At 42.4% G+C, this 72089-nt stretch overlaps 1 protein-coding gene across 4 annotated transcripts; it reads right to left on the bottom strand.

The window, feature by feature from the left end:
* Nucleotides 1-32093: 32093 nt before the first annotated feature.
* On the bottom strand, nucleotides 32094-62534 carry LOC140725760 (P2Y purinoceptor 1-like). 4 transcript variants are annotated; one of them, XM_073041634.1, is made up of 3 exons: nucleotides 57907-58205; nucleotides 38482-38581; nucleotides 32094-35785 (listed from the first exon to the last, which is right to left on the bottom strand). In XM_073041634.1, the coding sequence occupies exons 2-3, from the start codon at nucleotides 38521-38523 to the stop codon at nucleotides 34784-34786; spliced, it is 1044 nt and encodes a 347-aa protein (XP_072897735.1). In that variant the 5' UTR covers nucleotides 38524-38581; nucleotides 57907-58205; the 3' UTR covers nucleotides 32094-34783. The 4 variants fall into 4 exon arrangements, with proteins under 4 accessions (XP_072897735.1, XP_072897736.1, XP_072897738.1 ...); XM_073041635.1 differs by having other exon boundaries at nucleotides 38482-38577; XM_073041637.1 differs by lacking the exons at nucleotides 38482-38581; nucleotides 57907-58205 and adding an exon at nucleotides 62316-62534.
* Between the last annotated feature and the right edge of the window lie 9555 nt (nucleotides 62535-72089).

Raw genomic sequence — 72089 nt, 5'->3', positions numbered from 1 at the left:
AAATGCTGGAGGAACTCAGCAGGTCAGGTACCATCTACGGAAAAGAATCAACAGTTGATGTCTCTGGTCAAAACCTTTCATCAGAGCAGGAAAGGAAGGGAAGTAAGCCAGAATAAGAAGGTTGGGGGGGCAGATGGGGAGGAGTACAATCTGACAGGTGATAGGTGAGACCAGGTGAGGTGGAAGGTTGGTGGGTGGGGGAGGGACAATGAAGTAAGAGCCTGAGAAGTGGTAGGTGGAAAAGGTAAAGGACTGAAGAAGAAGAAATCTGATAGGAGAGGAGAGTGGATCATGGGAGAAATGGAAGGAGGAGGGGCAGAAGAAGGAGATGATAGGTAGGTGAGAAGATGGGCTAGATGGGAGCCAGAATGGGGAATGGAAAAAGAGAGAAGGGGGAGGAGGGGGAAATTACATCGTTAGAGAAATCAATATTGCCTTCAGGTTGGAGGATACCTGAACAGAATATGAGGTGGTGCTCCTCCAACCTGAGTGCTCTCCTCGTGTCTGTAGAGGAGGCCATCGACCAACATGTCGGAATGGGAACGGAAAGTTGGATTGAAATGGGTAGTCACTGGGAAATCTGCCGGTTTCATAGTGGTTAAAATGAGCTTCGCATTTCCTTGTGCGACCACCAGAAGACCCCCTTTAAGGGCAGAGTGCCATGAGCCTGTTTTTCCAGCTGGCTCTCAGCAGTGGCTAGTTCCCAGCACCGATTTGCATTCTGAAACTTGTGGCCGAATGCCCAACTCACTCAATAAAGAAAGCAAACTTGGCAGGAGCACAGAGCAGACACCGTTTCACAAACTCACACCAGATGAAAACGTGACAGCTATAGCAATACACTGTGGGTGTTGGGGGTTAGTTGTGGAGGAGAGTGGGTTTGGATATGTGAAACAAGTCGTTTGGCAAAAAAATAGATTCAGAATTGTTTATTGTCACTGACTGAGATGACCTGAAGTTTGTTGCAGTAGTACATAATGCTTGAATAAATTATTAAAAAATAAGTAAAATAGTACCAAAAATAAATAATGAGGTAGTTTTCATGGGTTCATGGACAGCTCATAAACCTGACGACAGAGGGGATGAAGCTCTCTCTGAATGTGTGGGTCTTCAGGCTCGTGTACCCCCTCATTAACGGTAGTAATGAGAAGAGGGTGTGTCCTGCGTGTTAAGGTCCTTAGTGATGGACGCTGCCTTCTTGAAACATTGCCTCCTGAAGATGCCCTCAATGGTGAGAAGGGTTGTGCCCATGATGGAACAAGCTGTGTCTACAAACCTCCATCCCTTCTTGTGACCCTGTGCATTGGAGGCTCCATACCGGGCGGCAATTAGCATTCACAATGTCCACCATCTTACAACATTAGAAATTTCCAAGAGTCTTTGGTGACATACTAAATCTATCCCAGCTCCTAACAAAGTATGGTCACCTGCGTAACTATTTCATGATTGCATCGATGTGTTAGGCACAGGATAGATCCCCTGAGATATTGACGCCCAGGAACATGAAAATGTTCACCTTTCCACCACTGACTATTTAACGAGGACTCGTGTGGTTGCCTGGCCTGCTGCGTTCCACCAGCATTTTGTGTGTGACTCTTGTTGTTCTTCCTGTTTCCCCTTCCTGAAATCCACAATCAATTCCACAGTGCATTGAGGTAAAACAATAACAGACTACAGAATAAAGTGTAACAGCTACTGAGACAGTGCAGAACAGATAAACAATAAGGTGCAAGGTCATAATGGGGTAGGTGGATTGTGGGCGAGTAAAATATAAAAAAAAATCTGATGTGGAAAAAGTGCAATTGTAATGAGCCTTTCAGACCTGTGTGAGGCGCTGCAGAACACTGTGCCGCGAGGTTTTTAGAGCACATTAATTGGTTAATTGTTGTTCAATGAGACTCTTTATGAAGGGAGGTGGGGGGCAGAAGAAAGGAAATTATAGGCCAGTTAGCCTGACTTCAGTGGGAGGGAACATAGAAACATAGAAAACCTACAGCAAAATACAGGCCCTTTGGTCGACAAAGCTGTGCTGAACATGTCCTTACTACCTAGGCTTACAAATAGCCCTCTATTTTTCTAAGCTCCAGGTATCCATCCAGGAGTCTCTCAAAAGACCCTATCGTTTCCACCTCCACCGCCGCCGCCAGCAGCCCATTTCACGCACTCACCAACCTCTGCATAAGAAACTTACTCCTGACATCTCCTCTGTACTTACTTCCAAGCTGTTAAATCAATGCCCTCTCATGTGAGCCATTTCAGCCCTGGGAAAAAGCCTCTGACTATCCACACGATCAATGCCTCTCATTATCTTGTACACCTCTATCAGGTCACCTCTCATCCTCCGTCACTCCAAGGAAAAAAGGCCAAGTTCATTCAACCTATTCTCATAAGGCATGCTCCCCAATCTAGGCAACATCCTTGTAAATTTCCTCTGCACCCTTTCTACGGTTTCCACATCCTTCCTATAGTGAGGCGACCAGAACAGAGTACAACTGGGGTCTGACCAGGGTTCTATATAGCTGCAATATTACCTCTCGGCTCTTAAACTCAATCCCACGATTGATGAAGGCCACATGTTGGAATTTATTATTAAGGATGAGATTTCAGGGTACTTGGAGGCACATGACAAAATAGGCCAAAGTCAGCATGGTTTCCTGAAAGGGAAATCCTGCCAGACAAATCTGTTGGAATTCTTTGATAAAATAGCAGACATGTTAGACAAGGAGAGTCAGAGAATGTTGATTATTTAGAAAGCTTTGAATTCATGTCACACATGAAATTACTTAACAAGAGGAAAGATATTAGCATAGATAAAGGATTGGCTGACTGGTTGGCGACAAGGATTTGGAATATATTAGGTATTTTCTGGCTGGCTGCCAGTAAGTATTGGTGTGTTACAGCCATTGCAACAGCTTCTATTCACATTATACGTTAATGACTTTGATGAAGGAATTAATAACTTTGTGACATTTGCAGATGATACAAAGATAGGTAGTGGGGGGGTGGTGCAGGTAGTGTGAAGAAGCATGGTATCTGCAGCAAGACTTAGACAGATTGTGAGAATGAGCAAACAATTGGCAGATGGAATATAACCGTATAACAACTACAGCACGGAAACAGGCCATCTCGGCCCTTCTAATCCGTGCCGAACGCTTACTCTCACCTAGTCCCACCAACCTGCACTCAGTCCATAAACCCTCCATTCCTTTCCTGTCCATATACCTATCCAATTTTTTTTAAATGGCATTATCGAAACTGCCTCTATCACTTCTACTGGAAGCTCGTTCCACACAGCTACCACTCTCTGAGTGAAGAAGTTCCCCCTCATGTTACCCCTAAACTTTTGCCCCCTAACTCTCAACTCATGTCCTCTTGTTTGAATCTCCCCTACTCTCAATGGAAAAAACCTATCCACGTCAACTCTATCTATCCCCCTCATAATTTTAAATACCTCGATCGAGTCCCCACTCAACCTTCTATGCTCCAAAGAATAAAGACCTAAATTGTTCAACCTTTCTCTGTAACTTAGGTGCTGAAACCCAGGTAACATTCTAGTAAATCTCCTCTGTACTCTCTCTATTTTGTTGACATCTTTCCTATAATTCGATGACCAGAACTGTACACAATATAGTGTAGGGACATGCATGTTCATGTACTTTGGTAGAAGGAATAAAGTTGTGGACTATTTTCTAACGGTTGAAAATTCAAAAAATCAGTTGCAAAGGACTTGGGACTCCTCCTGAATGATTCCCTATAGGTTAACTTGCAGGTTAATTTGATGGAGAGGAAGGCAAATGCAATGTTAGCCTTCATTTTGAGAGGACTAGAATACAAAAGCAGAGGGGTAACGCTGAACCCATTGATCAGACTGCACATGGAGGATTGTGAGCAGTTTTGAACCACTTATTTTAGAAAGGATGTGCTGCCATTGGAGAGGGTCCAGAGGAGGTTCACGAGAACGAGCCAGGAATGAAAGATGGCTCTGGGCCTGTACTTGCTCGAGTATAGAAGAATAAAGGAGGATCACATTGGAACCTATCAAATGTTGAAAGACTTCAAGGAAAGCAATACCGGGTGAATGTGTTTTCATCAGAACCACCACGATTATTCAAGAAAGTAGCTCACCAACATCTTCTCATGAGCAAGTCCAGTAGTCTGAGAGGAGACCTGAGAGGAGTTTATAAAATTATAAGAGGCCTATGTAGGGAAGATGGTAAGAATCTTGTTCCCAGGGTAAAAAGAAAGGACGTGTAATCATTGAGCACAACTACATGAAATGCTATCAAGGAAAGCAACATCCATCATCAGAGATCGAAGCTTCATCGAAGAGTGGATTCACTCAGAGAAAGCAAAGGAAAGAAACGCTCACGTTTTTTTCATCTTCTTTATATCTGCCCAGCTAGGACAGTAGGGGTAACAGGCAGGATATTGAAATGCTCCTCTGGCAGGATGTGGGAAGGCAGGGAGACCTCCAGTATCCCTGACAACTACAATTGCGAGAAGTGCATCCAGTTACAGCTTCTAACAATCCATGCTGAGGAGTTCCAGCTGGAACTGGATGAACTCCGGATCATTTGGGAGGCTGAGGGGATGACAGATAGGACATAAGAGAGGTAGTTACATCCAAAGTGCAGGACACAAGAAACTGGGTGACAGTTAGGAAGGGGAAAGGAGTTAAGGAGCCAGTACAGAGTACCACTGCAGTCATCCCCCCTTAACAACAGGTATGTTACTTTGGATACTGTCGGGAGGGGTGGGGTGACTTAGGTAAGTCACAATGGTCGGGTTTCTGGCACCGAGTCTGGCGCTGCGACTCAGAAGGGAAGAGGGGAGAAGAGGCACTCTGTGCTGTGTGTGCTAGAAGAAGGGTCAGAGCTCTCTCTATTTCCTGAGGAGACTGAGGTCCTTTAACAACTGCCGGACGGTGCTGAGGATGTTCTACGAGTCTGTGGTGGTCAGTGCTATCATGTTTGCTGTTGTGTGCTGGGGCAGCAGGCTGAAGGTAGCAGACACCAACAGAATCAACAAACTCATTCCTAAGTCCAGTGATGTTGTGGGGGTGGAACTGGACTCTCTGACAGTGGTGTCTGAAAAGAGGATGCTGTCCAAGTTGCATGCCTTCTTGGACAATGTCTCCCATCCACTCCATAATGTACTGGTTAGGCACAGGAGTACATTCAGCCAGAGACTCATTCCACCGAGATGCAACACTGAGCGTCATAGGAAGTCATTCCTGCCTGTGGCCATCAAACTTTACAACCCCTCCCTCGGAGTGTCAGACACCCTGAGCCAATAGGCTTTTCCTGGACTTATTTCCACTTGGCATAATTTACTTATTATTATTTAATTATTTATGGTTTTATATTGCTATATTTCTACACTATTCTTGGTTGGTGCGACTGTAACAAAACCCAATTTCTCTCGGGATCAATAAAGTATGTCTGTCTGTCTGTCATAGCGGATTTGTTAGTTAGGGGAAAGGACAGGAGATTCTGTGGATGAGAACAAGATTTCCAGATGGTATATTGTCTCCCGGGTGCCAGGGTACATGATATCTCAGACTGAGTCAGCAGCATTCTTAAATGGGAGGGTGAAGAGCCAGAGGTTGTCGTGGTCCTCATAGGTACCAATGACATTGGTAGGATGAATGATGAGGTTCTGCAAAGTGAATTCAGGGAGTTAAGTGCTAAGTTAAAGGGCAGGACCTCCAGGGTTGTGACCTCAGGATTGCTACCCGTGCCACGTGCTAGTGAGGCCAGAACTAGGAAGATTATATAGTTTAATATATGCCTAAGGAGTTGGGGTAGGAGGGAGGGCATAAGATTTTTGGATTATTGGGTTCCCTTCCAGGGAAGGTGGGACCTGTACAGAAGGGATGGTTTGTACCTGAACTGGAGGGGGACTAATATCCTAGTGGGAAGGTTTGTTAATGCTGCACCGTGAGGTTTAAAGTAGAGTTGTGGTGGGATGGGAACCAGAGTGCCAGAACAATTAGTAGAGAAGTTGTAGAGTCAACATTACCTCTCAGCTCTTAAATTCAATTCCACGATTGATGAAGGCCAATACACCATATGCCTTCTTAACCACAGAATCAACCTGCGCAGCAGCATTGAGTGTCCAATGGACTCAGAGCCCAAGATCCATCTGATCCTCCACACTGCCAAGAGGCTTGCCATTAATGCGATATTCTGCCATCATATTTGACCTACCAAAATGAACCACCTCACACTTATCTGGGTTGAACTCTATCTGCCACTTCTCAGCCCAGTCTTGCATCCTATCAATGTCCTGCTGTAACCTCTGACAACCCTCCACACTATCTACAACACCTCCAACCTTTGTGTCATCAGTAAACTTACTAACCATCCCTCCACTTCCTCATCCAGGTCATTTAAAAAAATCACGAAGTGCAGGGGTCCCAGAACAGATCCCTGAGTCACACCATTGGTCACTGGCCTCCATGCAGAATATGACCCATCTACAACCACTCTTTGCCTTCTGTGGGCAAGCCAGTTCTGGATCCACAAAGCAATGTCCCCTTGGATCCCATGTTTCCTTACTTTCTCAATAAGCCTTGCATGGGGTACCTTATCAAATGCCTTGCTGAAATCCATATACACTACATCTACTACTCTACCTTCATCAATGTGTTTAGTCACATCCTCAAAAAATTCAATCAGGCTCGTAAAGCACAACTTGCCTTTGAAAAAGCTATGCTGACTATTTCTAATCATATTATGCCTCTCCAAATGTTCATAAATCCTGCCTCTCAGGATCTTCTCCATCAACTTACCAACCACTGAAGTAAGACTCACTGGTCTATAGTTTCCTGGGCTATCTGTACTCCCTTTCTTGAAAAAGGAAAAAACATCCGCAACCCTCCAATTCTTGGGAACCTCTCCCGTCCTCATTGATGATGCAAAGATCATCTCTAGAGGCTCAGCAATCTCCTCCCTCACTTTCCACAGTAGCCTGGGGTACATCCCATCTGGTCCCGGTGACTTATCCAACTTGATGCTTTCCAAAAGCTCCAGCACATCCTCTTCCTTAATATCTACATGCTCAAGCTTTTCAGTCCACTGCAAGTCACCCCTACAATTGCTAAGATATAATAAAATAAAGAACACAATAATAAAAAACACAATAAATATAAATACATAAGATAGCTTATATACATAGAATGATTATATGTCCATAAAGTAATGCTGAGTACAGGAGTGTCTGTACACTAGGTGACTGACAGGAAATGATAAAGTAGTGGTGGTGGGTGTGAATGGAGGTGTGTATCAGCCTTACTGCTTGGGAAAAATAATTCTTTTTGAGTTTGGTGGTCCTGGCATGGAAGTTCTGTAGCATCCTCTCTGACAGGAGTGGGACAGACAGTCCATGAGCAGAGTGGGTGTGCGCCTTCATGATATTTCTGGCTCTTTCCTGGCACCTTTCTGTATATACAGTACCGTGCCAACGTCTTAGGCACAAATATACAGATACAGGGCCTAAGACTTTTGCACAGTACTGTAGTATTTTTTTGTATTGCACCAGACTGTTGCCACAAACAAAAACAAACTTCATGACATGTGTGAGTGGTGATAAACTTGATTCTGATATGGGTCTCTATTCTGGACTGAGAGTGGGAAGGGGAGAAAGAGAGGGGAATCATGGTTGGGAAAAGGGGACTGGAGGGGGAAGGGAGCAGGAAGCACCAGAAAGACATTCTGCAATGATCAACAAACCAATTGTTTGGAATCAAATGCCCCTGCCTGGTGTCTCAAGGCTGGGTGTGTCTGCATCCGCCCCGACACTCCTACTCTGCCACTGGTCCCACATACCTCCCGTGACACTCCACGCTCCCATTCCCAATATCCTTTGCTCCTGCCAGACTTAAAAACTCATATTCCGCTCCACAAATATAAATAAAGTACAAAGTCTTAAACTCATATATATATATATATATATATATATATATATATATATATAGCTGGGGTTCCTAAGACTTTCGTACAGTGCTGTATTTGTCAACATGGAGCGGGGCGTTTGTTTGTAAACATGGGAGGAGCAAAGAATGTTGGGAGTGTTGCAGGAGGGGTGTAGGACAGGTGGCAGAGAAGCAGTGCCAGGAACAGAGTTGGGGGGGGGGGGGGGGGGTTGAATGGTGCGGGTGCAAACACACCCAGCCTGAGTCACCAGGTAAGGGCATCTGATTCCAAACAATTGGTTTATTGATCATTACAAAATGTCTCTCTGGTGCTTTTTGCTCCCTTCCCCTTTTCGCAACCATGAATCCCCTCTTCCTGCCCACTTCCCACTCTCAGTCCACAATAGAGACCCATATCAGAATCAGGTTTATCATCACTCACAATAGTACATCATGAATTTTGTTTTTTTTTCACAGCAACAGTCTGATGCAATACATAAAATTACTACAGTACTGTACAACAGTCTTAGGCACCCTAACTATATTAATATGCCTAAGACTTTTGCACAGTACTGCATGTCCTTGTTGGTAGTAAGCTGATAAGACTTTGAGTTTAAAAAAAGAATAAATATGAAGACTGCAGTGTTTTCACCTGGACACATTTGATCTCTTGGAGTTAGCAGAACTGGTCATTTCTGTCCAGGTCCCTGGGAAAGAGATCAAAATAACTTGGTCAAGAGAGCACTTAAGCCTACGTTGGGAAAACACAGTCCAGATAAATTACCTTTAACTGAACAAAATCTATTGAATGAGATTTGAGGAAACATTACTGAGAAGTTTCCCCGGGCTGGTGAATGCACTTGCATGTTTTCGTGCTATTTGGTAGCTTGAAGATCATCAAGCTTTTTTAGACGTTGACTAAGAGCTCAGTGGCCACTTTATTAGGTACATCTGTACACCTGCTCATTAATGCAAATATCTAATCAGCCAATCATGTGGCAGCAACTCAATTCATAAAAGCATGCAGACATAGTCCAGGGGTTCAGTTGTTGTTCAGGCCAAACATCAGTATGGGGAAGAAATGTGATCTAAATGATTTTAACCATGGAATGATTGTTGGTGCCAGATGAGGAGGTTTGAGTATCTCAGAAACTGCTCATCTCCTGGGATTTTTTACGCACAACAGTTTACAGAGAATGGTGTGAAAAACAAACAACATCCAGTGAGCGGCAGTTCTGTGGTTGAAAAATCCTCGTTAATGAGAGAGGTCAGAGGAGAATGGCCAGATTGGTTTAAGCTGACAGGAAGGTGCCAGTAACTCAAATAACCATGTTTTACAACAGTGGAGTACAGGAGCACATCTGTGAATGCACAAGTATCAAGCCTTGAAATGGATGGGTTAAGAATCATGAATATACACCAAGTGGCCATTTTATTAGGTACATGAGGAAACTAATAAAGTGGCCTCTGGGTGTGTATCCCTTGATTCCCTTACTGTGCAGAAATCTATCAGTTGCTGTTTTGAATGAACGAACACCATGATTGAATCTTTTCACCCTCCCAGGTGGAGAATTCCAATGGTTCAACATTCTCTCAGAAATTTCTCCTAGGCTCAGTCCTGGAGAGAGTGATCTCTGGTCCTAGATTCCTCAGCCATGGGGAAGAACCCTCCGTGCATCCAGTCTCTGCAAGAACATTGTATATTCTTAAGCATTCACAAAGTTCTACTGAACTTTTCTTCATTAGACAGCAGAGTTCTGTGTTGCATTATCTCTGAGGCAAATCCAGATGAGCTCTGTGTTATAGTCATCCGTTTAACAGATGTTAGTCCTTAAAGAACTCACAATCCACTATCAAAATATATAAGGTTCAGAATAAAATTCCGTGAACACACAGTAATAAATTTGCAAGTCTTTGGTGCCTCTGCTAATTTACAAAACTATGTCACGGTTGCATAGTGATTAGCATAACGCTCTATAGCTCCAGCAGTAACATTGGGGTTCAATTCCCACCACTGCCTGTAAGGTGTCTGTTTGATCTCCCCATGACTGTGTGGGATTCACTTGGATGCTCCTGTTTCTCCTACGTTCCAGCGATGTATGGGTTAGGGTTAGTGAGTTGTGGGCATGCTATGTTGGCACGAGAAGTGTGGCAATACTTCTTGGCTGCCCAGCACAATCCTCACTGATTTGATATGTCGCAAACGATGCATTTCACTATATTTTTGGATGTACATGAGACAAATACAGCTAATCTTTTTAACAGAAATGAAGTAGAGCTTCTGGCATGCTTTCTTTATGACAAACAGTAACATGTCTTTAATTACTTTGATTAACAAAACTAAAATCTTACAGTCTCAGATACAAAACTAATAATTTTGCTGTTTGCAAAAGGGGATTTTATTTGCTAAAACTTTTTACAGCTGAAATTAGGTTAACTATAACTTTTTCTATTTCAAAGAAGAGATCATTAGCTCAGTTTTAATCTCCACAGATCACATCTAGTCAGTTTACTGTTACAGAATTTGCCTTTGATAAAATAAATAAATTTTATCTCCTTTTCTAAAAGAGGTTCTGCACCATTACCCACATGTGAATTTACATCCAGAGAGAACTATACTGAAATTGCATCATAAAAAGCCTTTTGGACATCTGTTGTAATTTTTTTCATTGATATCTGATACCAGAAATCTTTCTAAACATGAGAAAGTCTGGAGATGTTGGAAATCCAAAGCAACACGTACAAAAATGCTGGAGGAACTCATCAGGCCAGGCAGCATCTATGGAAAAGCGTAAACAGTTGATGTTTCAGGCTGGGACCCTTCTTCAGGACTGAAAAGGAAGGGTGGAGGTGCCTAAATAAAAAGATGGGGTGGGGGGGAAGGAGAAAAAAGCTAGCTGGAAGGTGGTAGGTGAGGAGAGTGGACCATAGGAGAAAGGGAAGGAAGATGGGACCCAGGGACAAGCAATCTTTCTACTTCATTTCCTCTGTTTGTTGGACAACATCACTAACATAGGTAACTCAGAACACTACAGTACCAAACATTGATTTCTGATAAACTGTATAGTCACTCTTGCAATATAGGAAGCTCAACAACTCATGTGAACATTGAAAGCACCCAAACACGGCAGTGTGAAGTGACTTGATCATCTATCATCTATTAGTAGTTTTTGTTGAAGTAGAAAAATAGCACATCAGGAGATTTTGTTAAAGTTGAATCATGCAGTTTTTAGAACATAGAACACTATAGCACAGGAACACTATAGTTCAGCCCACAATGTTGTGCCGAACAAATTTAATTAGTAATATAAAGGCCAAATAAACTAATCTTTTCTTTCTACACAATGTCCACATCCTTCCATTCATGTGCCTATCTAAACATCTCTTTAAAGTCTCCAATGTATCTGCCTCTACCTCCACCCCAGACATTGCATTCCAGGCACCCACTACTCTCTATGTAAAAAAAACTTGCCCCTCACATCTCCTTTGAACTTCTCCCCTCTCAGCTTAAAACATCACCTAATACACTGGTATTAGACATTTCATCTATTTGAAATTTGGTATTAAAAACTTCCACCGAATTTGTCATGAAAATCAGAGGGTACAGATGAGATCTTGCTTTAATAACTCACGGGAAGATTTACACCGGCACTTTCTTAAAACTCAGATTTAAGATTTATTTATTACATCTTGTGCACATCAAAATATACAGTGAAATGTGTTGTTTGCGTCAACAACCTACATACCCAATGATGTCCTGGGGCAGCCCAGAAGAGTTGCAACACGTTCTAGCACCAACATAGCATACCTACAATGTTCAAAAGAACAATAGGCAGCCAACATACAAAAAGCAACAACAACCAAACAAATCTCTTTCTCATCTCTGCACCCACACACACAGACTGCCTCTAACCACAGGACAAGCCACGCTCAAGCCTCCATCTTCCAGACTGTGGCAGTGGGCTCACAGACATAGGGCTTCCAACCTCGGGCTTTGACCTTTGGACTAACTGAACAAAGGGATTCTACCTCAGGACTTTGACCTCTGAACCCACTGACCTCTGGGCTCCAATCCCAGGACTTGTCAAACAGATGCTTCTGACCTCAGGACCTGCCGATGATTTTAATATCCAAAAGATCTTCAGCGACTCTCCAACAAGCTTCTACGGAGGTACTGTTGCAAGTACCCTGATTTGTTGCATTATGACCTGGCAGAATAGGGGTTCCCAGCCTATTTTATGTCATGGATCCTGACCATTAACCATGGAGTCTGTGAGCCACAGGTTGGGGAGCCCCTGTAGGAGAGTAATTAAGAGTGTGCAAGAATGTCAGAAACTGCAAAGTGTAGTGGATAAAGCCCAATATATTATAGACACATCCCTTCCCACCATTGGTAGTATCTACACACAATGCTGACTCAAGAAGGCAACATCCATTTTCAAAGATCCCCATCAGTCTGGCCACACCATCTGCTCGCAGCTACCACTAGATGTTTAGATAGGCGCGTGACTGTGAGGAAAATGAAAGAATAGGGACATTGTGTAGGAAAAAAGATTAGCTGGCATTTTAATTACTAGTTAAATTGGTTTGGCACAACATTGTGGGCCAAAAGGCCTGTCCCTGTACCGAACCATTCTATGTTCCAGTACAGGTTACCCTTGTTTTGTTGTTGGTAGGATGAGTCACAGAACTCTGTGGAGAAGGAGAAGGAGGGAGAAATCAACAAAGAAAATTAGCTTTCCACATCAATGTACACAGTGCAAATGAATGATTAATGGAAGGGTTCCAAGATTAAGTAAACATTTCATATGAATGGTTGCCAAGGCATTGTTTCCACACTTTGGCCACAATTCATAATAGTGCGTTAGCTTTGAGGCATGTTGAGGTTTCTGGAGCACTTTTAAATTTCTATCAGTTCTTTTCTGGCATAGTGTTATGTAGCACTATTACAGCCCCAGGATCAATTCCCACTGCTGCCTTTGAGCAGTTTGCACGTTCTCTCTGTGATGTGTGGGTTTCCTCTGGGTGCTCCGATTTCATCCCACATTCCAAAGGTTAGTAGGTTAATTGGTCAGGTTGGATGGCACAGGTTCATTGGACTGTTACTGTACTGTATCTCTAAATAAATAAAAATAAAATAAATAAGGACCCAATATTCCATCACTTCAGCAAATTTGAGAGGGATCTGGGTGTTCACGTGCATTAATCACAGAAAGTGAACACGTTGTTAGCAAGGCAAAACACGTGCTGGTCTTCATAGTCAAAGGGTCGGAGTTTAAGAATCAGGAAGTTTTGTTACAGTCAAATAGGGTGGTGAATGAAACTCAACATTCTAGATTGTTTATCATCATTCTTCAGAACACCAGTGCCTGCTACTCCGGAACTGATGTAGCACAAAAAACAATAGGTATAAAGAACACATTAAAGAAATAATTATAAATAGTAAAACAATCCTATGAAACACAATGTACAAGTAACTGTTATATAGAAGGACTGATTGTATATAAGGTGATGCTCGGTGATGTGTGGTGGAGTGGGTTAATGGGTGGAGGTGTTAATCAGCCTTACAGCTTGGAGGAAGGCACTACTTTTGAGTTTAGTGGACCTGGTGTAGATGTTGCTTAGCCTTTTCTCTGATGGAGGTGGGACATACAGTCCATAAACAAGTTGGGTGGACCCTTCAGGATGTCGCTGGCCCTTTTTCTGGCACCTTCCTGTATAAGTTGTATGTCCTTAATGGTGGGCAGGCTGTTGCCGGTGATGACTACCCGTCTGCCACAGTGCAGTTTCCGTACCATGCAGTGATGCAGCTTGTCAGGATGCTCTCCACTGTGCTGCTGTAGAAGGTGTGCATAGACCTGCTCTCCTCTGAAAGTAGAGATGTTGGTGAGCTTTCTGGAGGCTATACATGGAATACTGTCAAGTATGTGCTGGGGGCCACCCACAAGTGTCGCCACGTATTCCGGCGCCAACTGTGAGTTTAGACAGTCTGGGTCTGCATTCCCTGGTGTATAGAAGAATGAGGAATCACCTTATTCAGATATGTAACGGGGCTTGACAGGGTGGCTGTTGAGGTGCTGACATCTGTGGGAGCATCAAGAACAAGGCACATAATCTAACTGAAAAATTATAGACCGTTCATTTAAAAATGAGCTGCAGAGAACTTACCTTCCTCTCAAAGGGTGATGAACCTTGGCAACTCTTTGCTTCCAAGAGTAGTGCAGGCTGGATCAATTTATATATTGAAGGCACAGACAGATAAATATTTGGAAGTTTGAGGAACCGAGGGTCATGAGCAACTGACACGGAAGACAATTTGAAAGCATTATTGACCTGTATTGAACGCTGAGGCACTCATGCTCCTGTTTTGTTGTGCCCCTTAAGTGGATTACGTGGATATCTAGAAATGATCAGAATCAGAATCAGGTTTAATATCACTGGCATATGTCCTGAGACTTGTTGACTTTGCAATGCCTAATATATAGTTAAATTAAATAAGTAATATAAGAAAAAAGTAGGTAGTGTTCATGGGTTCAATGTCCATTCAGAAATCAAAGCAGAGAGGAAGAGGGGAAGAAGCTGTTCCTGAATCCCTGAGTGTGCCTTCAGGTTTCTGTACTTCCTTCTTGATGGTAACAATGAGAACAAGTCATGACCTGGGTGATGGAGGTCCTTAATGATGAACATTGCCCTTTTGAGGCATTGATCCTGAAGATGTCCTTCATACTGGGGAGGCCAGCGACCATGATGGAGCTGACTAAGTTTACAACTCTGTGTAGCTTACTTCAATCCTGTGCGGTAGCCCCCCCCCCTCCCCCGCACCACCAGACAGTGATGCAGCCAGTCAGAATGCTCTCCATGGTACACCTGTAGAAATTTTCAATTGTTTTTGTTGACATATCAAACATAAAATGCACAGAACTGAAAAGAGATCTAACTTTTGTTGCTCCCAAACACAGATGTAGTGTTCAGAATAATACAGGGTTATAGCATCAAGTAGGATGGAAAAAGGCCCTTTTGCCCAACTGGTCCATGACCATCTGAGATCCTGATCAAGACCAGTCCCATTTGTCTGAGTTTGGCCCATAACCCTATAAATAAGGTAATAATGTAGTTCTATCATTATCATCAATAAGTGCTGTGTGGTATGACATGGGCAATCATGGTCTTTCCATGACCATGATTATACTTGACAAATTTTTCCATAGAAGTACTTTGCCATAGCCTTCTGCTGGGCAGTGCCTTTACAAAACAGGTGACCCCAGCCATTATCAATACCCTTCAGAGATTGTCTGCCTGGCGTCAATGGTCACATAAGCAGGACTTGTGATATGCACCAATTGCTCACCTGACCATTCACCACCTGCTTCCATGGCTTTCCATAACTCTGATCAGGGGAGAGGGGTTCAGGGACCTAGGCAGGTGCTACACCTTTCCCAAGGGCAACTTGCAGGCTAGCAAAGAGAAGGAGCACCTTACACCTCCTTCGGTAGAGATGTATCTCCACCCTGCCACCCAGCAGTTCTATAAGATTCTGTTTAGACCAGTCTTGGAGCATTGTGCTCAGTTCTGGTCACCACATTATTGGAAGGATATAAAAGATTTAGAGAGGGTGCAAAGTATACTTACCAGGATGCTGCCTGGATTAGAGAATGTGTCATATGAGGATTGGTTGAGTGAGTTAGGGCTTTTCTTTTTGGTCGAAGGAGAGTGAGAGATGACTTCTTCCACAGAAGTGACAGTACCTTTACAAGATGGGTGACCTCAGCTTCTTCCCCTCTGCCGTCAGATTCCTGAATGGAAAATGCATGTGACTTTCATTTCCAGAGTTATTATTTAAGATATTTTGAGCCTAGAGGTCAAACAAGAAAATAACCTTTAACACACAAAATGCTGGAGGGACTCCGAAACTCAGGCAGCATCCATGGAAAGGAATAAAGAGCCAATGTTACAGGCAATCAGGACTCAAATAATATTTGTTCTTTAATTTTTATATTTCTTAATGGAGACCACCAAAAATTCAATCAAAACCCTTTGATGTGCAATTGCATGCTCTCATCAACTGGCTTACACAGAGCATAAATATTGTGCGTTCATAAACAAGAGGATTTTCTCTGGAATTTGAGGAAGAATCTTCAATTACCAAATACAAGACTTTATACCATGGATATTGTGTTAAAGTCTCTTATTATTCAGGTCCTCTGGAAACCCTTGCAGATTGATTTATGATGATATTCAAGGTTGCTGGGGAATTCTGTTACCTCCTTTCCTTCAGAAGTAAGACACATAGATTTGCATCCGTGATAATTGTTAGTGTATCCCAACTATTGACAGACAAACTTCTGACAAACTTCTTTTTCACAGCACGGTAGTGTAGTAGTTAGCACTGGGCTATTATAGCTCAGGGCATTCTGGAGTTCAGAGATCAATTGGGTATTGTAAATTGATCCATGATCAGGACAATGTTAAATAGGTGGGTAGGTGGGTGGTATGGCTCACCAGGACAGAAGGGCCTGTTCCAGCTGTGCATCTTTAAAAAATAAAAATTCCAAGTGATTCTGGTAATCTCAAATCCAAGACATAGAGAAAAATGATGAAGGTATAGCAATGTGAGTCCTCTTTATTTGAAAAGAGGGTAGAGTATAAAAATATTTGTGCTACAACAGTTCAGGGTGGTAATGATGAATGAGACTTGAAGTTGACAAGTGGAGGCAAGTAAGAGCTGCAGATCATTAATACAGGATATGTATCAAATGAAAAGTTGAGCAGAGAATGGCAGATGGTGTTTAATCCAGGCAAGTGTGAGATGATGCATTTTCTGAGTTAAAATGCAAACGGCAAGTGTACAGTAGATATTAACACAAGAGATTCTGCAGATGCTGGAAATCTTGAAATAAAATGCCGGAGTAACTCAGCAGATCAGGCAGCATCTATGGAGAGGAGAAAGAGCTGATGTTTCAGGTCAAGAACCTTCATCAGGATCCAGATACTCTTTACTTTTTACTTCTAATGGAAGCTCCCAAAAATTCAATCAAAGTGCTCTGATGCGCAATAAAATGATCTCATCAACTGGCTTACACAGAGTATAAATATTGTACATTCATAAACAAGAGGATTTACTCTGGAATTTTAGGAAGAATCTTCAAATACTAAATGCAAACATTAGCACGAGACTTTACTATGTATATCGTACCAAAGTCTCTGATGATTCAGGTCCTCTAGAAACCCTGTAAACAATCAAGTTCATTAGGGAATTCCATTACCTCCTTTCCTTCAGATTTGCATCCATGATCATTGTTAGTTTATTCCAATATTGACAGATATACTCCTGACAAATTACTCCTTATTCATACCACAGTTATGTGTTGGTTTGCACGAAGTTATTACAGCTCAGAGCATTCTGGAGTTCAGAGATCAATTCAGCACACGAACGGGCCATTCAGCCCATAATGTTGTACTGAACCAGCTAAAAAGCAAATCAAAAACACCCAAATACTAACCCCTCCTACTTACACAACATTCATATCCCTCCATCTTCTTTACATCCATGTACCAATCCAAAAGTCCCTTAAAAGCCTCTAATGTACTTGCCTCTGCCACCACACCAGGCAGCGCATTCCAGGCATCCACGACTCTCAGAGTAAAAAAACTTACCCCTCACACCCCTTTGAATCCACCCCCTCTTATCTTCAGTGCATGCCCTCTGGTATTTGACACTTCAACCCTGGGAAACAGATACTCCCTGTCTACTCTATCTATGCCTCTCATAATCTTGTAAATTTCAATCAGGTCTCCCCTCAGCTACTGCCGCTTCAGAGAAAACAACCCAAGTTTATCCAGCCTCTCATGACAGCACTTGCCCTCTAAACTTCTTCTGCACTCTCTCCAAAGCCTCGACATTCTTTCTATAGTGGTGAAAGCAGAGCTGTATGCAATACTCTAAATGTGGCCTAACCAGAGTTTTATAAATTTAAAAGATAACCTCTTGACTTTAGTATAGAGCAGTACAAAATAGGAACAGCACACTTTTTAATGCTGAACTGATTAAACTAACGATGATCAATTAAACCAATCCCATACACATTCATATGCCTTTCTAAGGGCCTCTTAAACCTTGCTCTAGCTTTCCAGCTACCTCTAATATCTGAACATAAAAGTTTGGGTGTTTTGCACAGACCTGTATCAGTTCCTCTATTGATTAATAATGCTCCAACTCATGATTTGAGAACCAGAAGTGATTTGGCTTTTATTCATTGAGCAATACAGCAGGGAAGCAGGCCAGTCTGCCCATCACTTCTATGCTGACCATCAATAGCCCTTTTTTCCCATTCCTACCAACTCCTTTCATAATACTTCACTCAGATTCAGATTCATATGCTTGGTACAAACAGTGAAACATGACATTTGCCTTAAGTACCAACATAACGGCAGTCTGCAAGTGTTGCCACACGTTCTGGCACCAATGTTCAGCAGAACAACACAAGCAACAACAGCAATCAGTATATGCACAGAACAGTCACTTGTACATTGTGATTTATAAGATTACATGTATATTTATATTGATTATGCTTTTCTTTCTTTTTTATTGTATTCTTTCTGCTTTTGCATTTATTTGATGCTGCATCGGATCTGGAGTAACAATCATTTTGTTCTCCTTTGCGCTCGTATACTGAAGAACAATAAACCATCTTGAATCTTGAACACCAAACAGCACGAGACAAAATGACAATGGCAAAAGAAACCCAGACAAAATGACAACGGCAAAAGAAACCCCTTGTTCTCCCTCACACCCATCTACCCATGCACAGAAAGGCCTCCAACCTCAGGGCAGGCCGCCTCTGGTGACCTTAGCCCCAGCTGTCAGACTCACAGATGCTGGGCTTAGACTCGCAGCCAAAGACTGCCGCCTACACACTTGGGCAATTTATAACCACTGCAGACAGTATTCCTTTTCTCTCAGTCAACTTGCATCAATTTGATAATGACTATTTTGTGGGATAAATGAGGTATACTTTATGTAAACTGAAGTTCATTTTCACTTACATTTGTCATGTTCGTAATTTACTGGGCTGCTGCTGTAAAAAGCTTATTCTGGGGCATTTATGCCCTGGTTTTTTATGCCTAGGAAAATGAAATTGATCTATAGTGGCCAATTAAACTGCAAAGTAAAATGTTTTTAGGAGGTGGGAAGAACCCAGAGCACGTGGAGGAATTCCACATGGTGACATGAAAAAAGCACGCACACAGACACACACGCACACAGACACACACACACACACACAGACACATGCACACAGACACACACACACAGACATACACACAGACACACACCCACACAAACACAGAGACATGCACACACAGTCACACAGAGACAAATACACACACACAAACACAGACACACAGAAACACACACACATGCACACACAGAAACACACACACATACATACACACACAAACACGCACAAACAGACACACAGAGACATGCACACAGACACACACACATTCTATGTTCTAGAAAAAAACCATTTAACTCTCAAGTCTGCTCTAACATTCAACAAGAGCATGGTTGACTAAACTGTTGACCTCTATTCTAATTTTCTGCCTTACAACTACCCTCCCCATCCCCATGACTTCTCAGTGGTCCAAAGACTTGTCTATGTCATCCTTGGACATTTTAATTCCATAAGACCATTAGATATAGGAGCAGAGTTAGGCCATTCAACCCATTGAGTCTGTTCCGCTATTCCATTATGGCTGATTCTGGATCCCAATCAACCCCATACACCTGCCTTCTCACCATATCCTTTGATGCCAACCAATCAGGAAATACCCTCTTCACATCCACCCTATCCAGTCCTTTCAACATTCAGTAGGTTTCAATGAGATAGCATCCCCCACCACATTCTTCTAAATTCCAGTGAGCATAGGCCCAAAGCTGCAAAATGCTCCTCATATGTTAATCCCTTCATTCCCGGAATCATCCTCATGAACCTCCTCTGGACTCTCTCCAATGACAACACAAGCATTTTGAGGTACGGGGCCCAAAACAGTAGACAATACTCCAAGTACAGCTTGATGAGCGTCTTATAAAGCCTTAACATTATCTCCTTGCTTTTATACTCTCTTCCCCTTGAAATAAATGCCAACATTGCATTTGCCTTCTGCACCATAGACTTAACCTGTGAATTAACCTCTGAAAGTCCCTCTGCACCTCTGATGTTTGAATTTTCTCCCCATTTAAACCATAAGACCATAAGATGTAGGAATAGAATTAGGCCATCTGGCCCATCGAGTCTGCTCCACCATTAAATCATGGCTGATCCTTTTTTTCCTTCCTCCTCAACCCCAGTTCTCGACCTTCTCCCTGTAACCTTTGATGCCATGTCCAATCAAGAACCTATCAATCTCTGCCTTAAGTACATGCACTGACCTGGCCTCCACAGCTGCATGTGGCAACAAATTCCACAAATTCACCACTCTTTGGCTAAAGAGATTTCTCCACATCTCTGTTTTGAAAGGGTGCCCCTCTATCCCGAGGCTGTGCCCTCTTGTCCTAGACTCTCCCACCATGGGAAGCATCCTTTCCACATCTACTCTGTCTAAGCATTTCAACAGTCAAAAGGTTTCAATGAGATCTCCCTCATCCTTCAGACAGTCTGCACTATTGTTCTTTTTACCAAAATGCATTATCATACATTTCCCAACTCCATATTCCATCTGCCACTTTTTTGCCCATTCTTCTTCAGCACTACCTACCCCTCCACCTATGTTCGTATCATCTGCAAACTTGGCCACAAAGCCATCAATTCCTTTATCTCAATCACTGATAACCAATGTGAAAAGTAGCAATCCCAATACTGACCCCTTAGGAACACCACTAGTGACCAGTAGCCAACCAGAAAAGGCACCATTTATTGCCACTTGCTGCCTCCTGCCTGTCAGCCATTCCGCTATCCCCTCCTTTCTCTGTGCCTGGAGTGTGAGTGTCATTGTAGCAAAATCAGGTTTACTATCGCTGGCATATGTTGTGAAATGTCTTGTTTTTCAACAGCAGTACATAATACAAAACCACTAAAAATTACAACAAAAAGTATATATATATATATATATGTGTGTGTGTGTGTAGTTAAATTAAGTAAGTGCTACAAAAAGAGATGAGAAATAAGTGAACCCGTGCCCTTTATTGCCCTCACTTCCGCTGAATTAGGAAACCAATTTCTTTGAAGTCTGACATACCTCAAGAAGGCATTTGAATGTCATTCGAGCTTGTGCAATGTTTTTGACTCAGTAATACAGCAGAGGAAGAAGTCATTCGGCTGAACATCAGTGCAAGTTGAAAAGTGATGACAAACCTTGCCTCACTCTGCAGCTCCAGACTTGCAACTTTACAAGTCATTGGTCAGATCACACTTGGAGTATTGTGCACAGTTTTGGGCTTATCCCTTATCTAAGAGAGGATGTGCTGGCTTTGAAGGGGATCTAGATAACGTTCATGAGAATGATCCCAGGAACGAGAGGATTAACATTTGAAGAGCATTTGATTGCGCTCAGCTGGTACTTGCTGGAGTTTAGAAGAATAATGGGAGAATCTCATTGAAACCTATCAAATATTGAAAGGCTTGGATAGAGTGGAAGAGGAGAAGATGTTTCCCATAGCGGGAGAGTCTACGACCAGAGGGCACTGCCTCAGAATAGAGGGTCATTCTTTTAGAACAGAGATAAGGAGGAACGTCCTTAGTCAGAGGGTGGTGAATCTGTGGAATTAATTGCTATCAACAGCTGTGGATGCCAAATCATGTAGGTTCATAGGTTGTTGAGTAATCAAGATGACAAAGTTTATGAGGAGAAGGCAGGGGAATGGGGTTGAGAAGGTTAATAGTTCAGCCATAGCGGAACGACAGAGCAGACTAATTTAGCTCCTATGTCTTATGGTCTTATTTCTAACCCAAACAACCACAGCTTCTTGCAGAAATTGAGACCTACGGCCACTGGGAGCAAACTTCTGCTTTTATCCCTCAAGAAAAAGGAACCCGCGTTTCTGCAGTTCCTTTCACAACCCTGGGGCGTCTCAAATCCCCTTGCATGTGTCTAAATGTGATCACTATTGCAGTGCCCGAACGTATTGACACAGAAAGCTCCCACAAACAGGATTATGATTAGGGCCAGATAATCAGTCTCTGTGATATTGACAGACTCCTGAATCAATGTTCAGAATGGCTTCATGGGGCTGTTTGCATCTGCTTAAAAAGCAGGAAGGACGCACAGCACTTTCAAAAGTGCAGCACTACCTCAAGACCGCATGCATTAACTCCCGAGCTTCTGGCGGAGGATTTGAAGCCACAGCTTCCTTGGATGCAGCACCTATCTGTGATAGTGAGAACAGCTACATTATTGCAGCCTGTGGACGCTCTTCGTCTGTCTACCCTCACCCGCCATGTGTTTGGGTAAACCACTCACCTCCCCACACCCCATTCTTCAACTCTTGGGAGCCTCTCAAATTGAACACTTCCCTCATTTACAATAAGGTTTAAAAAGCATGTACAACAATGACTCTGCAACTCTTAAATTTCTGAAGGAATAAACAGGCTGCCATTCCTTTCTCTTGAGATGGAAAAGCGCAAGGAAGTCCCTTAAAAGAGGTCGGGCACACTAGGATAGTTCCCTGTGGAGCACTAAAGGCTGAGAGGAGACCAGATGGAAGATTATGAGATTATGAAAGGCATAGTATCTTTATTCCAGGGTTGAAATGTTTAAAATTAGAGGGCCTCTAAATTAAGGTGAGAGGCAACCAAGTCAAAGGAAATGTGCAGGGCAAGTTTTATTGTATACAGAGGCTGGTGGTGGAGGCATATAAGAGGTTCATGAATGTGCAGAGAATGAAAAGATGTGGACATTGTGTAGGCAGAAGGGATTAGTTTAGTTAAGCATTTGGTTACTGGATTCAAATGGTGTTATCATATCAGAGGACCTGTCCTGGGACCAACATGTAGGTGCCATCACAAAGAAGGCACAGTAGTGCCCCCACTTTCTTAGAAGTGTTTCTTATAATCACGACACTATTGCACTTCGGAGTTCAATCCTGGGGGCCTCTGTAAGGAGTTTGTACTTTTCCCCCGCAGAATGAGCACGCTTTCTCTGGGTGCTCCAGTTTCTCCCACAGTCCAAAGATGTACCGGTTAGTAGGTTAATTGGTCATTGTAATCTGTTCCATGATTAGGTTAGGCTTAAACTAGGGGATGTTGGGGGTTGCTCGAAGGGCCAAGAAGGACTATTCCCCACTGTAATTCTAAATAAAATAATAAATAAAAAGATAGATAAATAAATAAATAAAAGTTCTTGTTAGACATTAATAAGTCCAGTTCATTACCAAGACTGACACAGAGGAACTGCGTAGCCCTGAGATATTGCACAGGCCAATCTCTCATACTTTTTGATCACCCGTTGCAACTACCCAGAGGAGGAGGCACTCGAAGCCGTGTGAAGTTAAAAGGCAGGATGGCTCTCTTGTCCGTATGTCAGTACTGCTCTCCAGTGTTCGCTCACTGAAAAACAAACTGATTATGCTGGTCTTCAACTGAGCCAGTGTGAGATGAGTAACTGCTGTGTGCTTATTCTTATAGAAACATGGCTCCAGGACAACATCCCATGGATCATTGATTTTCACACCATGCCATTCAGGATTTGCTTTAGTGTTACTTAATGACTATATCGTAACTACTGTATCATAACTATATGTACTGTGTTTTGCACCTTGGCCCCATAAGAATGATGTTTCATTTAGCTGTATACATGTGTCTGGTTGATAGACGATGTGTATGTAGATTCAGCATGTCATCTAAAATTTTGACATTCTTCCAAAAATGAACAGTGAAGAAATACCCTAACTGGTTGCATCGCAGCAACTATTGCCCAGGAACAGAAAAGGGTACAGAAAGTGGTGGATACCACTCAACCCAAATAGACAAAGCTCTCCCCACCATTGAGCACACTTATAGTACATGGAGCACTGTCACAGGAAAGCAACATCCATCTTCATGAAACCCCACCATCCAGGCCATGCTCTCTTCTCATTATTCCCATTGGGAGTGAGGTTCAGGAGCCACACCACAAGTTGAGGGAACAGTTATTACCCTGAAACCATCAGGCTCCTGAACCAGTGTGGATAGCTTCACTCACCTCAACTCTGAACTGGTTCCACAACTTGCAGACTCACTTTCATGGACTGTACAACTCAAGTTCTCAGTATTTTTTTTCATTTGCACAATTTGTCCTCTTTTACACTTTGGGTGACTTTTAGTATTTGATTATGTATTGTTTTTTAGTAAATTCTATTGTATTTCTTTATTTTCTAGTAAATGCCTGCAAGAAAAAGAATTTCAAGATAGTTTATCGTAACATAATGTACTTTGATAACAGATTCATTTTAACTTTTAGTTTATTTAGATGGGCACAACATTGTGAGCAGATGGCGCTGTTCCTGAACTATATTGGCTCATGTTCGATATTAAGGAACTACTTTAACAGAGTGAGCACTATGATAGACTTTGGAATCATCTTACTCTGTGCAGTCACTAACATGTCAAATAAAGAACTTAGAAATAATATTGGTTACTAAAGAATACTGACACTTCAGTATTAATGATACATTAATAGGCATTGATAACTAATTTCATGACATATTTAGGTGATGATAAACCTGCTTCTGCCTCTACTGTGAACTGAGAGCAGGAAAGGGGTGGGGAGAGGGGAATTATGATTGGAAAAGGGGGATGGGAAAGGGCAGGGAGCAGGAAGCACCAAAGAGAAGCTCTGTGATGATTAATAAACCAATTGTTTGGAATCAAATGACTTTGCCTGGTGTCTCAGGGCTGGGTGTGTCTGCATCTGTCCCCGGCACCCATCTGGCCCACACACCTCCTGCAGCACTCTATCCTCATATTGCCTATGTCCTTTGCTCCTGGCAAATTTGCAAACTTGCCCTCCGCTCCACATTGACAAATACTCCGTACTGTATATCTTTGGAAAGTAATGTGGCACTCTGGGGTTGTGGTTGATAGCATTCCTAGCAGCTTATTGTTCCTGTCTCAAAGTACGTTTTTGGTGCGTGTGCTCAGCAGGATTACAGTGAGATGTTTAGATTCATTTATTTCAGCTCGGGTTATACAGTTGCTCACTTGTGTGTTTGTGGGTCACCCTGACTGTAACTGCAGTGTATAATAATCACCTTCCTGTCTGTATATGACTGAGTGAGAACTATTGCGTCCTGTCCGTTAATGTGCTTGTCACTATGAAAATCGAAGCTAAAATAAACAAGCTTTTCTCATCTGTCATCATGGACTGAATGTTGGTGTCAGGAGTGGCATCAGAAATTGATGGTGAGATTGACCAGCTACAATGTCAGATGGAGTACCTTAAGACCTGGGGAATAAGTCGAGGGACTGTGCGGTATGCCTCCCCTGCAACTCCAGGCTGGGCTCCCAAAGACAGGGCACGGACCTGGGAACCGAGCATTGTGCCTTCCCAGGCTCCCCAAACCAGGATACACGACAAAGCGCGTCACCTGCTTCCACCACAGCCTGTGCCAGGGAACCCAAGATGCTGCAGCCATGGGAGGACGGGCAACACGACAGGTGCTGCTGGAGAAAGAGGAGGACCAGCTGACCCCAGCAATTTGTGCCACAAAGTACATCCTGAAGCTCCCCAGGTACAATGGCACTGGCTGCCCGGAGCCTTACCTGGCGCAATTCAAACCTGCCGCGTGGCACAACGGTTGGCACCCGACCAAGACGTTGGTGCACCTTGTCCTGGCGCTGGAGGGGGATGCCCTTTGGGCCCTATTCAAGCTAAAGGCAGCTGAGCAGTGTGACTACAGAGCCCTTGTAGTGGTGCCGGAGCAGCGTTTCGAGCAGAGGCCTTTGGAGGAAGCAACGAGGGAAGAACAGGGCAGCAAGCGACACCATGTGGGAGAAGGCCTGGAGGCATTCGCAGCAGATCTCCGCTACTATGCTCGGCATCGCTACTCCCTAGTTCTCTCCCGCGGCCCAGGAAGAGCTTGCCCTCCATGCCTTTGTAAAGGCGTTGACACCGGAGTGGCTTTGGCAGCACGTTGGCCTGACGTCACCATCATCGCTGGCTGAGAGGGCAGAAGCAACTTTAGCCCCCCAAGGTGTTCCAGGGTCACCCGACTTGCCATGAGCCTGGGATTGTGTAACCAGGAGATGAGGAAACTGATGAGGGGAAGCCCTTGAGTCAAATCCAACCAGTGCTGCGTTGGCCCCACTGCATGCCGCATAGTGATCTCTACTACCAGTGTGGCAAGGCAGGCCATGTGGCTCGGGATTTCCACAACACAGCCCAGCACAGCCATCGCGAAATGCTGAGTGAGCAGCACCTCGAGGGAAGCACTGCCTGAGACCTCCAGCAGAATCCGTCCGTTGCTGCCTCCCTGGGAGGGCCATTAGGATGAAGAGCACGGCGGTCCAGCTGGCTCCGGTGACTGGCGACTGTGCAGCAAAGAAAGGGAAGACGTGCCTGCGCATCGCAGTGGGGAGGAGCACAGCAGAGCATGAGATGTTGCTAGCTGACATCCAGAAATCCTGCCTCACTGGCCTGGACTTGCTGTCCCACTGGGGTTCCCATGTGGATATGCCGGAGGAACATTCTACCTCAGCACTGAAGCCATGGCTGCCTGGCAGGGCAGCTCCAGAAAGTGGGCTAGGCGGGCACAGCAACAACCACCACTTCTGGGGATGCCGGGGATAGCTGACCCCTCCGGTGGGGGCACCATTGGGCTCCGGGGGACATAGTTGACAGCTCAACCCAGCATTCCTAGCGATCAGTGCTACTTATTGCTATTGTTTTAAAATGTGTTTGTGGTGTGTATTACACAGTAGAATTACAGTGAGGTGATCAAGTTTATTTATTTTGGCTTGGGTTCTGCAGTTGCTCACTTGTGTGCAACCTAAATATAACCGAGGTGTATAATAATCATCTTCGCCATCTGGATGTGACGAGTTAGTTCTCACTGAGTTATTGTGCCTGTCACAACAAAAATGACAGTTGAGATAAACAAGCTCTTCTTATCTGTCATCATGGACTGAATGCTTGCAACAGCACATCTTTGGAATGCTGGAGGAAAGTGGACCTCCCAAAGGAAACTCACCTGATCCTGGGGAGAGCATACATACACCCTACAGACAGCAGCAGGAATTGAACCTGAGTCGCTGGCAATGTAATTGCATGTTACCGATGGAATGCACTTCAGTAACCAGGGTCAGCCAGAGGTTATGGAGCAGTAACCAAGCTCTACTGGTGGACCTTACATCAAAAACCAGTTTAGGTTGAGTAACCAGGTCCTGATTCAGAATACAAGGAAAGAGAGGAGAAAGTGGTCATCTGGTTCTCCGAATGGGCTCAACTCATAACTGATACATCTCAGTATATTTTCCAAACTTCAAAGTAAATTTATTCTCAAAGTAGGAATACTATCTAAAACTTTTAGATTCATTTTCTTGCAGGAACCCACAGGAAAATAAAGAAATACAATAGAATCCATGAAAATCTACACATAACAAAGACCGACAAGCATTCAATGTGTAAAAGAGGACAAGTTGTACAAATAATTAAAATGTAAACAATAATTCTGAGAACGTGAGCTGCAGAATCCCCAAAAGTAAGTCCGCAGGCTGTGAAGTCCAAAGCGAGTGAAGCCAGCCCAGGGGCCCGATGGTTGTCAGGCAACAACTGTTCCTGAACCTGGTGGCTTAGGACACAAGACTCCGGCATCTGCCGCCCGATGGTCACAGCGAGAAAAGAGGGAGACAGGTCAAGCGCAGGCAGACGCGATGGGCTCAGGTGAGGGACGTTGGCTGACACACAATTGTGGGGCTAAACACTGGTTTGTTTTCCACTCATGGGCGTCGACACTCTGACCCCACTTGAAGATTGACCCTCTCTTGCGGTGATGGTTGACCTTTGTCCACTTCAAAGTGCTGTGCCTGTGTTCCTGAATCGAGTTTGTTGAATGCTTTGGGAGATCGTAAAATTACTAGTTCACTTATGGTTCAAATTTTTGTTTCTTAAAGAGAAATTACAGGCTGTGGATTGCATCAATCATAGTTCAGAAGAAGTATGTTTAATGGCTTTGTGAACTGCCTGAAAAATGTCGCCGTATATCATCAGTACCATCTTGGATCTGGTATATTCCGGCATCAACTTCATATCCCTGGATTCACTTTAAATCCAAAGGACTATCGATTTTAACTGACCCCACCAGTCAGTCTTCCTACTCCCCAGGGATAGAGAATTCTGAAGGTTCCAACTGAGAAACACACACAAAAATGCTGGAGGAACTCAGCAAGCCAGGCAGTATCTATAGTCGATGTTTCAGCAGGACCATAGAGGCTGCCTGACTTGCTGAGTTCCTCTAGCATTTTGTGTGTGTTAATCCAGACTTCCAAAACTTGTTGTGTGTCAGAGAAAGGAAAGTTTTCCTCATTTCAGTCAGGTAACCATTTTTCCTACATCTCATCCTACTGAACTCTTTAATCATTTTGCGTTTGGGCGTGACTGTATTCTTTTAAATACCAGAGAATATAGAAAATGGTTCATCTCCGGAACTTGTCTACTGAAATTCTGATGTACACCCTCTACAACAAGTACATTCTTTCCAAGGCAAAGGGGTCAAAGCTGCGCACAATACTCCAGGGATGGTCCTACCCAAGTTTCTAAGGAATTGCAAGTAGTCTTGTTTACCCCCGTAAACAAATCCTCTTGGAATAACATCAAAAGTATTATTTACCTGCCTGGTGACCTGCTGCATATGAATTTTACCCATCAGTTCCTTTGAGTGAGCAACTTCAAGTTTCTGGGTGTCAATATCTCTGAAGATCTATTGTGAGTCCAACATAGTAATGCAATTACAAAGAAGGCAAGCAGCGTCTATACCTAATTAGGAGTTCAATCACTCAATCTCATTCAATGTTAGCAAGATAAGGAGCTGGTTATTGACTTCAGGAGAAGGAATCTGGAGATCCATGACCCAGTCTTTGTCAGGGGATCAAAGGATCAGCAACTTTAAATTTCTCGGTTATTTTTTCAGAGGATCTGTCCTGGGCCCAGCACGTATGTGTCATTAAAAAGAAAGCACACCAGTGCCTCTTCTTCCATAGACATTTGAGAAGATTCAGCATGCTCAAAGGTTCATTTATTATCAAAGTATGCAATTTTGAAATTCTTGTTCTCTGCATAGCCATGAAACCAAGGGAGAAACAAAAGGTAGCACGATCATCAACCCCCAAATCCCCCCTCTCCGCACAAAAAAGTGAACAAAACTGGACCAGGCGCTTCAACCACCACCCCCCCCCCCCCCGTACAAAAAAAGAGAGAAAGATTGGGCGATAAACACAGAATACAAAAGAAAACTATAAGAGTTGAAAAAAGTCACAGTCCACCTCCCCATCCAAAACACGGGAAACCTGGGCAACAGCAGCAGGTTCTCCTCTCTCTGGTAGCGTAGCAGAGCAATTCTCAGTGATCAAAAGGCAGGCAGCCAATGCTCACTTTCAATCTCCCTCGTTGCATTAATTGGCAAACAATGGAAGCATTAATTGGCCAAATAGAATTGAACATCAGCTCACACCCTGTCCTACAGCCTACCTGCTATGAATTTCCAGCATGCTGCCTTTGCTTCCAGTTCTCTCAGAGACTGAAGCACCCAAATGATCTCCAAAGTTTCTGCATTCACCTTGATGCTTCAATTTCACTTGTCACCTAAAACTTTGACACACTTATAGAGATGTACGGTGGAGAGTATATTGACTGGTTGCATCACGGCCTGTTATGGAAACACCAATGCCCCTGTATGGAAAGACATACAAAAAGTAGTGGATGTAGCCCAGTCTATCATGGGTAAATCCTTACCCACCAAGGAGCACTGTCGGAGGAAAGCAGCATCCATCATCAAGGACCTCCGCCATCAATATCATGCTCTCTTCTCGCTGCTGCCATCAAGAAGGACAAACAGGAACCTCAGGACCCACACCACCAGGTTCAGGAACAGTTATTACTTCTCAACCATCAGGGTCTTGAGCCAGTGTGTATAACTTCACTCAACACAACTCTGAACTGATTCCACGATCTGCAGGCTCATTTTCAAGGACTGTACAACTCATGTTCTCAGTATTATTGTTTTCACTTGCATAAGTTGTCTTCATTTACACTTTGGTTGATTGACAGTGTTTATTGAAGGAATAACCTCTCAACTTCACTCATCCCAACACTGAACTGTTCCCACAACCTATGGAATTACTCTCAAGGACACTTCATCTCATGTTCTTGATATTTATTTATTTATTTATTGTATTTGTACCGTTTGATGCCTTTTGCACATTGGTTATTTGCCTGTCTTGTGATGTGAAGTTTTTCATTGATTTCCATTGTATTTTGTATTTACTGTGAATACCCACAAGAAAATGAATCTCAGGGTTGTATATGGTGACATATATGTAGTTTGATAATAAATTTACTTTGAACTTTGAATTTATTTGAATCTGAGTTTGAGGAGATTTGACATGTCACCAAAGACTCTCGCAAATTTCCACCAGCATATATCTTGCCTTTCTTTGACAATTTCTTATTCCTCTTCTGGATTCCAAAAGGCTCCAAAATCTCACTTATATTTTCATGCACTTTGGTAGAAGGAATAAAGACGTAGACTATTTTCTAAGCGAGGAGAAAATGTTAAAAATGGGAGGTGCAATATTCTCATGCAAGATTCCCTAACAGTTAACTCACAAGCTGAGTCAGTGGTCAGGAAGGCAAATGAATTGCTAGCATTCATTTCGAAAGGACTAGAATATAAGAGCAAGGATGTAATGTTGAGTCTTTATGAGGCACTGGTCAGACCACACTTGGGAGTATTGTGAGCAGTTTTGGGCCTCTTATCCAAGAAAAGATGAGCTGGCATTGGGGAGGATCCAGAGGAGATTCACCAGAATAATTCCAGGAATGAAAGGATTTACATATGAGGAATATTTGATGCCTCTGAGCCTGTTCTTGCTGGAGTTTAGAAGAATGGGGGGGGGGGGGTGATCTCATTGAAATCTATCAGACAATGAAAGGCCTAGACAGAGTGGATGTTCAGAGGATGTTTCCTATAGTGTGAAAGTCTAAGACCAGAGAGGACAGTTTCAGAATAGACAGAGGTCCTCTTAGAACGGGATGAATTTCTTTAGCCAAAGGGTGGTGAATCTGTGGAATTCATTGTCACAGATGGTTGTGGAGGTCAAGTCATTGAGTATATTTAAAACGGAGGTTGATAGTTTGTTGATTAGACACGGCATCAAAAGTTATGGTGATAAGCAGGACAATGGGATTGAGAGGGAAAATCTCTCAATTCCACATTGGAATGGAGGAGCGTACCATTGGGCCAGATGGCCTACTTCAACTCCTATGTCTTATGGTATTCATTGAGCTCCTTCACTCTATAGGCAGGGTTCCTAGTGGCCACTCATTTTAATTTCACTTCCTATTCCCACTTCAACATGTTGGTCCATGACCTCCTCAACTGCCACAAAGAAGCCACTCTGAGGTCGGAGGAGCACCATCTCATATTCCATCCTGATGGCATGAACATTGACTTCCAGTAATTTCTCACGTTCTCCTCCCTTCTCTCTTTTTCATTTTGTCATTCTGACTCCCTTCTTTTCTCCTCACCTGCCCATCACCTCCCTCCGGTGCTCCTCTTCCTTCTCTTTATCCCATGGTTTACTCTCTTCTCCTCTAAGATTCTTCTTTTTTCTCCTGGTCTTCACCTCCTCCACCTATCCCCACCAAGCTTCTTATTTCGTCACCTCTTCTCACTTTCCCCCTCACCCGTTTCCACTTATCACTTGCCAGCTTGTACTCCTTCCCCTCCTCCCACCTTCCTAGACAGACCTCTTTGTCCTTTCTTTCTCATCCCGATGAAGGTCTCAGCCTGAGATGTTGACTGTTTATTCCTCTCCATGTATGCTGAAGACCTGCTGAGTTCCTCCAGCATTTTGTGTGTGTTGCTCTGGATTTCCAGCATGTGCTGTATCTCTTGTGCTCCCAGTAACATCCGCTTGTTCAGCATCATACTTGCAATGTATACTTATAATCAACTATGGACAACTCTCGTCACATAGCTTCACATTTATTTTGGGATTCTAGTCAATGGTTTTGTTTTGAACTCCAAAAGTACATTGTTTTCACATTCAGAGTAAAATTCCATCATGATATGATCACTCTTTTCCGAAGGCCCCTTGACAACAAAATCCCCTGTACAGCTGAGACCTCTGTGGTGCTACCTACCTGTTTTTAACTGTACTACTCCGAGGAAGTATAATTCTTTACAGTATCTGAAAAGTAATATCGGTTTGAGAGTGCAATTTGCTTAGAGACTCCGTTAGGTTTTCTCTTCAGTCCATCTGCGGTTACCTATGTGCTTGCTCACCATTAAAGTTGTGGTGTGACACGACACTCTTCCCCCCAACGTGCTGTGGAAAAGTTAGATTATGGAGTGCTGAGCAGTAACCATGGACAAAATGGACAACTAGGTTCCATGTGTGGTAAGTAGATCATTAACAAGCATCCTTTACTGGAACACAGTGTAGTAACTATGTGCCACCAGAACAGTAACCAGATATTACGTGGAACACAGGAATCTGGTTCCATTGAAGGAGTTCCAATCAGTAACCAGTCTCCACAGTAGCAATCCATGCAGTTAACAGATACATATTATCAATGGGGAAGAAATGTGAACTAAGTGACTTTGACAGTAGAATGATTGATGGTACTAGGCACGGTGTTTTGAGTATCTCAGAAACTGCTGACCTTCTTGGTTTGTCATGCACACCAGCTTCTAGAGTCTAGACCATAAGACATTGGAGCAGCATTGGAGCAGATATTGGAGCAGCATTAGGCAATTTGGCCCATCAAGTCTGATCTGCCATTTCATCATGGCTGATCCACTCTTCCTCTCAGCCCCAGTCTCCTGCCTTCTCCCTGAATCCTTTCATGTCCTGACCAGTCAGGAATCTATCAACCTCTGCCTTAAATATACGCAAAGAATTGGCCTTCACAGATTCACTACTCTCTGGCTAAAGGAATTCCTCTTCACCTCCATTATAAAAAGATACCCCTCTGTTCTGAGGCTGTGTCCTCTGGTCTTAAACTCCCCTACCATTGGAAAATCCTCTCCATATCCACTCTATTACAGCCTTTTAGCATTCGCTAAGTTTCAATGAGGTCACCCCTCATTCTTCTGAATTCCAGTGAACAGTGGCCCAGATTCACCAAATGCTCCTCATCTGACAAGCCTTTCAATCCCTGAATCATTTTTATAAAGTTCCTTTGAGCTGTCTCCAATGTCGGCACATCCTTTCTTAGATAAGGGGCCCAAAGCTGCTCTCAATACTCCAAATGAGGCCGCAGCAGTGCTTCGTAAAGTCTCAACATTCCATTTCATATTCTAAACCTCTCAAAATGAATGCTAACATCGTGTTTACTTTCCTCTCTACCAGCTCAACCAAATTAAACTTTAGGGAATCCTGCACAGGGACTTCTAAGTCCCACCGCACTTCAGATATTTGACTTTCCTCTCCATTTGTAAGATAATCTATGCATTTATTTATTCTACCAAAGTACATGACCATACACTGCCTGATACTCTATTCCATCTGCTACTTTTTTGCTCTTTCTCCTAATCTGCCTATGTCCTTCTGTAGCTTCTCTACTTCCTCAAAAACTACCTGCCCCTCCACCTATCTTCATATAGTCTGCAAATTTGGTCACAAATCCATCAATTCTGTCATCCAAATCATTGACCTATAACGTAAAAAGAAGCTGGTCCTAACACAGACCCTATGGTCACTGGCAGCCAACTCAGAAAAGGCTCCCTTTATTCGCTCTCTTTTCCTCCTGCCAATCAGCCAATGCTCTGTCCGTGCTAGTATATTTCCTGTTATACTATGGACTCTTAACCTGTCAAGCAGCCTCATGTGTAGCAACTTGTGAATTGCCTTTGAAAATCCAAGTAAACAACATTCACTTTGTCTGTCTTGTTTGCTATTTCTTTAAAAAACTCCAACAGATTTGTCATGCAAGATTTTCCCTTAAGGAAACCATGCTGACTACAGGCTATTTTATCATATGCCTCCAAGTACCCCGCACCACATGCTTTGCAATCGACTCCAACATCACTAACTAGCCTATAATTTCCTTTCTTCTGCCTTCCTCCCTTCGTGGAGTGACATTTGCAATTTTCCTTTCCTCTGGAACCATTACAGAATCAACTGAAAAATCATTACCTAAGGCCTCCATGATTTTTTCAGCCACCACTTTCAGAACCCCAGGGTGTATACCATCTGGTCTAGGTGACAGCTACCTTCAATCTTTTCAGTTTCCCAAGAACCGTATTCCTAGAAATAGCAACTTCACAAAGAATGGTGTGAGAAATTTAAAAAAATCCAGTGAGCGACAGCTCTGTGGATGAAAACTTCCTTCTGACAGAGGTCAGAGGAGAATGGGCAGGATGGTTCATGATGATATGCATTACAACAGTGGTGTGCAGAAGAGCATCTCAGAACACACAACACATCAAACCTTGAAGTGGATCACTTAGATCACATTTCTTCCCCATTCTGATGTTTGATTTAAACAACAACTGAACCTCTTGACTATGTCTGCATACCTTAAAGCTTTGACTTGCTGCCACATAATTGCCTGATTAGATATTTGCATTAATGAACAGTATATAGGTGTACGTAAGAAAGTTGCCACTGGGTATTAATACTGGTTATAGGTTCACCTACATCCTATGACCGAACCATCATGTCCAGAAAATTCCTACACGATGGTCTCATTCCGAAAGGTCATTCTAAAAGTTGCATTAGGAAATCTTTTCCTGAAGTTGTCACCAGCCAGAAAGTACAGGATGGGGTCCAAACTGCTGTTGAGACTGGCAAGACCCCTGGTCACTTGGTACATGGCGTACACCGTTTTATTCCATGCACACGTGTCTATCCCTTGGTAATAAAGTCTGGACCGAAGGTTTAGATTCTTCATCACGTGGAAGGGCAGGTAGGAGATGGCAAAGACCAGTAACACAATGATGACCAGACGCACAGACCTGCTCCGGGACTGAGAGTTCATCTTGTTACGTATCAGCGCCTTCACTATGAAACCATTGCAGACCAGGATGATGGCGAAGGGGACACAGAATCCAAAGAAGGTGGTATTCATGCTGTAGATGAAGTACGTGTGAAGGAGTTCCTGTGACGTCGTGTCATAACAAATGGTATGATTAGTGTCTTGTTGTGGTGTGGAATTGCTTGTACCACTGGTGTGCAGGTGTGTTCTAGAGAAGTAGAGTATTGGGGAGATGCCTGCCACCACGACAATCCACACACACACACAAACAATGGTTGACAACCTCTTGTTCAGCTTGCCCAGTGACTTCATGGGATGGACAACCCCCGTGTACCTATGGACGCTGATGCAGGTGAGGAACAAGATGCCACTGTACAAGTTGACGTAGAATATAAACCGCAGCAGCTTGCATAGGACCTCACCAAACATCCAGTCGCTTGCCTTCAGATAGTAAAAGATCAGAATGGGCAGGGAGAAGATGTAGAAGAGATCGGCCAGGACGAGGTTGAACATGTAGATGGTGATGGGGCTCCAAGGTCGCATGTGGAATATGAACATCCAGAGGGCAACACCATTGCCGATGAAGCCGGTGACAAAGACGATGATGTAAATGATGGGCAGGTAGTATGTCTCAAAGTCCTTGTCGACTTTGCAGAGCTCGTCTCTCTGCTCAAGCCGTTCTTCCAAAAGTAAGAACATCTGCAACAGCAAAGAAAGATTTACACTTAGTGGCCACTTTATTAACAGTACCTGTACACCTGCTCATTCATGCAAGTATCTAATTAGCCAAACATGTGGCAGCAAGTCAATGCGTAAAAGCATGCAGACACAGTCAAGAGGTTCAGTTGTTGTTCAGAGCAAACATCAGAATGGGGAGGAAATGTGATCTAACTGAATTTGACTCCGGAATGATTACTGATGCCAGATATGGTGGTTTGAGTATCTCAGAAACTGCTCACTTCCTGGGATTTTCACACAGAACAGTCTGAAAAGTTTAAAAGAGAATGGTGCAAGAAAGAAAATAAACAGCCAATGAGCAGCAGTTCCATGAGAAAAAATTCCTTGTTAATGAGAGAGGTCAGAGGAGAATGGCCAGACTGTTTCAAGTTGACAGGAAGGTGACAGTATCTCACAAAGCCAAGCATTAAAACAGTGGAGTGCAGAAGGGCATCTCTGAATACACAACACTTTGAGCCTTTAAGTGGATAGTCTGTAGCAGCAGCAGCAGCAGATCATGAACATACCCTCAGTGGGCTCTTCATTAGGTACAGGAGGTATTTAATAAACTTGCCACTGAGTGTAGATATTTCATTTCTAGAGATTCAGTCACCCTTTAAACTCCTGAGCTGGCAACACCCTTAATTGCAGACGTCCCACCTCTCCCGGAAGTTCCGAGAGTCTCCCAGTTATTGATAGCGGCTCCCTGATGCCTGCAAATTATATACAATATCCCGGAAATCAATTTTTCTGAGAGGGAGAGGAAGAGGAAGAGTGAGAATGAGAGGGAGCATCCTGATTGGTCTCTCTTCGTGCTAAGTAGACCTATCAGCTTTCTTTGTGGGCGGGCTTTATAGTCGACCTCTCTCTCTCTTTCATTGTCCATCAGTTCAGTTTAGTGTCCTGCAGCGCCATGGCAGAGTGTTCCAAAAAAAGAAAATATAAAACGTACTTCACCCCAGACTACACTAAAGTGTACCCCTGCCTAATAGGGGTAAAAAATCATGACAGTGTTGCTCACTGCACTGTTTGTAACAGTGACTTTTCTATTGCCCATGTTGGGTTAAATATCTGTAAAAGACATGTTGAGGTGAGTTTAACAGGTGTCATTCGTTCACTAGCATAGCTAACATTATTTAAGCAAGCTGGCTAGCTGCTATTGATGTCCTACATGATGAGGCCAAACTCCCTGTAGACTTGCTTAAAGTTGTAATAGAATAAAAAAACCACTAAACGAAGTATTATATACACCTTCACCCTTGGAGGTTGATGCACCATCAATAACTCTCTGAGACGTGAGGCGAGATATCGGCTTTTATTGGCTGGAAGAAAGAACAAGCAGCAATTGACCACCACACTGTATCCTGGAGACTGAGACCGGGGCGGAATCCCCAATCGCCTTTATACCGGGGTCCGTGGGAGGAGCCACGGTCAGTGGGAGGAGCCACAGGAGCAGTCAGCAGGGGGGGCGTGTCCAGACAGGTATATGTAGTTCACCACAGAGGTCGACCGGGGGGGGAGGGGGAATATGGGGTGGCAGGGGTACTACCTCCATGAAATGGTGGTGCTAACTCCCTGAAATGAGTTTTTGCAGGGTGGGATGTCTGTAATTGGATATGCTAATCCTTCTATGGTAAATTGATAAACTGTCTTAGAACATGGAACTTAGAACAGCACAGCACAGTACAGGCAGGCCCCCTCCTGGTCCGTAATGTGCCAACCTCAATATCCATATCACCAAGGGCCTCATGTGGTCTGTACACACCAGTTGTGTGGTGAAAAAGGGTCAACAACACCTTTTTCACCTCAGACAGTTGAGTAAGTTTGGTATGGGCCCTCAAATCATAGAAACATAGAAAACATACAGCACAATACAGGCCCTTTGGCCCACAAAGCTGTGCCAAATATGTCCTTACCTTGGAACTACCTAGGCTTTACCCATAGTCCTCTATTTTTCTAAGCTCCATGTAGCCATCCAGGAGTCTCTTAAAAGACCCTATCATTTCCACCTCCACCATCACCACAGGCAGCCCATTCCACGCACTCACCACTCTCTGTGTAAAAAAACTTACCCCTGACATCTCCTCTGTACCTACTTTCAAGCACCTTAAAACTATACCCTCTTGAGCTAGCCATTTCAGCCTTGGGGAAAAGTCTCTGACCATCCACACGTTCAATGCCTCTCATTATCTTGTACATCTCTATCAGGATGTAAGAAATAAAGTCAATTAAATTAAATTATTCCAAGGTCAATGTAATCCTTCCCTCACATGCAACCCTTCACATGAATTTCATTTATGTGGCTATGAGTCTCTTAAATGTCTATAATGCAACTGCCTCCACTATCACCGCTAGCAGTATGTTCCACCCAATTACCATTCTCTGTGTAATAAAAATCTACCTCTGAAATCCCCCCTACCCCAGCATTTCCTCCAACTTTGGAAATGATGCCTATTTCTGCCCTGGGAAGAAGTTGCTGGCTGTCCATTTAATCAATGCCTCTTTTCATCTTGTACACCTCCATCTGTCACCTCTCATCTTCCTTGGCTTCAAAGAGAAAAGCTGTAGCTCGCTCAACCTTTCCTCATACGGTGTGCTTCATATTATTATTGCCAGGTGTACTGAGAGAGTTAAAATCTCTCTGGTTTGATGTTTAACGTTGTGTAGTTTTTGCTCACATTTTTGCCGTTTCCAGGATTTGTTCTTTCTTTTTTGTGCATTGGGAGTTTGATGTTTTTCTTTGAACGGGCTCCATGGCTTTCTTTGTTTCGAGGCTGTCTGTGGGAAGACAAATCTCAGGGTTGTATACCACATTCACACTTTGATAATAAATGCACTTTGAATCTTGGGAAAACCTTGTTTTGCATGCTGTCCATACAGATCATCTCATCACTTCAGTACATTGAGCTAGTGCAAGGAGAAACAATAAAAGAATGCAGAATAAAGTGCTGCAGCTAAAGAGAAAGTGAACAAGCCAAAACGAGGTAGATCGTGAGGTCAAGAATCCATCTTATCAAGCCAGGAAGCTGCTCATATAGATAGATAGATAGATACTTTATTCATCCCCATGGGGAAATTCAACTTTTTTCCAATGTCCCATACACTTGTTGTAGCAAAACTAATTACATACAATACTTAACTCAGTAAAAAAATATGATATGCATCTAAATCACTATCTCAAAAAGCATTAATAATAGCTTTTAAAAAGTTCTTAAGTCCTGGCAGTTGAATTGTAAAGCCTAATGGCATTGGGGAGTATTGACCTCTTCATCCTGTCTGAGGAGCATTGCATCGATAGTAACCTGTCGCTGAAACTGCTTCTCTGTCTCTGGATGGTGCTATGTAGAGGATGTTCAGAGTTATCCATAATTGACCGTAGCCTACTCAGCGCCCTTCGCTCAGCTACCGATGTTAAACTCTCCAGTACTTTGCCCACGACAGAGCCCGCCTTCCTTACCAGCTTATTAAGACGTGAGGCGTCCCTCTTCTTAATGCTTCCTCCCCAACACGCCACCACAAAGAAGAGGGCGCTCTCCACAACTGACCTATAGAACATCTTCAGCATCTCACTACAGACATTGAATGACGCCAACCTTCTAAGGAAGTACAGTCGACTCTGTGCCTTCCTGCACAAGGCATCTGTGTTGGCAGTCCAGTCTAGCTTCTCGTCTAACTGCACTCCCAGATACTTGTAGGTCTTAACCTGCTCCACACATTCTCCATTAATGATCACTGGCTCCATATGAGGCCTAGATCTCCTAAAGTCCACCACCATCTCCTTGGTCTTGGTGATATTGAGACGCAGGTAGTTTGAGTTGAACCATATCACAAAGTCCTGTATCAGTTTCCTATACTCCTCCTCCTGTCCATTCCTGACACACCCCACTATGGCCGTGTCATCAGCGAACTTCTGCACATGGCAGGACTCTGAGTTATATTGGAAGTCTGATGTGTACAGGGTGAACAGGACCGGAGAGAGTATGGTTCCCTGCGGCGCTCCTGTGCTGCTGACCACCGTGTCAGACCTACAGAAACGTACTGGAAAAGGGCCAGTAACATTATCAAGAATCCCACCCACCCTGCTCATGGACTGTTTGTCCTACTTCCATCGGGAAAGAGGCTATATACCCTTCACACCAGGAGCACCAAGCTCAAAAACATTTACATTCCCCAAGCAATAAGGCTGACCAACACTCTCACCCACTAAGCCACCCCTCCAGAACCCCAACCATCACTACTTTATTATTTCCTATTAGAGCTGCTTTACATACAGGCACTCCTATACCTAGCTTCACTTTATGGACATATAATCAACCTATGTATAGAAGCTATCTTGTTTTCTTTTATTATTGTGTTATTTCTGTGTGCTGCATCGGATCTGGAGTAACAATTATTTCATTTTCCCTTACAATTGTGTATTGGAAATAACATTAAACAGTCTTGAATCCTGGATCTTTAATAATCTTATAAAAGCAGATAGAAGATGCCCTTGAGCCTGGTGGTATGTGCTTTTGGATGGTTTCTTTGATTCTGTCATCTGATTTACTGAGGCACTGAAAAGTTTCGACAATACTTATGGAGGGGAGACTATTTTCCATGATGTGCTGAGCTGTATCCTCAACACTACAGTATCTTGCGGTCATGGGCAGAGTAGTTGCTGTACCAATCTTTGATGTATCCAGGTAAGATATTTTCTGTGCTGCGTCTATAAAAATTGGTGAGGGACAAAGAGGACATTGCTGAATTTCTGTAGCATCCTGATGAAGTAGATGTGTTGGTGTAGTTTCTTCGCCAAGATGGCCATGTTGTTATTGGCAAAGTTCACTTGGGAACTTGAAGTTCTCAATTCCTAGAACTGCTGATGTAAACAGGAGCATACACACTGCATTACCACCCCCCCCCCCCCACAAACACCAACCCCACCCCCTTCCTGAATTGAATGACCAACTCTTTTGTTTTGTTGACATTGAAGGAATGGTTGCTATCATGACATCAGGTCACTAGGGCTTCTATTTCCTTCCTGTACTCCATTGTTCTAAATTCAAATGTCTACATGAAAGTTCTACCACAGCATTTCAATCCTTTTTGTTTTTAAGTACACTTACAATTCTAGCACTTTGCTTTTACCATGACATCAATTTGAATTGAAACAAACAGAGTAGTGGACATATCATGGGCACATGTTTTCCTATGATCTACAGGAAAGTGCTGCCTCAAGAAGGCAACATCTATCACCAAAGATCTCCACCACCCAACTCATACCATCTACTCGGAGTTAGCATCAGGCAGGAGATACAGAAGACTAAAGTCCTACAACATCGGTTTCTGGATCAGCTTCTCACCTTCAACATTTGGTACTTGAACCAGCTGAAACAACCCTAATCATTACAGTTTAGCAAAACTATGACCACTCTCCACTAAAATGGACTCTATTTTGTTTATTCCAATTTCCTTTTATTGTGCCTTTGTTTTTGTTGGCAATTAGGTCCTGCATTCACACAATCATTTTCTCCATTGTATGGTATAATTTTATATACAATTGGTATTTTGTTTGTTGTCTTTGCCTACACTGGTACCTGCTTCCTCTCATTGTTACCATCAGGGAGGAGGTACAGAAGCCTGAAGGCACATACTCGATAATTCAAGAACAGCTTCTTCCCCTCTGCTATCCAATTTCTGATGGACACTGAACCCATGAACACTATTTCACTACTTTTTAATTTAATTTCTACTTTTTTGCACTACTTACTTTAACAACTACATAATACACACACACATATATATATATATATATATACTTACTGTAATTCAGTTTTTTTTCTCTATACTTATTTATCATGTACATGTCCAATTTTGACAAGTCGGTGATGCTGCTGGAAGCAAGGTTTCATTATATTGAACCTCACTGTACTTGTGCACAGGACAATAAAATTGACTTGACTAGACAATCAAAGTTCAAAGTAAATTTATTATCAGTGTACTTATATGATAGCATATACAACCCTGAGATGCACATTCTTGTGGGCATACTCGATAAAGCAACAGAATAATAACCATAACAGAATCAATGAAAGACTGCACCAACTTGGGCATCCAACCAGTGTGCAAAAGATAGCACACTGTGCAAATACAAAAAAAGAAATAAAAAATAATAATATATAAATCAGAAATCATTATCAAGTGCATGAGATGAAGGGTACTTGAAAGTGAGTCCATAGGTTGTGAGAAAGTTGAGTGGAGTTATCCCCTCTGGTTTAAGAGCCTGATGGTTGAGGGGTAATAATTGTTTCTGAACCTGGTGGTGTGAGTGCTGTGGCTCCTGTATCTTCTTCCTGAAGGCAGCAGCAAGAAAAGAGCTGGTGGTGGGTCCTTGATGATGGATGCTGCTTTCCTGCAACTATGCTTTGTGTAATTATGCTCAGTGGTGGGGAGGGCTTTACCCCTAATGGATTGTGCTCTGTCCACTACTTTTTGTAGGATTGTCCATTCAAGGGCATTGGTGTTCCTATACCAGGCTAGGATGCAGCTAGTCTATAGAAGTTTGTCCAAGTTTTGGATGTCATGCCCAGCCCCTGCAAACCCCTAAGGTAGAAGAGGCACTGCTGTGCTTTCTTCATAATTGCACACTTGTGCTAGGCTAGGACAGATGCTCTGGAATGAAAACACCGAGGAATTTAAAGTTGCTGACCTTCACCACCTCTTATCTTCCACCTCTGAGATAAATTGAAACTCATTGGAAAACAATTTGCCTTTAAAGTCTCTGCTAAACATTCTGGAATACTATTTCTTTCCCTTTTACTCACGAATTTAACTTAACCAGCTCGGGTAATACTCAACTGATTAAGTAGCAATAGAAATCAGGTTACATTTTCAGGATGAAAACTATTAGTCTGAAATGAAAAGAACCAGAGATATAGTAAACAGGGGAGAAATAAAAGACAAACTAGTCACAGAGTGAAAGGCTAAAGAAAATAAACCCAGAATGAGGTTAAGGTGTCATGCCAGCATAGCGGTTAGCACAGTTGCTTTACAGTGCCAGTGATCACTGATCAGGGTTCGATTCCCACTGTTGTTTCAAAGGGCTTTGTATGTTCTCTTCGTGACCGCATACTGTAGGTTTCCTCTGGGTGCGCTGGTTTCCTCCCACATTCCAAAGGCATATAAGTAGTGTTAGGGTTAATGAGTTGTGGGCATGCCATGTTGGCACCTGAAGTGTAGCAACACTTGCAGGCTGCCCAGCACAATGATTTGATTTAATGTAAAGGCACATTTCACTGAATCTTTTGAAATACACAGTGGCCAATTTATTAGGTTTCTCCTGTACTTAAAGTACTGAGTGTGCGTTTGTGGTATTCTGCTACTGTAGCCCATCCACTTCGTTTAATGGGTTGTACATTCAGAGATGCTCTTCTGCACACCACATTGTAACGTGTGGTCATTTGAGTTACCGTCGCCTTCCTGTCAGCTTGAACCAGTCTGGCCATTCTCCTCTGACCTCTCTCATTAACAAGGCATTTTCATCCACAGAACTGCCACTCACAGGAAGTTTTTTTTTTCATTTCTTGCCCCATTTCTCTGTAAACTCTAGAGTCTCTTTTGCGTGTAAGTCCCAGGAGATCAGCAGTTTCTGAGATACTCAAACCGCCCTGTCTAGCACCAACTATCATTCCACGGTCAAAGTCACTTCGATCACATTTCAATCTAACATTGATCTGAACAACAACTGAACTTGTTGATCATGCCAGCAGGCTCTTTTGCAATGAGTTGCTGATTAGATACATGACAAGTGTACCTAATAAAGTGGTCACTGAGTGCACATATGACAAAGAAAGTTTATAATTAAATCTTTAAGGAACAAGCCAAAAAGGGTTGCTATGAGACAAGAAAACTATTGGGTCAAGAGGAGATGTAACTGGAGAAAAGTGCTAACACTAACTTCTGTCCCAGAAAAACTGACAGTACTGGTTTTCCTATTTTGTTTTTGTGCTCAGATGGTTCAAGTTTCACAATCAAAAGACGAGATGCTTTTCTCTCAGTGGTTACACGTTACAGGCATCCACTCTGGGGAGAGTAAGTGCTGCCACCTTAACGTAGTACACAGCAAAACGGATGAGAAGAAGGATCTAGTGCCTTCCCGGTATATATGACGAATAAACCCCTCGGGCTTTGAGCTGGGTGCAGGTATCAATTATAACTGATGTTTTGGTAACAAACTCCACCATCTTCATCAGGGATGATGATGAAAATTATTGGACAGATGAGAAGGTTGATAACGATCAGTGTTCATAATTACTTGTCATTACCCGAATGTAGTTTTAAATTAGTTTATTATTTTCTAATTTTTAGAATATTTTTTATCATTGACATTCAGAGAGATAAGGGAAGGCTGAAGGGATTACCAGGCATTGGTCAGACTGCACTTGGAGTATTGTGAGCCATATTGGGTCTCATATCTAAGCAATCAAGCAAGCAAGTTTGAATGGCATGTTTCAAACACAAGGCAGTTCAAAGTGCTTTATATTGAACAAGATATAAAAATTAAATATCAAGTTTCAGACAATATATAAGAGAATGAAATCACACAAAAATAGATATGATGAATATAAGTTACAGTGCAGGAGATTCTAATGAAAGGCTACAGTGTAAAGAAAGGATGGGTTGGCATTACAGACAGTCCAGAGGGAGTTCGCAACAATGATCCCAGGAATGAAAGGATTAACATATGAAGAGCATTTGGTGGCTCTGGGCTTGTACTCTCTGGAGTTTAGAAGAATAATGGGAATATCATTGAAAGCTACTGAAAGGACGTGTAAAGGATGTTTCCAATTATGGAAGAGTCTAGGTCCAGATGTCAGAGCCAAAGAACAGAAGGATGTCTGTTTAGAATAGAGCTGAGGAAGAATACCTTTAGCCAGGGGATGGTGAATTTGTGGAACTTATTACTAAAGATGGTTGTGGAGGCCAAGTCATTGGGCATACTTAAAGTGAAGGTTGGTAGGTTCTTGATTAGTCAGGGTGTCAAAGATTATGTGAAGAAGGCAGCAGAACGGGGTTGAGAGAAAAAATAAATCAGCCATGATCTAGTAACAGAGCAGACTTGATGGGCTAAATAGCCTAATTCTGCAACTATGTTTTATGGCTTCTTGTTAGGTTCCCATGAGGTCTATGTGGAAGCTTCAGTGGTCACCAGTTGTGGATGTTCTTGCTGGGTGAGATGGACCACAGGAAGTTGGGACCCATAAGGATGCCAGCAGTAAGTGCCATGGAGTGTGAAAATAAGGGCAGGGTAGGCCATTTGGACAATTGAGTCTGCTCTGCTATTCAATATGATTACAGCTCATCCTCAACCACAAACTCATACTCATCCTCCTCTCAATACCTCCTGATCTCCTTTGTGCCTCCATCATCTTATATCATCACTTAGCCTTCACAACACTCTGGGGCAAAGATTCCAAAGGTTCACCAACTCTCAGTGAAGATATTTCCCCTCCGTTCATCCTGAAAGTCTTACCCTAAATCATGAATGATGACACTTTATTATTGTTATTTTTTTTACCTTGTTCTGTCTCAATGCACTGATCCACACAGTGTATGCTTGTGGTCTTCTGCTACTGTAGCTCATCCACATCAAGGTTCAAGGTGTTGTGCATTTAGAGATGCGCTTCTGCACATCACTGTTCTAACATGTAGCTATTTGAGTTACTGTTGCCTTCCTGTCAGCTTGAACCACTCTAGCCAACAATATAAAATCGTGTACCAAAAGTCGCTTCAAATATATAAAGCATAAAGGAGAGGTGAGAGTGGATGACGCTGCAGGGGTAGTAATGGTAGACAAAGAAATGGTGGATGAACTTAATCAGTATTTTGTGTTAGTCCTCACTATGAAAGACACAAGCAGTATGCCAAAAATTCAAGAGTATCAGAATTTCCAGTGTAATCTACCCTTTTTGTACAGGTCATACCTTCCCTAGAGGAGATCCCAATGATCCAGAAATATGAAACTCTTCCCCCTGCACCAATTCCTTAGCCAAGCATTTATCTACCATATTATCCTTTTCTTACCTCCACTGGTCCATGGCACAGGCATCAATCCAGAGGTTACTATCCTGAAAATCCCACTTTTCAGCTTTCTGTCTAACTCCCTATATTCTCTCTTCCTCCTATTTCCTACATACAGTGCCTATAAAAAGTATTCATCTCCCCCACCCCCAGAAGTTTTCATGTTTTATTGTTTTACAACGTTGAATCATGGTGGATTCAATTTGGCTTTTTTGACACTGATCAAAAGAAAAAGATTCTTTTGTGTCAAAATGAAAACAGATCTCTACAAAATGATCTAAATGAATTACAAGTATAAAACCCAAAATAATTGAATACATACTGTAAATATTTCCCCCACCAAGTCAGCATTTAGTAGATGTACCTTTGACAACAATTATAGCCTTGAGCCTTTGTGGATCGGTCTCTATCAGCTTTGCATGTCTGGACACTGCAATTTTTCCCCATTCTTCCTTACAAAGTTGCTCAAGCTCTGTCAGATTGCATGGGGATTGTGAGCGAACAGCCCTTTTCAAGTCCAGCCACAAATACCCAATTGGATTGAGGTCTGGTCTCTGACTTGTACATTCCAGGACATTAACTTTGTTGTTTTTAAGCTATTCCTGTGTGGCTTTGGCTTTAGTCTTGGGGCCACTGTCTTGCTGGAAAACAAACCTTCTCCCAAGTTGCAGTTTTCTTGCAGACTGCACCAGGTTTTCCTCCAAGATTTCCCTGTATCTTGCTGAATTTATTTTACCCTTTGCCTTCGCAAGCCTTCCAGGGCCGGCTGCAGTGAAGCATGATGCAGCCACCACCATGCTTTACAGTAGGGATGGTGTGTCTTTCATGTGCAGTGTTTGGCTTACACTAAACATAGTGTTTAGATGATGGCCAAAAAGCTCAATTTTGGTTTCAACAGACCATAGAACTTTCTTCCAGCTAACTTCAGAGTCTCCCGAGATTTCATGTGAGTATTTTTTGACAGTGGCTTTCTCTTTGCACTCTCCCAAACAGCTGTGACTGATCAAGCACCTGGGCAACAGTTGTTGTATGCGCAGTCTCTTCCATCTCAGCCACTGAAGCTTGCAACTCCTCCAGAGTTGTCATAGGTCTCCTGGTGGCCTCCTTCACTAGTCCCCTTCTTGCACAGTCACAGTTTTTGAGGACAACCTGCTCCAGGCGAATTTACAGTGTGCCATTATCTTTCCACCTCTTGATGATTAACTTAACTGTACTCCAAGGGATATTCAGTAGCTTGGAAATTCTCTGTATCCATCTCCTGGCTTGTGCTTTTCAATGACCTTTTTCACACAGTTGCTCGAGTGGTCGTTTGACTTTATGATGTAGTTTTTGCCAGGATACTGACTCACCAGCAGTTGGACCTTCCAGATACAGGTGGTATTTTTACTGCAATCAATTGAGATAACTTCAAAACACAAAAATATAACTGCAGATGCTGTGGATCAAAGCATACGTACATAACGCTGGAAGAACTCAGCAGGTCAGGCAGCATCCGTGAGAAAAGAGTAGCCAACGTTTCAGGCCGAGACCCTTCATCAGGAATGGGGGGGAAGAGAGGGCCGAAGCCCAGTAATAGAGATAGGGGAGGGGGTAGGGCCCAGAGGCACCAGGTGGAAAACCAATCAGAGGAAAGATAACGGGGGAGGGGGAGGGGATAAGCATGAAAGAACTGTAGAGATAAAGAAGCAGAAAGTTGAAAGGGGAGAGAGGCAGAGAGGGACCTGGGATGGGGTAAGGGGGAGAGGGAGGGAATTACCGGAAATTGGAGAATTCAATGTTCATACCACCAGCTGGAGGCTACCCAGACGGTAGATGAGGTGTTGCTCCTCCAACCTGAGTTTGGCCTCATCATGGCAGTAGAGGAGACCATATATGGACAAATCTAGATGGGAATGAGAGGCAGAGTTGAAGTGGGTGGCAACCGGGAGATCCTGTTTATTGTGACGGACGGAGCGTAGGTGCTCGACGAATCTGCGTCGGGTCTCGCCGATGTACAGGAGGCCGCAACAGGAGCACTGGATGCAATAGACGACTCCAGCAGACTCGCAGGTGAAGTGTTGCCTCACCTGGAAGGACTGTCTGGGGCCCGGAATGGTGGTAAGGGGGGAGGTGTGGGGACAGGTGTAGCATTTGCGCTTGCAGGGATAAGTGCCAGGTGGGAGTTCTGTGGGGAGGGACGTGTGGACCAGGTAGTCGTGGAGGGAACTATCCCTGCAAAAAGCTGAGAGGGGTAGGGAGGGAAAGATGTGCTTGGTGGTGGGGTCTTGTTGAAGGTGGCGGAAGTAACTTTACTGCACACAAGTCTCCAAAAACAGATATCCGTTTAATTAATTATGTGCCTTCTGAAACAAATTGGCTACACCAGTGATGATTTGGTTTGTCACATTAAAGGAGGACAAACACTTACGCAATCAATTATTTTGTAGTTTATATTTGTAATTAATTTAGATCACTTTGTAGAGATCTGTTTTTCACTTTGACAAGCTTATTTTTCTGTTGATCTGTGTCAGAAAAGCCAAAGTAAATCCATTGTGATTCAATGTTGTCAAATAATAAAACATGTAAACTTCGAAGGGGGTGAATACTTTTTATAGACACTGTATGTCATTGTTATCAATATGTACTGTACCATGACTTCTGGTTGCTCAGCCTTTCTGTTTAGAATAGACCTAATCCAAGACATCCCTGACCCTGACACCTGGGTGGCAAAGTACCACCCAGGTGTCTTTTTCACATCCTCTGAATCTCCTGTCTGCTTCTCTAACTATGTAATCACCTATCACAACCGTACTCCACCATTCCCTTCTGAGCTACAGAGTTAGACTCATGGCCAGAGATCTGCTCATTGCGGTTTCTTCCTGGTAGGCCAACTCCCCCCCCCCACACACACACACCAGTATCCAAAGCAGTATACTTATTACATGCGTCCTTCAACTTACAGATGACTACCTCCCTGTAGCTCCTATCTATCTCCTCCGCACATTCTCCCGTATCAGCCAAAGGTCATCGAGCTGCAGCTCCAGTTGCATAACACAGTCTCTAAAGAGCTGCAGCTCGGTGCACTTCATGTAGATGTGTTTATCAGGGAGACGGGAGGTCTCCTAAAGTTAGCACATCTCAGACAAGGAACAAATCACTAAACCCGGCTCAATTATCAGCGCACTAGCTACATCTGCACTAACAGAGGAAAAGAACACCTTACTAAAACTAGAGGCAACACGAGTGAATCTGCAGATGCTGGAAATAAATAAAAAACACAAAATGCTGGCAGAACTCAGCAGGCCAGACAGCATCTATGGGAGGAGGTAATAATGACGTTTCGGGCCAAAACCAAAAGTTTTTTATTACTAAAACTAGAGCCTGCAGCTGTGCTCACCCAAGCCTTAGGATAGTTAAGTAACCAAGACAGAATATACCCAGTCCCTTCAGTCCTGACGAAGGGTCTCAGCCCGTAACGTTGACTCTTCATTTCCACGGATGCTGCCTGACCTGCTGAGTTCCTCCAGCGTGTTGTGTGTTGCTCTGACCCTAGCCTCTGCAGAGTATTTTGTGTTTGAGAAATGGTATATGTTGTTTACTTTGAATTTCAGAAGGCTTTTGCAAGGTGCCACACATGAGGTTGTTAAACAAGATAAGCAGGTATTACAGGAAACACACTAGCATGGATAGAAGATTGGCTAACTGGCAGCAGGCAAAGAGTGAGAATAAAGGGGGCCTTTTCTAGTTGGCTCTCATGTGTACGTAGGGGTTGGTGTTCAGATGAATTTCTGTATTCATGACTTTGTGGCCAAGTTTACAGATGATATGAAGGTAGGTGAAGGGGCAAGTAATGTTAAGGAAACAGGGAGTCTACAGAAGGAGTTAGACAGTTTGGGAGAATGGAAAAAATGGCAGATGGAATACTGTGTAGGGAAGTATATGGGCATGTACTTTTGTAGAAGGAATGAAGGCATAGGGTATTTTCTAAACAGGGAGAAAATTCAAAAATCAGAGCTACAAAGCGACTTGAAAGTCCTTCTGGAGGAAGGATAACTTGCAGGTTGAGTCGGTGGTAAGGAAGGTAAATACAATATTAGCATTAATTTTGAGAGAACTAGAATATACCAGTAAGGATGAAATACTGAGGCTTCATAAGGCATTGGTCAGACTGCATTTGGAGCATTGTGAGCAGTTTTGGGACCCTTATCTAAGAAAATATGTGCTGGCTTGGAACAGGGATGAAGAGGAATTTCTTTAGCCAGAGAGTAGTGAATCTGTGAAATCCATTGCCACGGGATGCTGTGAAGGCCAAGTCATATTATATTTAAAGTATATAAAAGTATATTTAAAGCGGGTCTTGATTAGTCAGGGCGTCAAAAGTTATGGTAAGAAGGCAAGAGAATGAGGTTGAGAGGGACAATAAATCAGCCATGATGGAATGGTAGACCAAACCTAATTCTGCTTTTACGTCTTATGGTCTTAGGATCTTATAGTTGGTCCAATCTCTCCTCGAAGCTCAGGAATCCAGCCAGCATCCGAGTACTCCTCCTCTGAACCATTTCCAACACCTGCACACCCTTCCCATAAAAGGGCAACTAGAATTGCACACAATGCTAGGATTACTCAACTTGGCCCTTTAACCTGGAAAAATAACTCGGTATGACCATAGAGTTCAGAAGCTTGACAGGGTGGGCTCATTGAAAGGCAATCAAGGGTCAGAAGAACAACATAATCTATAGGGACCCGCGTTAGGGAACTGGAGATGCAGCTCGATGACCTTCGTCTGGTCAGAGTAAGTGAGGAGGTGATAGAGAGGAGCTATAGGCAGGTAGTCACTCCGGGGTCTCGGGAGACAGATAAATGGGTAACAGTCAGCAGAGGGAAGGGAAGGGAGGCTAGAGAACACCCCTGTGGCTGTACCCCTTGACAATAAGTACTCCTGCTTGAGTACTGTTAGGGGGGATGGCCTACCTGGGGGAAGCAACAGTGGCTGCACCTCTGGCACAGAGTCTGGCCCCGTGGCTCAGAAGGGTAGAGAAAGGAAGAGGATGGCAGCAGCAATAGAGGATTCTATAGTTAGGGGGTCAGACAGGTGATTCTGTGGACACAGGAAAGAAGCATGGATGGTAGTTTGCCTCCCAGGTGTCAGGGTCTGGGATGTTTCTGATCACATCCACGATATCCTGAAGTAGGAAGTAGAACAGCCAGAGGTCATGGTACATATTGGTACCAACGACACAGACAGGAAAAGGGAGGAAGTCCTGAAAACAGACTACAGGGAGTTAGGAAGGAAGTTGTGAAGCAGGACCACAAAGGTAGTAATCTTGGGATTACTGCCTGTGCCATTGTGACAGTGAGTATAGGAATAGAGTGAGATGGGGGATAAATGTGTGGCCGAGGGATTGAAGCAGGAAGCAGGGATTCAGATTTTTGGATCATTGGGACCTCTTTTGGGTCAGGTGTGATCTGCACAAAAAGGACAGGTGGCACTTGAATCCCAGGGGGACCAATATCCTGGCGGGGAGAATTGCTAAGCCTGTTGGGGAGCATTTAAATTTGGATTGCTGGGGGGGGTTGGGAACCAATCTGAAGAGACGGAGGAAGAGGCGGTTGGCTCACAAATAGAGAAAGCGTGAAGACAGTGCGAAGGGGAGGATAGGCAAGTGATAGAGAAGGGACGAGCTCAGACCAGTGGTTTGAGATGTGTTTATTTTAATGGAAGGAGTATTATGAAAAAGTGGATGAGCTCAGAGTGTGTATCAGTACTTGGAGCTATGATGCTGTGACCATTACAGAGACTTGGATAGCTCAGGGGAAGGAATGGTTACTTAGAGTGCCAGGCTTTAGATGTTTCAGAAAGGACCGTGAGGGAGGCAAAAGAGGTGGGGGGTGGCACTGTTGATTAGAGATGGTGTTACAGCTACAGAAAAGGAGGAAAACATGGAGGAATTGTATGCCGAGTCTCTGTGGGTGGAAGTTGGCACAGGAAGGGGTCAATAACTCTACTGGGTGTTTTTTATAGACCACCCAACAGTAACAGGACATTAAGAAGCAGATAGGAAAACAGATTCTGGGAAGATGTAATAATGACAGGGTTGTCATGGTGAGTGACATTATTTTCCCAAATATCGATTGGCATGTCCCTGGAGCAAGGGGTTTAGATGGGGTAGAGTTTGTTAGGTGTGTTCGGGAAGGTTTCTTTACACAAAATGTAGAAAAGCCTACAAGAGGAGAGGCTGTACTTGATCTGGTATCAGGAAATGAACCTGGTCAGGTGTCAGATCTCTTAGTGGGAGAGCATTTTGGAGATAGCGATCACAATTCTATCTCCTTTATCATAGCACTAGAGATGGGTTGGAACAGACAAGTTAGGAAAGCATTTAATTGGAGTAAGAGGAAATATGAGGTTATCAGGTATGAACTTGGAAGCATAAATTGCGAACAGATGTTCTCAGGGAAATGTACGGAAGAAATATGGCAGATGTTCAGGAGATAGAGCTCTTAAAGATAGCAGAGTCAAGGGATATGGGGAGAAGGCATGAACGGGGTATTGTGGATGATCAGCCATGATCACAGTGAATGGCGGTGCTGGCTCGAAGGGCCAAATGGCCTACTCCTGCACCTATTGTCTATTAATATTTACATAGAAACATAGAAAACCTACAGCAGAATACAGGCCCTTTGGCCCACAAAGTTGTGCTGAACATGTCCCTACCTTAGAAATTTCTAGACTTTCCCATAGCCCTCTATTTTACTAAGCTCCATGTACCTATCTAAAAGTCTCATAAAAGACCCTATTGTATCCACCTCTACCACCGTCACTGGCAGCCCATTCCACACTCTCACCACTCTCTGAGTAGAAAACTCACCCGACATTTCCTCTGTACCTACTCCCCAGCACCTTAAACCTGTGTCCTCTTGTGGCAACCATTTCAGCCCCGGGAAAAAGCCTCTGACTATACATACGGTCAATGCCTCTCATCATCTCATACACCTCTATTAGGTCACCTCTCATCCTCCGTCGCTTCAAGGAGAAAGGGCCAAGTTTACTCAACCTGTTTTCATAAGGCATACTCCCCATCCAGGCAACATCCTTGTAAATCTCCTCTGCACCCTTTCTATGGCTTGCACATCCTTCCAGATGTGCGACCAGAACTGAGCACAGTACTCCAAGCGGGGTCTAACCAGGGTCCTATATATCTGCAACATTACCTCTCAGCTCCTAAATTTAATTCCACGATTTATGAAGGCCAATACACCGTACGCCTTCTTAATCACAGCATCAACCTGCACAGCTGCTTTGAGTGTCCTATGGACTCACACCCCAAGATCCCTCTGATCCTCCACACTGCCAAGAGTCTTACCATTAATACTATATTTTGTCGTTGTATTTGACCTACCAAAATGAACCACTTAACACTTATCTGGGTTAAACTCCATCTGCCACTTCTCAGCCCAGTTTTGCATCCTATCAATGTCCTGCTGTAAACTCTGACAGCCTTCCACACTATCCACATACTCCCATCAGCAAACTTACTAACCCATCCCTCTACTTACTCATCTAGGTCATTTATAAAAATCACGAAGAGTAAGGGTCCCAGAACAGATCCCTGAGGCACACCACTGGTCACCGACCTCCATGCAGAATATGACCCGTCTACAACCACTCTTTGCCTTCTGTGGGCATGCCAGTTCTGGATCCACAAAACAATGTCCCCTTGGATCCCATGCCTCCTTACTTTCTCAATAAGCAATAAAGCCAGTGAGTTTTACTTCAGTGGTTGGTAAGAGACTCCTGGACAGTCTTATGATGCTCAGATAAATAGAGGGCTCTGGCTTACCCTAGGTAATTTCTAAGGCAAGGACATGTTTGGCACAGCTTTGTGGGCCAAAGGTCCTGTATTGCACTGTAGGTTTTCTATGTTTCTATAAACAATCTACTGGAAGGTCAGAGGAAAGTATACTGTAGGAGGGATGTCAGAGATAGGTTCTTTACACAGAGAGTGGTGGGTGCATGTAACGCCCTGCCAGGGGTAGTGGTAAAGGCAGATACATAGATAGGCATATGGATGATAGAAAAATGGAGGGCTATGTAGGGAGCAACAGTTAGATCGATCTTAAGATAAATAAATAATGTTCAGCACCACACTGTGGGTTGAAGTGCCTATACTATGCTGTAATGTTCTATAATCAGTTTTCTAAAAAGTCCACAAATCCATGTATACTACCTCATTGTTTCCTTTCTTTTTATCATTTATTTGTTTTGTAACTTATAGAAATTTTTATGTCTTGTTGTACTGGTGAAAAACATTTCATAAGACTAGAGCTAGAGGTCATGGGTTAAGGGTGAAAGACAAAATGTTTAAGGGGACAATGAGGGCGGTGTGAGTGCGGAATCAGCTATCAGCAGAGGTGGAGGATTCAGGGTCAATTTCTGAATTTAAGAGAAATCTGTATAGGTACTAGGATTGGAGGGGTATGGAGGGCTATGGTATGGGTGCAGATCGATGGAACTAGGCAGCATAATAGTTTAGCATGGAATAAATGGGCAGAGGTGCACATTTCTGTAATGTAGTGCTCTGTGAATCCGTGACTATATGCCATATCAGACAGTGAGTATAAATCTGATTCTGAATCTGAATTGGATGGGTGGTCAGCATTTGTTGTCTTTGCATCAAAACTGTATAACTGAGTAATGGAAACGTTATAACTTGTTCATTGCCTCTATCTGCATTTGCTCTGGGGAATCTAACAAATTAAGACTCATGGAATGGTAGAGAAATACAGCACAGAAACAGGCCCTTCGGCCCATCTAGTCCATGCTGAAACCATTTAAACTGCCTTCTCCCGTCGACCTGCACCTCCATACCCCTGATATCCATGTACCTTTCCAAATGTAGCCTATACACTGAAATCCAGATGCACCACCTATGCTGGCAGTTCTTTCCACACTCTCATGACCCTCGGAGTGAAGAAGTTTCTCCTCATGTTCCCCTTAAACTTTTCACCTTTCATCCTTAACCCATGACATTAGGTTGTAGTTTTACCCAACCTCAGCAGAGAGAGCCAGCTTGCATTTACCCTATCTATACCCCTCATAATTTTGTATACCTCTATCAAATCTCCTCTCAATCTTCTACGTTCTCATGAATAAAGTCCTAATCTATTCAATCTTTCCTTATAACTCAGGTCATCCAGACCTGTCTCTATACTGTTTCAATTTTGTTTACATCTTTCCTGTGGGTAGATGACCAAAACTGCACACAATCTTCCAAATTAGACCTCACCAATGTCTTATACAACTTGAATATAACATCACATCTCCTGTACTCAATACATTGATTTATGAAGGCCAACGTGCCAAAAGCTGTCCTTATGACCCTTTCTAGCTGTGACGCCACTTTCAATGATTTTGAGACCTGTATTCCCAGATCCCTTTGCTCTACCACAATCCTCAGTGCCCTACCTCTCACTGGGTAAGACCTACCCTGGATGGCCCTACTGTAGTGGAACTCCTTGCCTTACCTGCATTAGATTCCAGCCTATTTTTCCAGCTGACCCAGATCTCCCTGTAAGCCGCGATAGCCTTCCTTGCTGTCCACTACACCCTCAAGCTTGGTGTCATCCGCAAATTTACTGAGCCAGTCAACTTCATTATGACCTCGATCGTTTATATAAATATATATCCGGTCCCTTAGAATACCTTCCAATAACTTTCCCACAATTAATGTCAGACTCACTAGCCTGTAATTTCCTGGTTTATGTTGAGAACCTTTATTAAACAGCGGAACAACACTGGCTATCCTCCAGCCTTCTGGTACCTTTCCTGTCACTAAGGATGATTTAAATCTCTCTGCTGGGGCCCCAGCAATTTCTGCACTTGTCTCTCACAGGGTCCAAGGGAACACTTGTCAGCCCCTGGGGATTTACCTACTCTGATTTGCCTGAGGACAGCAAACACCTCTTCCTGTAATCTCTACAGGGTCCATGAGGTTGATGCTGCTTTGCCCCATTTATATAGACTCTGTGTCCATCACTGAGTAAATACAGGTTCTAAAAATGTATTTAAGACCACCCCCAAAACAAACAAAATGCTGGAGGAACTCAGCAGGTCAGGCAGCATCTATGGAAAAGAATAAACAGTCGATGGTTCGGGCTGATCCCTTTCATCAGGGCTGGAGTAAAAAGATGAGAAGTCAGAGTAAGAAGGTAGGGGAGGGGAGGAAGAAATATAAGGTAGTAGGTGATGGGTGAATCTGGGAGTGGGGACTGGTGAAGTAAAGAGCTGGAAATCGATTGGTGAAAGAGATAAAGGGCTGGAGAACTGTGGAAAGTGTGGGTCTCAGCTCAAAACGTCATCTACTTTGCCTTGATGCTGCCTGGCCTGCTGAGTTCCTCTAGCATTGTGTGAGTGTGTTTTTGGATATCCAGCATCTGCAGATTTTCTTTGTATAAGACCTGCCCCATCTGTTTTTGCTCCACATATGGATTACCATTTTGATCTTCCAGAGGACCGACTTTGTCCCTTGCAATCCTTTGGCTCTTAACATATCTGTCGATATTTCTTCACCTTCTTTGCTTGAGCAACTTCAAGTCTTCTTTTAGCCCTCCTCATTTCTTATGTGTTCTCTTGCATTTCTTCTCCATAAGCACATAACGTAATTTGTTTTTACTTGTCTATACCTGCTATGCACCTCTGTTTTCTCTTAACCAGGCCCTCAATATCTTTTAAAAACCAAGGTTACCTTTACCTTTTAATCTGATGTATCCACAAGAGTTGTACGCTGCAAATGTTGCCTTTGAAAGCCTCCCACTTACCAAGTACACCTTTGCAAGAAAGCAGCCTGTCGCAATCCACACTTGCCAGATAATTTCTAATACTATCAAAATTGGCCTTCTTCCAATTTGAAATCTCAAGCCACGGATCAAACCTATCTTCTCTTGTATTTACTTTGAAACTAACAGCAGTATGATCAGCAGTTTCAACATGTTCCCTTATACAAACTTTTGTCTCCTGCCCTGTCTCATTCCCTCATAGCAGATCCAGTATCACACACTCTCTGGTTGGCATTTGTACATACTGCTGAAGGAAGCTCTCCTGAACACATTTGATAAACTCCATCCTATCCAGCCCTTTGGTAGTATGGAGTAGTATGGGATCCCCAGTCAATATGTGGGAAGTTAAAATCACCTACTATAACAATGTTATGTTTCTTACAACAATCTGCAAATCCCCCTGCAAATTCGTTTCTCTAAATCCGCCGGACTATTGAATGGTCTGTAATATTGCCCACATTACTGTGGTCAGCCTTTTCTTATTTCTTAGTTCCACCCGTAATGCCTTAGTAGACGAGTTCTCCAGTCTGCCCTGAACTGCAAACATTCCTGTCTGGATCGTTCACCTGAATTTGTTTCGCTTTCAACTTAACGCCTTGCCTCTGCGTTTACAGTGCGTACAGACAGGGTGCGAAGTGTTGAGGGACATTTGACCTTTATCTATCAGCTCGGTGAGGCGGGCTTCGTGGGAAACGCGAAACTTAAAACAGTGAAAATACGGGGAATCTGAAAGAGCATCAGAAGATTCCTCGAGACACTCTGTATGCAATCATCCAAGAAGTGCCTCAATAGCCCAGAGAGCTTTGCCGGTTGAAATCAGGATTTTATGCTTTGGGTTTTGGTAGGGTCACCCATGCTGAACAGATTAAAAGGTCGAGGCCAAAGTACGAGTCCTGCAGGTTCGGAGGTTTAGCCCAGGGCTAACAAACCTGACTTGTAAAGAAATGTGACGGACACAGCAATGAAGAACCCTTCTGCATCTGAGTGCGACTGTTATCCGGAGCCTCCACTCGGGACTTGCACTCGTGAAAACCGAGGGGAAGCTGCTGAACACCGCCGAGGTGGAGGGCTTTCACCGCTGCCCTAAACGCTAGCAGCGTAATCTGTACAGTACTTTGTACTGTATGCAATGTAAAATCATTAATGTGTCAGGTCGAAGATCTTTTACCACGGAAGCGCGAGTACTACAAAGGTGCAATTATAATCGCAAGATAAGCTATCAAATTTACCTTCCATGCGATATTCAGCAAATGATCCAACGCATTCCTTAGGAGACGGAGAAAACTAGTGAAGCCACTGGTGGTTTCTCGGAAGGAGAGTCTGGGTTCGCATCGGCGGAAACTCGAATCCTAGTCCGAGCCCTCTTTCTCGCTCTTCTCTCAACAATGCCGTGGGGTTCTCAGCACGTTCTTCCTCATAAACATCTCATGAGGCGTCACTCAGCGCCACATCGCGTTTCATGACAATTCAGCTCCGATGAGAATCAAACCGAAAATATCCAGTGAAGTTTAACCAAAAAAAAACTGAGTTACAATAAGACCGATTCTCCTCAAACGTGGTTTTAACATGATCAGTGTAGGGAAACTGACTTGTCACCAGATTTTTTTTTCTGTTTTATAAAACACTGTCCTCGATCGGTGGCGCTTAGTTAACGCGCGACCGAAGAATGAATTCATTCATAACATCTACTTTTTAAATGTTTTAGGCTCCTTTTATTGTATACTCTAGTTTAAAGTACTGCTCTTTTATCACATTTGCTCTATCTTTATATTCTCTCCGATCTTCAGTCTGTTTTTTGTTTTTAATATTCACAGTTGGGTACGATATAAAAATGATCTGCCACAAGGGTTAATGTTGGAGTCAAGTTAGATGAATGTAAAATTACTGATGACCCAAAGGTTGAGATACAAACTAATATATATCTGGTTAATATTACGTAATATAAAAAGGTAGATAAAAATCTGACAGATGGAATATACTGTAGGAAAATGTAACATTGTCCATTTTGGCAGGAAAAGGTTAAAATGGAAGCATGTTTAAACAGTGAGAGAATACAGAGTGCTGGGTGAAATCTCCGAGTGCAGATTTCAGAATTCAGAATCAGGTTTAATATCACCGGCATGTGTGGTGAAATTTGTTGGCTTTGTGGCAGCAGTACAAAGTAATACATAATCATAGAGTGAAAAAAATGTGAATTGCAGTATGTGTATATAATAGTTAAGTAAGTAGTGCAAGAATAGAAATAAAATAGTCGTGAGGTAGTGTTCATGGGTTCAATGTCCATTCAGAAATCAGATGGTAGAGTGGAAGAAACCGTTCCTGATTCACTGAGTGTGTGCCTTCAGGCTTCTGTACCTCCTTCCTGATGCAAACATTGATAATAAGACATGACCTGGGTGATGGAGGTCCTTAATGATGGACGCTGTCTTTTTAAGGCATCTGCTTGAAGATGTCCTGGACATTACAGAGGCTAATGCTCATGATGGAGCTGACTAAGTTTATATCTCTCTGCAGCTTACTTCGATCCTGTGCAGTAACCCAACCCCCCCCCCCCACCACCATTCCCCCACATCAGAAGGTGATGCAGCCAGTTAGAATGCTTTCCATGGTACATCTATAGAAATTTTTGAGTGATTTAGGTGACATACCAAATCTTCTCAAACTCGAAATGAAGTATAGCTGCTGTTGTGCCTTCTTTGTAGCTGCATCGATGTGTTGGGTCCTGGTTAGATCTTCAGAGATATTGAAACTAGAGAACTTGAAATAGTTTAATCTTTCCACTTCTGATCCCTCTATGAGAACTGGTATGTATTCCCTCATCTTACCCTTTCAGAAGTCTAACATCAGTTCTTTGGTTTTACTGATGTTGAGTTCATGGTTGTTGCTGCGACACTCAACCAGCTGATAGATCTCACTCCTGTATGCCCTCTTGTCACCATCTGAAATTCTGCCAGCAATGGTGGGATCATCGGTAAATTTATAGATGGCATTTGAGCTCTGCCTAGCCACACAGTCATGGGTATAGAGAAAGTAGAGCAGTGAGCTAAGCACACATCCATGAGGTGCACCAATGTTGATTGTCAGCATGGGGGTATGTTGTTTCCATCTGCACAGACTGTGATCTTCTGGTTCGGTAGCTCAGGATCCAGTTGCAGAGGCCCAGGTACTGGAGTTTTTTTGATCAGAGCTCTAGGAATAACTGGGTTAAATGCAGAGCTGTAGTTAATAAACAACATCCTGACATAGATATTTGTATTGTCTAGGTGATCCAAGGCCATGGGAAGACCCAATGAGATTGCATCTGCTGTAGACCTATTGTGGTAATAGGCAAGTTGCAGTGGGTCCAGGTTCTTACTGAGACTGGAGTTAGTTCTAGCCATAACCAACCTCTCAAAGCACTTCATCACTGTAGATGTGTGTGCCACTGGATGATAGTCATTAAGGCAGCTCACCCTGCTCTTCTTGGGCATTGGTATAATTGCTGCCCTTTTGAAGCAGTTGGAATTTCTGATTCAAGCAATGAGAGATTGTTTAATGTCATTTCGAATACACGAGTGCAAAGGAAATGAAATAATCGGTAGTCCAGATCTGATACAGCACAAAAATGCACAATAAGATAAAGAATACAATAATAATAATAAAAACAGTAACTATACATACATGATAGCTTATAGACATAGATTGTACATAAAGTGATGCCAGGTACAGGAGCAACTTTAGGAGGAGAAAAGTTCATCACTGGTGGGGAGGGGTAATATGCCAGGCTGAAACATAGAGGAATGAAACTCCCTCTACCCAGCATCATGTTAGCAAATGTGCAATTGCTGGAGAACAAAACTGATGACCTGACAGCCTCAAAGGGAAATAAGAGATCGTTGTGTTCTATGTTTAAACAAGACATGGCTTACTTCCAGCATGCCAGAAATGGCTATCAAACCTGTAGACTTCTCGATTCAAAGGATAGACTGAACTGCTGATTTGGAAAAGGTAAAAATTGGAGGTGATTGTTTCCATAATAAACTCATGGTGCTGCTCCTTTGTGGTGATTTAGTGGAACTCGTTTTCCCCCAATTTTGAATACCTAGAGTCAGGGAGTCATAGAAAAATACAGCATAGAAACAGGTTCTGCGGCCTATCTAGTTCATGTCGAACCATTTAAACTGCCTACTCCCATTGACCTTAGACAACCAAACCCCAACCATTCATGTGCCTATCCAAACTTCGCTTAAATGTTGAAATCGAGCGCACATGCATGACTTGCATGGGAAGCTTGTTCCACACTCATATGACCCTCTGAGTGAAGATGTTTCCCCTCATGTTTATATTAAACTTTTCACCTTTTACCCTTAACCCATGCCTCTGGTTGTAGTCCCACACAACCTCAGTGGAAAAAGCCTACTTGCATTTACTCTATCTATACCCTTCATAATTTTGTATGCCTCTATCAAACCTCCTCTCAAACTTCTACATTCTAAAGAATAAAGTCCTAACCTATTCAATCTTTTTTTGTAACTCCGGTCCTGCAGTCCTGGCAACATTCTTGCAAATTTTCTCTGTACTCTTTCAACTTTACTTACTTTTTTTTTTAGGTTTGTGACCAAATCTGCACACAATACTCTAAATTAGATCTCACCAACGTCTTATACAACTTCAACATAACATCCCAACTCCTGACCTAAATACTTAGATTTTTGTATGCTACTGTGCCTAAAGAATTCTTTCGGACCCTATCTACCTGTGACACTATTTTCAATAAATTACGGACCTGTATTCCCAGATCCCTTTGTTCTACAGCACTCATCAGTGCCCTGTCATTCACTGTGTAAGACCTACCTTGGTTGGTCCTACTGAAGTGCAACACCTCCTACTTGTTGGCATTAAATTCCATCTACCATTTTCAGCCCTTATTTTGAGCTTATTTTGGTCCAGAACCCACTGCAAACTCTGATAGACCATACGACCATAAGATATAGGAATTGAAGTCTGTTCTGCCATTTCGGATTCCCCATCTTTGCAGCATGTGGAGTTGGTCGCGTTTCCAGCGGCTCTCTCTCTCTTTTAATTTATTTTATATCCCACTAACAGATCCCTTTTAGTTCTAATGACTTACTACTTCTACTGAAGGATTTTACGACTTAAAAAAATCGTTCTGGTATTGAATTAAGAAGCGGCAAGACCTTCCCCGAAATGGAGCAAACGGAACAAACCAAGAAAACGAAGGAACCTGTTACACTAGCGGGAATATTTTCTTCAATACAAGACATTAAGTCGGAATTCGGATCGCTTAATATTAACATTGATAGGCTGACCGGTTCAAACGGGAAGCTCGAAAAAGCTATTTCTACGATTCAAGACTCGCTGAAAAACTTGGATTCTCAACTTCAAACACTTCAGCAGACTACAACCCGAATCGAGAGCGAGCATGATTTATTCAAGCAAACTATTAAAGATCAAGGAATGAAGATATCTTCGATGGAAAAGAAAATCAATGAAATTACCTCGGAACTATCTAAAACGAAGACAAGAATGGTTGATTTAGAGAGTAGAAGGCGTCGGAGGAATCTGCGTATTCTGGGACTGCCTGAAAATACTGAAGCTGGCGATCTGTTAAAATTCTTTTCAGACACGCTGTACTCACTTTTCAATGAGACCCTCGAAACTAGCCCCTTAATCCACAGATCGCTCAGAATTCCATTCTCTCGCCGTTCAGCCGAATTACACAACTAAAGAAGCTATTCTTCGAGAAGCCAGAAAGAAACGGAAATTACTATTTAATTCAACACACATTCGTATAATTGAAGATTATCCCCCCGAAATCTTTGCCGAAAGAAAGAAATATCGTTATGAGTGAAATGTATAAATTAGATTTAAATCTCTCCCTTCGCTTTCCAGCAAAGCTGATAATTTTTCCCGAAAAATTTCAACCATTGAGAATCTACTCTCCTCACGAGGGATGGGAGTATATTAAAAACTTTAAAGTTAAGCCTACTGATGCACCATTAATAACTCTTGGAGACGTGAGGCGAGAGATTGGCGAGATATTGGCTTTTATTGGCTGGAAGAAAGAACAAGCAGCAATTGACCACCACACTACATCCTGGAGACTGAGACCGGGGCGGAGTCACAGGAGCAGTCAGCAGGGGGGCGTGTCCAGACAGGTATATGTAGTTCACCACACCTACTGAATAAAATATTAAAGTTACATAGATTATTCAATAGCCAATTTTGAAGTATCTGCTGTATGAGTTGTTTATGGAGCTTTTGAGTTAAGTACATGTTATACCTTTTCACTCTCTGGTATGGGACGTGGTCGATTTAATTTTTTTTTACCTTATTAATAATTACTACATATATAACTGTTTTGTAGGGAACCTTTATAGTATTGTACTTTAGTGGTCCGTGTAGGACCTGTTGTGTATTAATCTTTTTATTTTTTTATTTGTTTCAATACTTATAGTTTTAGGTCTGTTATATACATATATTCATTTATTTTTATTTTTCGAGAGAAAGAATATTCTTTGTAACATTATTTGCTCCGATTTATTTCTTTTGAATATGTGTTTAAGCTACTTTAGCTGATTCTAAGATGGCCGTTGTTGATTATGTTTTTATTAATGTTAGGCACAACATTATAGTAGTTGAATTCTGTTTGTGCCTTTTATTATGGCTATTTTCCGTGGGACTTTTGCCTTTTTTTATATATGGAGCGGCAAACTGGAGAACAGGGTCAAAGTTGATTAGTTAGCATGGGACCAGCCTGTTGGTTCCTTCCTTTCTATCTATTGGTCGGGGGGAGGGGGAGGAGAGGTCTCTATTAGAGTAGGTTTTTTTCTTGATTGGGCTGTTCTTTTAAATGCGTTGCTCCTTCTGGTTGCACCCGCGCCTTTTGGTTTAATCTGTACTTGGGTAACATTTCTTTTATATAATATTAAACTCAATTTTAAACATGGATGTTAATAAAATTAATATAATATCTTGGCATTGGAACGGTGTCAATCATCCTATTAAGCGTAAAAAGATTTTTAAGAAATTAAAAACACAATGCTGATATTTTTGCGCAAGAAAATCATGTACGAAAACAGGATGAGGATAGATTTTTTCACTTTTGGAAAGGACCTCTTTTTCACTCGCTGTCGGATAGTAAAACAAGAGTCGTTTCTATATTTCTTAGTCCCAAAACCCCTTTTGTACACCTTAATACTACAACTGATTTGATTGGAAGATATTTAATTATTACTGGTTTATTATGCGAGCAAAAGGTAGCTCTGGTGTGTGTATACGCACCTAATGTTGATAATTCTGATTTTTTTAAGAAACTTTTTTCAGAGTTACCGAATCTCAATGAATATAAACTGATCATGGGTGGTGACTTTAATTGTTGTTTAAATCCGGCGATTGACAGGTCATCAACCAATCCGTCGCTTCCTAATAAAGCGGCAGCTTGTATTAACTTTTTTATTAGAATATGGCCTTGTCGATATTTGGAGATATAAACACCCCAGTGATAAAGATTTCTCCTTTTTTTCACACGTCCATCACAAATATTCCCGAATCGATTACTTTTTTTTAGATACACGTCTATTAAACTCCGTTATTGAATGTGCGTATGACATCATCGCGCTTTCAGATCACGCGCCTTTAAAGTTAACCCTTAAGCTTCCGGATAGATTTTTGGAAAATCTCAGTGGAGATTGAACCCCGTTTTGTTACAGGATCCAGCTTTTGTTAATTTTATTAAGGAGCAAATTTCTATATTTTTTTGAATTTAATACAAGTGAAGGAATGTCAAATCTGGTTATATGGGACACCTTGAAATCTTCTCTTAGGGGACAGATAATCTCATATTCAGCAGCCTTGAGAAAGAAAACTAAAGCGGAATTGTCAGTGCTTATTAATAAAATTAAACAGATAGATAAAGCGTATTCAGTTAAACCTACTGAAGACCTATATAAAGAAAGGGTCGAACTTCAATCACAGTATGATTTACTTCTGACCTTTCCCATTGAACAGCAAATTTTTAAATCTAAAAGTTTATTTTATATACATGGGGAAAAATCTGCTAAACTTTTAGCGGGTCAGTTAAAGGCTGGGATGGTCAGAAGACAGATTTTAAAAATTCGCTGACCAGATAGAACAGAAACTTTAGATCCTTATGAAATTAATAAGATATTTATGGATTTTTATTCTAATCTTTATAAATCTGAATTCTCTGATAGTAATATCACCACTATAAATAGATTTTTGCAAAGGTTAAACATACCTCAGATTTCGATTCAAGATGCTGATATGTTAGATGCACTTATTAAACAAGACGAGATAGCCAAGGCTATATCCTCTATGCAATTAGGTAAAGCTCCGGGACCTGATGGTTATACGGTAGAATTTTATAAGACCTTTCACGAAACGCTTATACCCATCTTCATCAAACGTTCACTGATTCTACATCTTCTGGGAACCTTCCTAAAACTTTTTACGAAACACTAATTTCATTGATTCCAAAAAAAGGAAAAGACCCACTGGAATGTGTATACCATAGACCTATTTCTTTACTGAATGTAGATTTTTAAATCCTCTCTAAGATTCTAGATAGATAGATAGATAGATAGATACTTTATTCATCCCCATGGGGAAATTCAACATTTTTTCCAATGTCCCATACACTTGTTGTAGCAAAAACTCATTACATACAATACTTAACTCAGTAAAAAATATGATATGCATCTAAATCACTAACTCAAAAAGCATTAATAATAGCTTTAAAAAAAAGTTCTTAAGTCCTGGCAGTTGAATTGTAAAGCCTAATGGCATTGGGGAGTATTGACCTCTTCATCCTGTCTGAGGAGCATTGCATCGACAGTAACCTGTCGCTGAAACTGCTTCTCTGTCTCTGGATGGTGCTATGTAGAGGATGTTCAGGGTTTTCCATAATTGACCGTAGCCTACTCAGCGCCCTTCGCTCAGCTACCGATGTTAAACTCTCCAGTACTTTGCCCACGACAGAGCCCGCCTTCCTTATCAGCTTATTAAGACGTGAGGCGTCCTTCTTCTTAATGCTTCCTCCCCAACACGCCACCACAAAGAAGAGGGCGCTCTCAACAACTGACCTATAGAACATCTTCAGCATCTCACTGCAGACATTGAATGACACCAACCTTCTAAGGAAGTACAGTCGACTCTGTGCCTTCCTGCACAAGGCATCTGTGTTGGCAGTCCAGTCTAGCTTCTCGTCCAACTGTACTCCCAGATACTTGTAGGTCTTAACCTGCTCCACACATTCTCCATTAATGATCACTGGCTCCATATGAGGCCTAGATCTCCTAAAGTCCACCACCATCTCCTTGGTCTTGGTGACATTGAGACGCAGGTAGTTTGAGTTGCACCATATCACAAAGTCCTGTATCAGTTTCCTATACTCCTCCTCCTGTCCATTCCTGACACACCCCACTATGGCCGTGTCATCAGTGAACTTCTGCACATGGCAGGACTCCGAGTTATATTGGAAGTCAGATGTGTACAGGGTGAACAGGACCAGAGAGAGTATGGTTCCCTGTGGCGCTCCTGTGCTGCTGACCACTGTGTCAGACCTACAGTCTCCCAACCGCACATACTGAGGTCTATCTGTCAAGTAGTCCACTATCCAATCCACCATGTGAGAGTCTACTCCCATCTCCGTTAGCTTGTGCTTTAAGATCTTGGGCTGGATGGTGTTAAAGGCACTAGAGAAGTCAAGGAATGTAATCCTCACAGCACAACTGACCCCATCTAGGTGAGAGAGTGATTTGTGCAGCAAATACGTGATAGCATCCTCCACTCCCACCTTCTCCTTATACGCAAACTGAAGCGGATCCCGGACGTACCTGGTTTGTGGCCTCAGATTCTGTATTATCAGCCGCTCCATGGTCTTCATCACGTGCGACGTCAAGGCAACAGGTCTGAAGTCATTCAACTCCTTTGGTTGTGGTTTCTTCGGTACCGGGACAATACAAGATGTTTTCCACTTTCTGGGTACTCTTCTCTGATCTAGACTCATGTTGAAGATGCGCTGTAGTGGTTCTCCCAGTTCAGTCGCACAGGCCCTCAGTAATCGTAGTAAGCCTAGCAAATAGGCTTGCGAGTATCTTGCCTAATGTTATCTCAAATGATCAAACAGGATTTATTAAAAATAGGTATTCACATTTTAATATTTGAAGATGATCAAATATCATTTATTCCCCCTCAGCCAAAGAATCAGAATGTATTGTATCTCTGGATGCAGAGAATGCCTTTGATAGGGTGGAGTGGCCTTATCTATTTCAGGTTTTGAAGAGGTTCAATTTTGGTCCAGGATTTATTTCCTGGATAAAATTGATTTATCATGCCCCGGTAGCTGCGGTTCTAACTAATAATCAAAAGTCTCCTTACTTTAGATTATATAGAGGTACCCGTCAGGGCTGTCCCCTTAGCCCTTTATTATTTAATTTTGCTTTAGAACCACTTGCTATTGCTCTTAGGGATTCTAATTCTGTGCAGGGTATTAGGAGAGGGGATAAATTACATAAAGTTTTGTTATACGCGGATGATTTATTAGTTTACATTTCAAATCCTAAGAAATCTATTCCTTTTATGTTATCTATATGGAATTTGGTACTTTTTCTGGATATAAACTTAATTTACATAAAAGTGAATTATTTCCTATTAATAATTATTTTGATTATTATGATCAAATACCTTTTAATATTGCCAAAAACCATTTTACTTACCTTGGTATCAAAATTACAAAAAATTTTAAAGACCTATATAGGTATAATTTCTTCCCTTTAGTTGAATATACTCAACAGGCCCTTTCCAAATGGTCACCTATGACGATGTCATTGATAGGTCGAATAAATGCTATAAAAATGGTTATTCTACCAAAATGTTTATATATATTTCAAGCAGTTCCCTCTTTTGTTCCAAAAACATTTTTTGATAAAATAGGCTCTCTGATTTTGTCTTATGTTTGGAATAATAAAAGCTCTGGAGTGAATAAACTTTTATTGCAAAAATCAAAAAAAGATGGAGGACTGGTTTTACCAAACTTTAGATTTTATTATTGGGCAATTAATATTCACTATATTACTTTTTGGATTTATGATATAGACGATCAAGATCGCCCTTCATGGTTACAGCTGGAGGAAAATTCAGTAGTGGGGTTTTCGTTAGCTTCTTTATTAGGAGCTCCTCTTCCCTTTTCATTCTCCAGAATACGTAAACAAGCTCTTAACCCTATTGTTAAACATACTTTAAAAATTTGGTTTCAATTTCGTAGAATTTTTGAATTAAATGATTTTTTACTTTCTAGTAATATTCTAATTTCTTTTTTAAACCATCAACCTTGGATAAGGCTTTTCTAACATGGAAAATTAAGGGAATAAAAACTTTTTAGATTTGTTTTTACAAGACTGTTTAATGTCTTTTTCACAGTTAATGGATAAATATGATATCCCCAATACACATTTTTTCAGGTATTTACAGGTTAGGAATTTCTTACGTGATTTTTTACCAAATTACCCCTTGGCCAGCTCTTCAAATTTGGCTTATGTCATTTTTCAGTTTAAACCTTTTCAAAAACGATTAATAGCTATCATTTATAAACAGTTAATGAATGCTCGCACGTCGCCTAATGATAGGGTTCAATGCTCCTGGGAAGTAGAACGTCAACATTCACTCTCAGATAACCAATGGAGTAAAATTTATTATTTAGTTAATAATTCATCTATCTGCGCATACCATATTTTAATTCAGTTTAAGATAGTACATAGGGCCCATATGTCCAAAGATAAATTGGCGCATATTTTTCCTAATATATGCCCTATTTGTGATAGATGTAATGCAGAAGTGGCTACTCTAACCCATATGTTTTGGTCATGTGTAAGTTTAAATAATTTTTGGAGGGATGTGTTTGGAATATTATCTAAAGTTATAGATATGGATATTCAACTTAATCCACTTACAGCAATTTTTGGGATTTTCCCAGAGGAAGCAAGCAAAGTGTCTGCCTCCGCCCAACATGTGATAGCTTTTTCAACTTTACTGGCTAGGAGAGCTATTTTGTTACACTGGAAAGAATCTAACTCGCCCACTGTTTTCTATTGGCTCTCCTCCATCATGTCATGTTTAAGTTTGGAGAAAATTAGAAGCCGGACATTTGATACATCTTTTGATTTTGAACAAGTCTGGCGCCCCTTTATTCAATATTTTCACATGATTTAATTTATCTTTATTTATTTATTTTTCTTTATTCTCTTTGGAGAATACCCTTGTCCATGAAGGTTCAGAGATGACTGGAAGGATGTGTTTTTTTTCTCTCTCTTTCTTTTTTAAGTTTATCCTCATTTGGACTGCCCAATCTTTCTTTTTCTTTTTTTCCCTTTCTTTTTTGTTTTAGTTTAGTTAGTGGGGTTTTTCTTTCTCTATCAATAAAATTTCTCATCTTTTTTTTTACAATTGTTATGAGGAGTTGTAATTTCTCTCTGACCATTGTATATATAACAGCATAATACATTACCTATTTGAGTTTGATATTATATGCTTTTTGTCTTTAATATTGCTGTTTATGTCTTTTATATTATCTACTTGTTAAACTCCTCTTTTGATTTGTATTTGTATATTCTTTATTTGAAAATCAATAAAAAAGATTGAAAAATGAAAATGAAATGTTCTGCCATTTCATCATGACTGATCCAATTTTCCTCTCACCTACAATCTCCTGCCTTCTCCCCATATCACTTCATGCCCTGACTAATCAAGAATCTGTCAACTTCTGCCTTAAATATACATAAAAACTTGGCCTCCACAGCTGCCTGTTGCAAAGAATTCCACAGATTCACCACTCTCTGGCTAAAGAAATTCCTCCTCATCACCATTCTAAAAGGGCACCCTTCTATTCTGAGGCTGTGTCCTCTGGTCTTAGACTCTCTCACTGCAGGAAACATCCTCTCTATAACCACTCTATTAAGGCCTTTCACCATTCAATAGGTTTCAATGAGGTCACCCATCATTCTTCTGAATTCTAGTGAATACAAGCCCAGAGTCATAAAACTCAGTCCATATGACAAGCTGGTCAATCGTGGAATCATTTTTGTGAATCTCCTCTGAATCTTCTCTAGTTTCAGCATATCCTTTCTAAGATAAGGGGCCCAAAACTGCTCACAGTACTCCAAATGAGGCATCAGCTTTTATAGTCTCAACATTGCATCCTTGCATTTCTAGTCCCCTTGAAATGAATTCTAACATCACATTTGCCTTCCACACCACAGATTCAGCCTGCAAATTAATTTTTAGAGAATCCTGCACAAGGACTCCCAAGACTTTTTGCACCTAAGATTTTTTATATTTTCTCTCCATTTAGAAAACAGTCAACCATTTCATTTCTTCTACCAAATTGCATGACCATACACTTCCCGACTCCGTAGTCCATCTGCCATTTCTTTCCCTTTTCTGTCGCCTCTCCACGTCCTCAAAACTACCTGCCCCACCAGCTATCTTCATATCATCTGCAAAATTTGCAACAAAGCCATCAATTCCTTCATCCAGATCATTGACATATAATGTAAAAAGAATCAGTTTCAACACAGACCGCTCAGCAGGCAGCCAGAAAAGGCTCTGTTTTTCCCACTCTTTGCTCCTTCCAATCAGCCATTGCTTTATCCAAGATGGAATCTTTCCTGTAAATTCATGGGCTCGTGGCCTGTTAGGCATCCTTATGGATGACACCTTGTCAACGACCTTCTGAAAATCCTAGTACAAAATATCAACTGATTCTTCTTTGTCTATCCTGCTTGTTATTTCTTCAAAGAATTCCAACAGATAGGTTAGGCATAATTTTCCCTTGGGGAAACCATGCTGACTATGGCCTATTTTATCAATTGCCTCAGAATACCTTGAGGCAAATGCCTCTTATCCTTAATAATTGACTTCAATATCTTAATAATGACATCAACTGAGGTCAGACTAACTGGCCTATAGTTTCCTTTCTTCTGTCTTGCTCCCTTCCTGAAGAGTGGAGTGACATTTGAAATTTTCCAGTGTTCCAGAACCTCTCCAAGACCTGGTGATTCTTGAAAGATCATTACTAATGCCTCCATGATCTCTTCAGCCACCTCCTTCAGAACGCTGGGGTGTACACCATTTGATCCTGGTGACTTGTCTACATTCAGACGTTTCATTTTCCCAAGAACCTTCTCTCTAGTTATGGTAACTTCACACACATCTTGACTGCTGACCCCTGGACCTTCCACCATATTGCTAATGTCTCCCACAGTGAAGACTGATGTGAAATACTTAGTCAGTTCATCCGTTACTTCCTTGTCCCCCACTACTACCTTCCCAGCGGTCCAATATCCACTCCCGTCTCTCTTTTACACTTCATGCGTCTGAAGAAACTTTTCATATCCTCTTTAATATTATTGGATAGCCTTTCTTGCTGTCCACAACACCCCCCAATCTTGCTGTCATCAATAAATTCACCTGTTAGGGAACTGGAGCTGCAGCTTGATGACCTTTAACTCATATGGGAGAATGAGAAGGTAATAGATCGAAGTTGCAGGGAGGTAGTCAGACCTAGGTTGCAGGAGACGGGTAACTGAGTGACCGTCAGGAAAATGGAGGCAGCTTAACATCCAAGGATACACGTTGTATTGAAAGGACAGTAGGTTGGCAGATATGGTGGCTTGGCTTTGTTGGAAAAAAATTAAATCAAATCATTAGAAAGAGGTGACAAAGGATCAGAAGGTGTTGAGTCATTGTGGGTACAGCTAAGAAACTGCAAAGGTAAAAAGATCCTATATACAGAACCCCCCCCCCCCAAACAGAAGTAAGGATGTGATCTACAGATTACAATGGGATATAGAAAATACAAGCCAAAAGGGCAAAGTTATGATAATCATGGGGTTTACAATATGCAGGTAGATTGGGAAAATAAGGTTCATACTGGATCCCAAGAGGAGGTATTTCTAGAATATCTACGAGATGTCTTTTTTGACCAGCTCATGGTTGAACCCACTAGGGGATCGTCTATTCTGGAGTGCATGTTGGACAATGAACCAGAATAGATGAGAGAGCTAAAGGTAAAAGAACCCTTAGAGGAAAGTGACGATAATAAGATTGAATTCACTCTGAAATTTGAAAAGGAGAAGCTAAAGTCACTTTGAAAGGAAGAATAAACTACAGCTGTGAAGATCCCTGCTGCACCTAATGACCCTGTGATTTCTGTCTCAGAGGCCGATGTTAGGCTGTCTTTAAAGAGAGTGAAACCTCGCAAGGCAGAAGGTCCCGATGGAGTACCTGGTAAAGCTCTGAAAACCTGTGCCAACCGACTGGCGAGAATACTCAAGGACATTTTCAACCTCTCACTGCTATACGCAACTGTTCCCACTTGCTTCAAAAAAGGCAA

Source organism: Hemitrygon akajei, chromosome 3 (genome assembly GCF_048418815.1).
Source record: "Hemitrygon akajei chromosome 3, sHemAka1.3, whole genome shotgun sequence".
NCBI lineage: Eukaryota > Metazoa > Chordata > Chondrichthyes > Myliobatiformes > Dasyatidae > Hemitrygon > Hemitrygon akajei.
The sequence above is the reverse complement of the archived record's forward strand: the minus strand, read 5'-3'. Positions and strand labels throughout refer to the sequence as shown.

Coding starts and splice junctions, on each gene's coding strand:
- LOC140725760 (XM_073041634.1), bottom strand. CDS start 38,523: ATGCACAAAAAAGAAAGAACAAATCCTGGAAACGGCAAAAAT. Junction 35,786..38,481: donor ATCCTGGAAACGGCAAAAAT/GTGAGCAAAAAC, acceptor TTGCTGTTGCAG/ATGTTCTTACTTTTGGAAGA.